The sequence below is a fragment of the Patagioenas fasciata genome, chromosome 16 (assembly GCF_037038585.1).
Source record: "Patagioenas fasciata isolate bPatFas1 chromosome 16, bPatFas1.hap1, whole genome shotgun sequence".
Lineage (NCBI taxonomy): Eukaryota > Metazoa > Chordata > Aves > Columbiformes > Columbidae > Patagioenas > Patagioenas fasciata.
Window position 1 is genome coordinate 15,768,884 of NC_092535.1, and position 69,266 is coordinate 15,838,149.

Consider the following 69,266-nt stretch of genomic DNA (forward strand, 5'->3'; position numbering starts at 1 on the left):
CATTCTGCAGCCCCCTGCTGCAGGGATGAAATGAGGCATCTCCTCCAATTACAAAGTCTGCCACTGTGCCTTGCCATGACCCTGTGGCTTCACCCAGCCAGGCCTTGGAGATCTTCCCCTGCCCATCCCGCAGTTCCTCACCCAGAAGCGGACATCACTTTGAGCCTGCGCAAAACGTCGTTGGAGCTGCTCCAGCTCATTTTGGCACTTCAGGATCTCAGCTGCTTTCTCTGCCTCATACTGATCCAGGAGCACCTTGGCTTGCTCCATCATTTCCCTGTCCTTCTCTTGGGACTGCTGCAGGTCCTTGCGCGTCCTCACCAGCAGCTTGTAGCGGGAAATGACGTCCTGGATGTCTTCAAACTGCAGCACAAGGATCCTGGGTTTAGTAATGCCCCTGCCCTCCCCTCATGACTGCAAGTCCCGTGCTGTTTGGCACCCTGTCCTGACCAGGGACAACACCTCCCCCAGCTGAAAGATTTCCCCTCTTGGCGAGCCTGCTGCCCCAGTTGGTTTGTGAGCGTCGCCACATTCCCTGTTTGATGGCCCCATTGTGCCGGTCCCAGAGCTGCCACTGCCAGCAGCAAGGGGAGATGTCGTACCACCCCCCAGTGCTCTGATAGGAAACAAAGCACAAGTGCAGCTGCCAGGGCCAAGTCACCCAGCCATGGGAGTGGGGCAGCCGGGCCGCAGGAGTGCGAGCGATGCAGGGAGGGACGCCCGCACACCCTTGAGAAGGGCTCAGCTTTCCCGACAGCTGTCTGGGCTCCCATTCTCGGGCAGCTTGGCCCTTCTCCCAAACCATCCATGTCACGTGAAACAGTGACACAAAGGGGTCCCCATGCCCCTCAGCTCTGTGCTGTTCCCCCTTCTAACACTTTTTCTTGGGTTTTCTCAAGCCTTCATCTCCTTTTCTGCTTTTCCTCCCCTCCCTCTGGTCTCCTTGGCTCACCTGGCTTGCAGGGAACCTCCTCCCATCCCACCTGAGGTCTCTGGGTTTGACCAAGTGTCATGATTTCCCTGGACTTGCCTTATCTCCTCCAGGTTTAACATCCACATACAGCCCTCCCTGAGGCCATGATCTGTCTCTCATGTCCAAACTCACCTGTGGGGAGATCTTCACCAGGTAGTTTTTGAAGATGGAGTGCTTCTGCACTTGGCTGCTGAGCTTCTGGTGTTCCTTTTTCAGGGCTTCGAGTTTCTTCTTAGCCCTCAAAAGCTCCATCTCCTTTTGTGTTTTCTCCTCTCTTTCTCTCACGGCTTTCTTCAGAGCTTGGACTCGCAGCTGATCATCTTCCTAGTGATGTTTCCCCCACCAATACACACACACACACAGAAGGAAAGGAAGGCAAGGGCAGATGGAGCTGGGTCACCCAGCAGCACTGGGAGGAGATACACTCACAGGGGACAGAGCAGTGCTGCAGCACCCCGGGGAACATATTCCCTCCCTGTTCAACATGGTGTGGTACAGGCCTGCCCTGGAAGTTTGCTTCCAGAGCTCCAAAATACAGACTCTGCAGCAAACTGTTCTCAGGGAGAGAAGAATCCTGAGAGTTCGCACTGTGACGGATACGGCCTCGCCTGAAAGTTCACCTCTGGAGCTCGAGACACAGACTCCGGAGTGAACGGTTATCAGGGTGCAGGCTCCTGGAGAGAAGGTCAGCAGCGTTCGGCTTGACATATTTCCCCCACGCAGTGAATAACAGAGTGAACCTGCCACCGAACTCTTCCACGTCGCACTTCTCTTTGAGACATCTAAGCATTGTTCTGCAGTAAGCAGAACCCTAACTTTTGCCCCCACAACACATGGCCACCCCTCTTGCACTGACCCTTGGCTCTTGGAGACAGGCACCTGGGACAGAACTCTGCTTTTCAGACCTACTGGGATCTGCCCTTGGGAGTCACCTGGGTGTCAACAGTGGGGACAGGCTGAGATCCTTCTTGGGGGATGTTTGGGGCCCTCAGGAGATCACACTGGTACTGGACAAGCTCCCTGCTGCCCAAGCGCTATCAGGGCTTTCCCCACCTGCAGTACAAACCCCCATGCCCTGCCAGTCCTGTTCCTCACCCCGCCAGGCTCAAGGGAGGCTTGGACAGAAGTGCTGGCCCAAGACTGTCTCCCCAGGGGAGGGGAAAAGGTGGCGCTGTGGCTCAGGGTCACGTCAGCGGAGCTGATCAGGAGCAGGCGTAGCTTTAACCTCCTCATAGATTTCTCCATGTAGCTTTTCAGCTGGTCCTTCTTGGCATGGAGTTCCCTCCACCGACGGGCTATGTCAGCCATCTTCTCCTTGAAGGCCTGGCAGCACCAGAGCGAGCGTGACGTGGCCGCCCGCACCCGGAGCCACTCACCTGCCCATTGCTGCCCTCCAACAAAACACAACACCCCTACCATGCCCCAGCACCCTCCCATCTTTCTCACCTCTCGCTTCTCCTCCAGAGCCTTTTGCACCTGTTTGGCTTCTTTCCTCTGCTCCTGGAGGCGAACAAATGGAGACAGGGAGCCCTCCTCTGTCAACCTGTGTTTCCTGCCACACAAGTTTCCATCAAGGTTACACGCTGGGTCTGGTGCCTGGGCAGGGTGCTGGACTGTGTCCAGAGTGGGACGACGGGCCAGAGCAACCCAGCACCATCTCAGATCCCATCTGGCAGCATGGCATCCCCAGCAGGGAACCCTCTGACAGAGCAAGGGGGGTCACAGGGAGGAACAGGGCTGGGCGAGGGAGGGAGGAGAGGAGACTGAAGCGGTGGAGATCGGGGAGTTTGCCACCGTGGGGGAAGGAGGGATGGAGGAAACAGGAGAAGAGGATGGAGGGCATGGAGGTGGGTGGAGGAGTCCCCTCACCTGAGTAAGGGCAGGAGGTTCTGCCTGTACTGCTTGAGGAAATAGACCGGCAGGTCCTCCTCATCTTTGGCGGCCATCGCTTCAGCCACCAGCAGGGCCCAGAAAGCCCAGGTCCTCCTGGCACTGCTGCTCTACCGGGTCACCCAGGAACTGCTCTGCAAGCCTGGGAGAGACAGCCGGGCAGGGGATGAGCCCCTGGGTGCCTCTTCCCTCTGCTTTCCCAGGACCTTCCTCGCCTCGGTTCTGCCTGTGGCCACCAGCTGCTGGTGCCCAGCTGGTGTGGAATGGTTGCCAGGAGCAGCTGCCTTATGCTCCGGCGGTTCCTTGGCAACCGAGCGGGTGATGCCCGCTCACCGGCGAGGGGGACTGCCCACTGTGTCCAGCACCAGGACCCTTCAGCACTGAAGGAAATCTGAACAAATGCAGATTTCTTTCCCTTCCTATCGTTTTTCCCCATTTTTCTTCTGCTAAAATCCAGCCCAGTGCCCTGTGCTCTCTGCTGTCTTGGGCAGGTATTTCTGCACTCCTCCCCATCCACATCCCACGGTCTCAGAGCTCAGGGCCTGAGTTTGTTCCTTCTCTCCCCAAACACCAGATGCAAAGACACTGAAGCTGAGGTACGTCCTCAGGGATGTTTGATCACCGCACTGCCCATGGTTCCCTGTGTGGCACTGAAGTCTGTCATTCGCTAAAAAAAATAGCTCTTTTTAAAAACACTCATTTTATTTTTTCCCCAGAACAAGGCATTTGAACAAGGTCCATTGCTCAAAATAAAGCGGAGGTATTCATGGGCCGGGTGGGGAGCAACCTACAGAGGATGGTAACTTTCTGCTCCTTCCACAGGACATTTCACCCTCTGATACTCCCTTCTGTCGGCCTCTGGCTGAACATACCCGCTGATCGTGATGGGAAGGGGAGTGCGCCTGGGGACTCAGGTTATACGAATAATTATGATCCTAGAAAGTATTGGCGAGAATGTGCACTGTTCCGAACCCCTTGTTACCAGTGATTCTCCAGCACTGTTCAAGTCCGTGTTATCTGATGACTCGGATGGGGATGGGGGTTTGCAGCATTTTCTTCAAAAGTTAACAGGAAAAAGAGTATGTGTACGGGTTGCCCCGAGATCAGGTAAGACCATGAAAGACTCAAGCAAAATTAGACCTGTGCAATGTAACAGCTCTAGATCATTTAGGACAGAATGACGAGGACTCGTTGAAAGGGGCAGGTATCCCCCAGCTCCTGGAACAGACACTAATTGACACACCACAATTACAGGCGCTATGAGCTTCTGAAATCCTGAGGCAGTCAGCAGACCTTGCCTATCAAGCTATAGTAGAGGTGTCTGAAACCAACAAAGCAGCCAAATTATTTGCAACTATTATCAGGGTCCCAGTGAGAATTACATGCAATTGACTGACCATCTTCAAGAGGCCATCGATAAGCAGGTTGAAAACTTAGAAGATAAGGAAGCACTGGTGTTGAAATTCGCAGTAGAGAATGCTAATGCTTGCTATCAACGTGTTATCTGCGAGTTTTCCAGTACATATTATGTGCTTCTGTGTGTTGCCTCTCTGCAAATCCAGCAGCTTGTCAGGAATGCGAGTTAATTGTTTTACTGGTTGTTTTTAAGTGCGCCGTAAAACCTTCTCCCCACTTTTCCCACTCGCGCTGCCAGCAGCCCTGTGCTTCCCCTCCCCGCTCCCTCTTCTCAGGGGGTTTACTTAGGAGATGGGGTCAGAAATGACTGTTTTCAGTCGTGTTCCTAAGTCATCGGTACTGGGAGGTGTTTTAGAACATAGGAAAGCACTTGGAAATAGGAGAAAATATGATCTCGTTAAATACTGAAATTAGTGTTGGCTGTTGTATAAGTTAAATGACTGGGAAAAGTGTTCTTTTGCTAGAATATTAACTGATTATCTTGCTAGAATATTAACTGATTTGGATCTAGGAAAATGGAATAATGGATTTATGTTTGTTATACTGGTTTTTGAGATCTGTAAATTGTAAAAGGTCAGTGGAGCTAAGGAATGTAACTATTGCTGAGCTACTTGGAATTGCATATAAAGTGTATAATGGTTGGAATGAAACGGGAAAACAAAAGAGCAGAATACGCCAGGCCTGTGCTTAAACATCAATTTCAGGCCTGTGTGAAGCTGCAAGATAAACTCAGCTCATTGTAACCAAGGATTTTGCCAGAGCCTCCTACTTCATACCAGCGATTACGCACCTGCGTGGCCTTGGGACAGTAAACTGCAGCAGGAACAGAAAGAATGGAAAAACCTGGCTGCCGCTTTTACAGCGGTGAAAGGGTTAAAGGGGGTTTCTCTCCCCCCACTGCAGCGATGCTGTAATACTGAATGGAGCAGTCTGACGGTGAGATTTAAAGGCATCCGTAGCAGATTTGTAGTTCTAATGGAACCAGGAAATTAAACCCAACATTTGTTAATAGCCTTATTCTGTGGTAACTGGTTGTAAGAGACTTCTTAGTAAATTCACCGTGCTAGTTTTTGAGATCGTGGGAAAGAAGGAAAGAAAGACAGGTGGGTTTGGTTTGGTTTCTTTGAGACCAATGGAATGCCAAATTTGCAACAAAGTTTTAACAGCTGAATTCTTGTATTTGCCAGAAAACCCTGTACCCCTCTTGGGTCAAGATTTGTTAAGTAAATTTAACTCAGATAACGTTTTCTGAGAATTCTGTTCAGTTGCATGTCCCACAAGAAGCTGCTTGGATGGTGCAGATCTGCTGGTGCAAGTGAGGAACCTCCGAGGAAATTCCGAATGCTGTATTTCCACCAGTATTAACAGCCAATGTTTCGATAAAGCAAACACTGCACTGATAGAACTGAAACAGGACTTCGATCCGGTAAGGGAAGATAATATCCAATAAATCCGACAGCCAAAATGGAGTTAGAGACTTTGAGGAAGGAATTTCTGACAACCTTACAGGCTGACTGCATTCGATTGGACTTGCAGATTTGTCTGTTTGTAGCTACAACATAGAAACAACCCGTGACTATTGCGGGACAGTGTGATGAGATTGCTAACAGACTGATAGACTTGGAATGGACTTTTTTGCCCAGTTCTTTCCATAAAACTGTTACTGAGCCCCTGGAATTGATTGTTACTCTGATCCAAAAAGGCAGAGAACAGATCCAGGCTTCAGCAGGCCGTGACCCGCCTGTCATGTATGTACCTTTTGTGAAACAGATTTTGATTTTTTATTCGCAATCTCTGTCCTTGCACATTGCACCAGCTGATTCTCTTACCAGCACAGCTTTTGGCATAAATGTAAACTGCTTCAAAACCTGCGTGTCTGATAGCAGACCAGAGGCCGTACGTGTGTTCGGTCCTATCCCAAATGCTCGCATGGTTTTGTTGGTGGTTCAGGGCAGTCTCATAAAGCTATAGTGGTCTGGCATGAAGATAACAATTGGCATCACGCTGTTAAAATTGTTGAAGGCTCAACCCAATTAGTGGAACTTGGTGCAGTTCTTCCTGCCTTAGAGCTTTTTAGGGAGGAAGTCTACATTTGGTTTGTGGTTCTGAGTACGTGGTCAAGGTCCTAGAGCGCGTCCCCTCCGCTTTTCTTAAAGAAATCTCGCAACAGCAACTTTCTGATATGTTTGCATCATGGCAAACTGCATTACAGCTTCACACACACGCACTGTTTGTTACTCATATACGCTCTCATACAGCTTTACCAGGTCCCACAACTGAAGGCAATGTAGTTGCGGATTCTTACGCTGTAGCTATAGTCGTTTCCAGTCTGCCAGGGCTTCACGTCCTTTCTTCCATCAGAACGCTGCTGCCTTCAAAAGGTGTTTGGTCTCACTCTCGAGCAAGCGAGAGACACAGAGCGCTCTTGCCCGGAGTGTCAAGGTCTGATTACAAGCTCGCCCTCCCTTGGAGTGAACCCTCGCAGACTCTCAGCTGATGACACTGGGCAGTCTGATGTTACACGTTTCATCTTTTGGCCATTTGAAATACGTACGTTTCTACAGATACTTTTTCAGGTATGCTTTGTGCATCTGCGCATACACGTGAGAAAAGCAAAGACGTTCAGCGTCACTGGACCCGCGGTGTTGCTATACGGGGAGTGCCACGACAGATTAAAACTGACAACGGTCCTGGATACACTGCTAGATCCATGCAATATTTTTTACAGCACTGGGGTGTTTCACATGTCACAGGTATTCCACATTCTCCCACTGGACAGGCTATCACTGAACGAGCACATTCCACACTGAAACAGATGTTATTAAAACAAAAAAGGGGGAATATGACACCTCAGGAACAATCAGACAATGTAACATACACTTTAAATTTTTTTGAATCGTACTGTGCCTCCCTCCTCTATCGCAGCAGTGGAAAAACACTTCCCTGTTCCAGATCCACTGTCTCAGAGACCAAAGGTTTTGTACCGGGATCCCCTGCACAACAGTCAGTGGCAAGGGCCTGTAGAACCAATCACCTGGGGAAGGGGTGTGCTTGTGTTCTTCTTTCAACAGGACCAAAGTGGCTTCCTGCGAAATGTGTTAAACCTTTCTACGAGTTGGACAAACATGGTGCAGGACCTAATGCCAGAGATCCAGCGTCTGTCCCTGCAGCAGAGGGTAACAAAGAAACAGAAGAGACCAGAGGAAGAGGCACTGGCATATCAGAATGATACAGATTTACATTATTTGGACTGGGGACTAACGGGCGAAAAAACTTTCAGTGCATTTGTTTTCCTTATTAGTATGGCTAACCAGCTTTCTCCAATATTTGTTAATAACTGTAATTGTTGTAATTTGTATTATTCTGTTCTATTGTAGGTTGATTGCAACAGGAAATGACACATAAGGTATGATGATCCACAGTGGGCATTCAAACTCACCAACAGAATGCCCCCTTTTGACTTTGGAGGCAAGAGGTGACTGCACCACCACTCCAAAGCAGTTTGTCAGATGACTGTGGTCGCAGGCTGGATTGTGAGGCAGTACACATTCCCCTGATATCTGGAGCTTTCAATGAGGAGGTTGAGGGCTCTTTAGCACCTTCTGTGCCCCACTGTGCCTGTCCCCGCATATATACACCCAGAATGGTACCAAGGTGTTGTCAATAAACTTCACCTCTGCCAACTGATGGGTCAGGAGGGGTGGGACCTTCGGTCAATTGACAGGGTCCTTAACAAAGGAGGTGCCCAGACTCGCTGAGAAGCTTCTGGACTATGTTGTAATGGCCACAGCCACATCTGGCCAAACAATGAAACGGGGTTCCCGCCGAAGACCCCCTTGGAGTGGTCTTCTCGGAGCTGCGGGTCTGTGAACTGGAGTCATTTCCTTAGACAGGAACAGCGTCTAAGGAAACTTCTGGGATTAATGACACCTCACTTCTTTATCTGAGCGAGTGTTTCTTGTGAGTACCTGAAGTAAAAGGCCTCTAGTTTTGTTTCTTGTGAGTGACTACATGCACATTGTGGATCCTCATTATTCTTATGACACTGTATTTAAATAATCTCCTTAGCTGATACCTGAACCTGTATTGTCTGTTACCAGAGTGCTAAATACGTGTAATGCCATTGAAGTTGAATTATAGTGTTTATGAGTGATAGGAAGTAAAATAACAGTCTTAGCTAATGTGCAAGGCCTGATTTAGGATTTAGCCAGTACCCTGCAAAATGATTACATAGTTTGTAAGGATTAGGACTGTAAGACAAAAGGGCTAACATTATCTGATAGCATAAAGTGAGTAGACCATAAAACTTCATTTTCAGCTCTCAATCTGCATCTATGGGTTTTTGTGGGAATTGGATATGCTTGTGTGATGTTTTTTCTTGTAGTCCTTCGAATCCTCTGGAGAATGATACAGAATGCAAAGAAGAACAAAGGCAGGGTCCTTACTGCGCTCATTGGGAACCTGATGTTTAAAACAAAAAAGGGGGAAATGTTGGAAAGTAAGATGTGGGCAAGCAAGATGTGCGGTTCCAGCCACCTGGATGATAAAGGAAGATCCAAACTAACATGACCATCTGGACGGTCAAAGACATAATACTAACATCATAATATCTAAAGGGCCTTGGACAGATTACTTCGAAGTACGTTTCTCGTAATTGTAAAAAGTTATAGCCCAGACTCGTGAGAATGGTATCTCAGGCCGGATAACCGCCCCCAAGTGCATGGGATGTGTGAATGTCCTTGGGCCGGGTCTGTGAATGAGTGGAAAAACAAGTGAGGCAAACATCACATGAGTTCAGTGTGTTTTTAACAACAATTAGTGGAAAAACACCTTTTGTAAACATCTCAGTCCAGGCCTGTACCTGTAAATCCTGTAAATTGTCAATGGTGAATAAAGAAGGCAGCCTAGGCCTAGGTCAGGTCTCTGCTAGGCCAGGCTCTGCGCCCCTTCCTGAACAAGATCTCTGCCTCTGCGTGAATTTCTGTCTGCATCCTGGTGTGCGTTGTTCCTAATCGCGCATCCTCCTCCTTCAGCCGTCCCAGCAGCCAAGCCTTGGTCCCCACCAGGGTGGCCCCAGAGCCGCTGTGTACCAGGGCAGCCACCAAACACCCAGGAGGGTATTGAGAATCATTTGGTTGGAAAAGACCCTCTAGATCATCGAGTCCAACAGGTAACCCACCCCTGGCACTGCCCCATGTCCTGAGAACCTCATCTCCGTCTGTCCATCCCTCCAGGGATGGTGACTCCACCACTGCCCTGGGCAGCCTGTTCCAATGCTCAACAACCCCTCCTGAACCAGGATGGGCACATGTGTGCCTAGCTCCATCCAGGCACTTCAGAGCCATTTACTCATGCTCATGGTCCCCACGGGACACCGTGTCCCCATGGACACAAGCACACGGGTGCCACTTGGGTGGCACACCCCAAAAGGGGACAAGACCACGATGAAGGGCTGGGGGAGGCTGAGCCAAACTGCGGATGCTGGGGGGACACAGAGTCCCGTCCCTGGAGCCAGGCGGGCATCTCGGGCATTGCCACGGCACCACCAGTGGTGTCACAGCATAGCCCATGGCAGCTGGTGACACCTCGCATTAAACAAGCTGCTCGCTGCCAGGCTCTCCCTGAGAGCCGAGGGGATCTACACCCCCAGGGAAAGGCGGGCAGGGCTGAGAACAACTCAGCTCAGTGCACGGACACTGCAGACCCTGCCCAAGGAGGTCTTGGAGCCACAGGGCTGCCCCAGCCCCAGGTTTTGGGGACGGGCACTGCAGCTGAGCTCTCCCATGGGCACAGAGCCCAGGCCAGGCTGGGGTACGGGCAGGGGCTGCCCGCGGGGTCCCCGGCCCCCGCCCCTCAGCCACAGCCACCGTGCCCCACGCTGGGGACAGGGAGCACAAAGATGGTCCCAGGAGCCCTGTGCCCCAGGTGGGCATCACCCCCAAAATGGGGACAGCACTGCTGAGCACAACCACCCCCAGCACAAACCCATCCGCTGCAACAGGTGATTCCATGCGCGCAGATGGACTCAGGGAGACTTCATTCCTGGGTTTGCCAGCAGCAAAGCTGCCGAGCACTGTAATTACAGCTTAGCTGGAGCTGGGGAAGGACGGGGGGTGGATCTCCTCCCAGCCAAGCGATCCCAAGAACTGGGGTGCCCGCCAGAACTGGGGTGCTCAGCCGGACAGACCAGCTCCTGCCGACACCCCCGCGCTCTCCCAGCACCCAACCACCCTACCCAGCCCCGCAGCAACCAGCTCCCAACAGCCTCCCACCTCCCACACGGGCCAAACCACATCACCCGCATCCCCCTTCCATACCAGTATGGGGGACAACTCCAGCCTGGCCCCTCCCAGCACATCTCGGCTTCCCCAGGCCCAGGCCCACTGTGGACGTCCCCCCCCAAAGCCAGGGGGTGCGGCCACCCTGGCAAGGGCCACCCACCTCCTTGGGGACACGAGGGTGCTGGGCGGGGGACGCAGCACCCAGGTTCTCGTGCGGTCCAGCAGCCAGAGTAGGAACTCGAGCGCGTCGTGCTGCGCGTTGCCCCTGAACTGCGCGCTGTGCTTGGAGACGATGTTCTGCAAGAGACGGGCAGGGAGGGCACTGGGCCTGGCGCTGACAGACGGCAAGGTCATTAGCACCCGTCACAAAAACCCGTCCCTGCTTCCTGCCTCTGCAGGGACACTGTGGCCACCCTGGGGACAGCTGAGCACACCCAGCCAGAACGGCAGCTCTGGGGCCCATCACTGTGGTGTCCCAGCTCTCAGCTACTGGGACAAGGCCAGGAGGGGACAGCTTGCCACGGGCAAGGGGACACGGCACATCCCAACAAAACCAGACAAGTCCAGCCCGTGGGGACCCACCAATGTCACCTGCCCTGCACACCCTGATGGCCTGAGCTGGGCCAGGGGAAGGCAATTCCCAGCGCCGGGTGCCCCAGCAGGCAGCAGCTCTGCCCCAGCCCTGCCTGCCCCTGCCACCCCGGCACCAGCAGCCAGCCCGGTGCCTCCCCGTGCCTCAGTTTCCCCAGCCAGGCGATGCCGGCCGTGCCAGCCCAGCCACCCAAGGCCCTACAAGAGACACGGGCTGTTCATACAGCCAAGCAAAAGTGTGGCCCGCGGGTAGGGGAGCTGCCAGCCCTGCCTGCCCTGCCTGCACAGGCAGGAGGAAAGCCACCGAGCAAACCTCCTGCACCCCAAAACCGGGGATGCTCAGCCCATCAGAGCTGGCACTCTGCACTCTCCAACTGAAGTGGTGCAGCTGAGACCGGGGAGCGGACCAGACATGTCCCCGATGGAGCCACGTGCCAGGGGGTTCCCACCAGCCCCCCAAGGGCAGTGCTGGGGTGCTGCCTGCCCTGCCAAGCCCTGCCCCCCCACCCAAAGCCCTGCCAGCTCCCCCTCCCCATGCTGCCCCCTCCTTGTCCCCTCTCCTCCTTCCCCCCAGCCCCTCAGGGGGTCCCCAGGTGCTGACAGGGTTCCCCAGAGCATTCTACCCCCATCTCCCCCATGGAGCTCCCCAAAAGGCCGAACTTGGGGTCCCCAAGGACCTGTCTCCAAGCCTAGGCTGGCAGCAGCTTCTCAGAGCCAACAGACAAAGTACAATTTTGGGAGCCCCAAATCCAGCACCAAAAGGGAGAAACCCCAACCATCTGCATGGATCTGAACCAGCTGATGCAGTGACACCCCAACCATCCGTGGTTACAATCAAATCAGCACAGCAGGGCAGGGTTCAGAGGTCCAGCGCCACCGGGACCCCCCAGAGCCAAGACCCCTCTGGCCGCCACCTCTCCTGTCCCAGCCCCGCTCTCCTGGCAGCAGAGGGAGCAAGGCCACCATCCATGGCCTTCAAACAAAAGGAGACATGGACTCGCTTCTTATTTTTAAAATCTTATTTAGACAGATTAAAAGAAATTAAAATAAGGTGGCAGCTCATGGCAGATGCAGATAACCACCTGAAGGGAGGAAATTCAAAGCAAAGGCTGCAGGTTTGGGGTGTTTTTTTCTGTTGGTTGGGTTTGTTTGCCTCTCTGTGCCTAAGGAACCTGTGTGTTTGGGAGCAGAGGGCATGGAAATCCTGTGCCCAGTGCTGCAAGAGCCGGTTACTTTGCTACAGGGAAATTCAAGGCAACGAGCTCCCCCAGCAGCACCCATGGCACCCTTGCAGTCCCTGGGGGGTGCGTGCTGCCACCCTCCAGGCCGGGAAGGGAGGCGGGCAGGTCTCCCTGGGAAAGGGGGTGCAGAGCAGTGGGTACCCCATCCCTGTCTGCGCAGGACCAGCCCGGCTGCCCCCCAGGAGCCGGCAGCGCTGCCAGAAACCCTGACCAGGGCAGGGTCCAGCCCCTCAGCAACTCCTCTGAGCGCTTTGCAAGGTTTAATGGCAGCAGCAGTTTAATTGCAGCAGCGAGTCCCTGGGGAAATGTCACCCCACAGACGAGTGTCCCTGAGCATAGGGAGCTGCCACGCCAGGATCAAAGTGCTGTCCTGTGCTCCACACCCTGTCCTTGTCCCTAAAACGGGTGCAGGTCCGCAGTACACTGGCCTATGCCCTGCAGGGATGTGACATGCACTCAGCCACAGGGCCTGAGGCCACTGGCTTGGGCTCCCATGGCACCATCCCCTGGTGGCGCCACCAAGACCAGCATGGCGCTCACTCTTGGGCTCCGTGAGGGTGGTCGAGACAGTGAGTTCGCCCACCTAAGGGAGGTCAGAGCTCGGCTGAAGACAGGAGGTGGGTGACGGCAGTGGGGCTGGAGGGACAGCAGGGCTGGGGGGCATTTGGCAGGGCAACACAAGGCCCATGGGGAGGACGTGGCACAAGAGAGGGTGCTGTGAGCTGGGGGTGCTGGGAGCAGCAGGGGGTCCCAGTGAGTGCGGGGGGCACGGGGTGCAGGTGGGATGTGCAGGGCAGGGGGTGCGGTGGGTGCTGGAGGCAGGAGATGCAGGTGGGTGCCAGAGTTGGGGGATGCTGGGAGCAGGAGATGCTGGTGGGTCCTGTGAGCTGGGGTGCCAGTGGGTGCTGTGGGGCAGAGGATTCGAGTAGGATGTGCAGGGCAGCGGATGCGGTGGGTGCTGATGGCAGGGGATGCCAGTGGGTGCTGGAGATGCCGGTGGGCGTGGGGGCCGGGTGCGGTGCGCGGGGGTCCCGCTGTGCCGGGCCGTACCTTGAACTCCGCGGAGAGCTGCGGGTGTAGTCGCGGGTCCAGAGGGCGCGGACCAGCGCCGCCAGCCGGTGCGTGACCTCGGCGCGGGCCCCGCGGGCGCGGTACCGGCCCAGCGCCAGGAACTCGGCCAGCGGCGCCGTGTTGCTGAGGCACTGCAGCACCGCGGTCATGAAGCAGCTCCGCGCCGCCGCTCCCGCCGCCCCCCGCCACCGCCGCCGCTCCCCCGGGCCGCCGCCCCCCCCGGAACCCACCTTCATTGTCCTCCGGCACGGCTCGGCGCCTCCCGCGGCCCCCGGCCAGGCGCGCCCAGGTGCGGAGCAGCCGCCCGGCCAGGCTGCCCAGGGAGCGCAGGGCGCGGCGCCGCCGCCCGCCCCCCGCCGCAAGATTGATTTCAAGACTGAAACCCCTCCCTCCCCTGGAAGGGCCGTGAGTGGCAGTGGCAGTGATGGGGGGGACATCACCTTGTAGAATCCCCCTGGGCCCTGGGGGTGTGGAGGGAGGGAGGACGGGGTGAGGAGGCCCCGGGGGGGCTGTGCAAGAAGCTGGGCTGATTTCGGGAGCTGGAGGAGGGGAGCGCTTTGGGGGCTTCTTCCAGGGTCTGGGACATGCAGAGGCAGGGGGCACAGCGTCTGTGCCCCCCCAGTCCAGGGTGCCCCCATAGCCATGATCCAGGTGCCGACAGCTGCCTCCAGCCATCGATTTCTTTGTTATTTGCCTCCCCCTCGCTCTCCCGCCCCACTGCAGCGATGCTGGTGGGAGGGGGCATTAAGGAACCCCCCACGCAGCACCCACCTCTGTGCTGCTGCTCCTTCTCTCTGGATTTATAATACATTAGATATATATTTTTTAAAAAAAGAGGGGAGAAAAGACCATCTAGAGGCTCTCGAGGGCCAGTGCCCTCCCCAGCAGCGTGTGCCCCCTCACCCTAGAAATACTACCTAGAAAATTCTTCCAGTGCGATTCTCAGGGGAGTCCCCACTCCCAACGCCCTGGCCCGGGACCCCCCTGACGCCCCCACCTCCGCCAGCCCAGTCTGATCTCTGGCTGTCCATGCTGGCCGTGGCTTTCTGGGGGGGCAGGGGGTGGTGGAGGCCGTGGGCGGTGGGTGAGGAGGGGGCAGCCAGGCGGGCTGGGGGTTGTGGGGCGAGGAAGCCCAGAAGGGGCTGAAGCTCCCGCGGGCACAGGCCATGGAGGCGATGGGGCTGTTGCTGCTCTGCCGGTTCTCGGGGGTTTGCAGCTTGGAGAACGTGGCCACAGCATCGAGGACGTTGGGCAGCGTGGCCGGCGTGTTGCTGGGGGTGCACATCTGCGGGGGTGTCAGATCGGTAATGGGTGGTTTTTTGGAGTCCCAACCTGGCAACCTCCCCATCGCTGGAGATCTGGCTGCATCCCGCACCAGGGGATGCTCGAAGCCCAGCTCTGGCGGGTATTGGGGTACCCAGTGCTGTGGGGTCTGGGAGGCACCCCCAGAATGTGGGGGCTGCCTGGGGAGGATCTCCAGCCCAGGCAGGGCCAGCTCGGGCTGCAAAGAACATTTTGGACATCCAGGGTGCTCAAAGCACTGGTGTGCAGCAGGTTTGGGGAGGGGACGCTGCTCTGATGCCAGCTGCCCCGTGCAGGGAGCGGCACGGACGGGGTGATGCAAGGAGGACCAGCACCATGGGTTGGGAGAGTTTTGGGGTCCCACAGGACCCTCTTCACCCGGCTCCCTGTCCCCCTGCTCTGCTTTGCACCCCATTAGGGCACAGAAAGTCAGGCAGGGCCCCCCGGGACAAGAGGCACTGGCCGGGTCTCTCGCGGTTCCCGGTATGGCCCCTGCTTTCTGCGCACTGGGCTGAATTTAGTGCCCTCCCCACCTCGCCCCAGGACAGACCCGGCCCTTTTTGAGGCCAATCTTGCCAAAAACCCCAGGAGCTCAGGAGGAAAATGAGAAGTTAAATGATTCTTCACAACACCATTCAACACAAGAACCGAGAGGTTTTTGATACCTGCTTTCTTGTAGGTGTCCTACTGGGCACCAGCAAAAAGCCAAGAGTGTTGCTCAGCAGCACCAACCACGTCTGCCAGGAATTAGTCTTCAAAATGAACCAGGGGCAGCAGAAGGCAATCGCCAGCCCCACAGACAGCAAAGGAGAAGTCTGCAAGATCCCCTAGGGCTGGAATAGACTGTTGGCATCTGCTCTCCACGGCAAAACCGCAGGAGAGCGTAGAGGGAAAAGAAATGAAAGTCATTGACAGTGAGAAATGCGTGGCGAAACACAGGAGGTGGCTGACACAAAAAGACCCTCCCAGGAGCAAGCCATGACTTCTGGACCCAGAATCTCTGGCCCGGGATGAAGGCTTGCCCATTCCAGTGTGGCCACTTGGGGTGCACAAATGGGGTTTGAGAGGGGCTGTTGCCCCCCTGGAGCTCTGCCTGGAGATCTCTCTGCAGAGGTCCCTGGACAGGACGCCTCTTCCTCAGTCAGCGCTGGCAAAAACCATCTGGGGACACGCTCCATCCTCTGGAACTCTTCCTCATGTGACTCGCAGCTCACGTGTGACAGCGCTGCTCGAAACTTGGCCGTCTCTAAGAACCGGCTTGCTTTGGGATGTGGGCTTCACTCTCAGGAATCATGGCAGCCCTGCTTTCTGTGTTGGGGTCTGCAACTTCAGTTCACAGAGCAGGAGGATCTTGCAATGGCTGTGTAGATAGCAGCACCGTTTCTGAGGCATCAGAGGAGATGTCAGAGCCATCAGGCTGAGGGACGGGAATCCCAGCAAAAGATTGCCCGTGTTTCAAAAGGGAGGCAGCCGTGCCCGCTGGAGAACCTCTCTCACAGCTCCATCCCCAGCAAAGAGCTGTCTCTAGAGCAGTTCGTGCTGCTTACAGGCAAGATCACCTTTGCATTTGAACCGCCTTCTTGTACAGAGGACAGGAAACATACTCTGGTTTATGTCTTTATAGCTGAAAAGGCCAGGACAGTGTTCATGGGGGAGCAAGCGATGAGCACATTTCCTGGTCAGCAGCCGCTGGCTCGTGCCAGCAGTCAAGAGAGGCAGAAGAAATCCCTTCAGAACAGCTCCCTCTCCAAAGACAACCGTATGTCTTGATCAACCGCAGGGAAAGGCATCCTAAACCGGGCACTTTGGCCTTGTTTTCAGCCCAGGTTCCCAGGTGCTGGTGCACTCGTGAGCCAGTCACTGCACATCTGCCACGAAGGGGAATCGCCTCCGAGGCCGCTGTGCCGTGGGGAAAGGAACGGATTAAACGTCGGGAGAGTTTGATTGAGTACACAACACGGATAAAGCCACTCTCTCTGCAATTAAAACTGAGGGTATTTAATTCAGTGAAATGAGATTTAATTCCCCATGACCTGTCCGATTGTATTTTGCATCTGGGCAGGGTCTGCAGTGACTGCCACAACATTTGAGGTGTCACCAGCTGTGTTGTAGGTGGTAAAGCGGGAAAGGCAGGAGGGACCCTCAGCATCTCCCATCCCGTGGATAACTTCATCACAATGACCAGGGCGGCACCCGCTGGCTCCTGGGGCAGCTGTTGCCAGGCAACCAAGACACTATATTGTCCCCTGTCACCTGTGCCCCTCGCCCATTTGGTCACTGGCTGTGGTGGGATCACTTGCCGTGGTGGGATCACTGTGGTGGTGGACTCATTTTGGCAGTTGGATCGCTTTCGGTGGTGGGATCGCTATTGGTGGTTGCATCACTTTTGGTGGTGGGATCACTATTGGTGGTTGAACCACTTCTGGTGGTGGGATCGCTATTGGTGGTTGCATCACTTTCGGCACTTGGATCTGTTCGGTGACTGGATCACTTTCTGTGGCAAGAAGGAGGAGGACAAAGGCTGCTGGCTGCCATTCCCTCCAACATCACCTCCGGACAGAAAAGCTCCCGTCTTCCCACATCAGGCTCCGTGTTTTCCAGCGGAGCAGCAGCGATGGCCACACTCGGTCTGTTGGAGCTGCTGAACGCCACCATCGGGACACCCCATATGGGGGCTGTCGACTTGGTGGCCCTGCACAAGTTGCTCGAGGCCATCATCGGGCAGCTGGGCCAGCAGGAGTCGTCTGTCCTGGAGCCAGGGCAGAGCCCGACCCCCAGCCTGGCAAAGGACCAGGACAGCAAGGCCCAGCCTGGCCAGGAGAAGGAGGAGGATGGAGCCCTGGGCACCGGGCAGCAGCTCTGGAAACCAGAGGAGCAGCTGGATGAGAAGGACACGCTGGAGGGGACCAGGAGCAACTCTGAAGTCTCCTCCATGACCAAGGAGCTGATGCCAAAAACAACAGAAGAGAAGGAGAGAGCTGTCTCCAAGGTAGATGCTCTTGCTGGTCCCTGGGTGCTCCCCCACAAGATGCCCCCTCCTCTGGGCTCTGCGTTGCCCTCGTGCCGCCCTCAGCCCAAGGGCTGGGTTAAGCCCGAGCTCCCACAGCAGAGCACAGCAGGGTCCAGGTCCCCAGGGACCCTCCCCTGGGGTCACCCCCCACCCGCTCTCCCAGGAAAGGGCTTCGCTCCAGGATCTGTGGGAGGAGATCAACAAGTTTAAGGAGGTGCAGTCTGGCCTGGCAGAGGACGTGCGGGAGATGAAGGAGGCGATGCAGGAAACGCATTCTGGAATGGAACAGGACATGCGGGAGATGAAGGAGGAGATGCAGAAGGCGCATTCTGGCCTGGCAGAGGACATCCAGGAGATGAAGGAGGCGCACGTTGGCCTGACAGAGGACATGCGGGCCATGCAGGAGGCGCATTCTGGCCTTGCAGAGGACATCCAGGAGATACAGGAGACCCTTGGCCTGGTGAGCGTCCCCTGGTGCCCCGGGAGGGAGCTGGGCCCTTGTCCCCTCCCCGTTCCTGCTGCCCTGTCACACTGTGCCCGTGCCCCACGGCCATCGGTGTCACCAGCATGAAGGGAAGCAGGAGGGAAGAGTGGGAAGGGTGTCCCAAGAGTTGCTAAGGCACTTCTGAACTAGAGAGCCATCCAAACAGAACCATGGGAAGGGAAGGAGGGGAGATAAAGCTCTGCCTGCGCAATTCAGCCGCGGCCTCCAGGCACAGCCCTGCCCAGCGTCCCTCTGCCTCGTGCCCCAGTTCATTTGGGGATGCTCTTTAAATCCCGCTCCCACATTTGAACGGGTGTCTCTCTCCTCGCCCAGCTCCAGGGGAAGCCCCAGGACGCTGCCGGGCTGCGCAGGGACAGGAGGCGGCTGCGTCCCCCGCTCCCTCGGGGACACCAGCCCTCCTGCCTCGGGGCACAGCCTGTGGGTTGGGGGTGCTGGGCAGCGATGCTGGGGCTCCCATCCCTGGAGGTCCCGTCCCCCCGGCTCTATGGCCGGTCTGAGCCCATGATCCCTTTGCATTTGGGCTCTCATGTTCAACACGAGTTTGGCCCCGCGAGATGGTGGTTTGGGGATGGGGACTGAGGACACGGCGGGAGGTTCTGGGGTCTGTCCTCACGGCTGCCCAGCTGCTAGTAACCCTGCTGCCCTTTGCCTCTTCTTCCCAGGAGGGTGCTGGGGGCCAGTCTGCCCCCACCGAGCCCACCCAGGTAGCCATGGATACCCAGGCCAGGAAGCGCTCCGCACTGGGGCCGAAGGGACGTGGGACACAGCCTGGGATGGAGACCAGCAAGGGGACTGCAGGGTCTGGCTCCCCGGGGATGCAAGCAGGGACACAGGGGGAACCAGTGACCCCTGTGAAGTTGTCAGGCACTCCCTCTGCTCATGCAGGATCTTGTGGTGCCGGTGCCACCACCCCGGGGTTGCAGCCAGGATCCCCGGGCACCCAGGCCAGCACTTCGGGGATGCAGCCACGATAACCTGGGACCCACACCACCACCCCTGGGGTGCAGCCTGGGTCCTCCAGCTCCCAAGCCACCATCCCAGGGGATGCCCAAGAGCCGGCCAAGCCCTGGGGCTCCACCAGCACCTCCAGCTACGAGTCGGAGATGCGGGAGGTTCTCTCCCAGGTTGGGCAGCTCGGCCACCTCTGCGCTGGTCTGAAGGAGCAGGTGGAGCAGCTTAAATCTACCAAAGCAGACCATGCAGATATTGACAACGTGCGCCGGCTCTTCCCGGAGGGAGGTGAGAGCACGGGGGGGCTGGCGGGGGTTGTTTGGTGTGGGGACACCCTGGGTCAGGGGCTCGTCATGCTCAGAGCCTGGCCCCAAGGCTGAGACCCCCTCACCGACAGCACATCCCCTTGCACCATGTCCCTCTAGGCCGGCAGAGCATCACCAGCATCCTGGCCGACCTCAAGTGCCAGGTGGCCTTCCTGCAAGATATGGCCAGGGTCCTCCATGGGCAGGAGGAGAAGGTGAGCCGGCAGCAGTCCCCGAGGGGCTGCAGGGATGCCAGTTTGGGCAGGGAGGGGGCAGCCAAAGGGTCCCTGTGCCAGAATGACACAGGGGGCTGTGCCCTCACCACCCCCACTGCCGTTCACAGATCAGGAAGGTGGAGGATGCTCCCAGAAAGATGAGGGCGGCTGGAGCCGGCAGGAAAGCAGACGGCAGCGGCCAGATGACCCAACAGCCGTGGTAAAAGGATGGGAGAGGGTTTCCTACCCCGCAGGGCTGCGAGGGAGCCTGGGGTGTGGGAGCATCCCAGTTTGGGGGCCGAGGGACACCCCCACGAAGGCTAAACCTGCCCCTGCCCCCGTCTCGCTGGCCAGACCCAAGGGACAGAAGGTCAAGGCAGAGCGGAAGGAGTTGGGGAAGCAGCAGGAGCCAACCCAGGGCGAGCTGGAGCAGTTTGTGGCCGAGTATGTGAATAAGTTGGTGATGGAGACAGCAGGGCAGCTGCAGGCAGAGGTGAGGCCCGGGGGCAGTGCTCCCAGCCCCCGCTGGCTCGGGGGGAGTCCTGGCAGTGTCCCGGCCACGTTCCCTGGCCGGATGGGGCCGTGGAGCCTCCACGGCACCTGGGCTTGTGGGTGGCATCCAACGCGGCTCAGAGCTGATTCCTCCTCCCCTACCAGCAGCTGGAGGAGCCGAGGGCGACGGCGCAGAGCGGGGGACACGAGCACACAGGGTGCCCCGGCTGCAACTGGGACACCAGGGCGCTGCTGGGGAAGCTCCTCCAGCACTGCGAGAAGCTCGAGGAGCAGCTGGAATCCCTGGCCCAGAAGGCGGGCGGCAAGGTGGAGAGTTACCCAAAGTGGAGGAGACAGGTAAGGAGACACGGTGTAGGGGGCTTGAGCTGCCAGGACCCCCCAGGCATTTCTGCTTTGCTGTAACGTGGGGGAACCCCTCGCTGCCCCCCTAATTGGCTTGTGGGAGTCAGCAGCATGGAAGGGAATTAAAGCCTTGGAGCAAATGTCCTGCTTGCACTGAGAGCCCGCAGCCACCAGCCAAAATACCCTGGGTCTGTCCCCGCGGGGCAGCCACCCCCTGGCTCAGCACCGCCTTGTCCTCTTAGTCCCTGCAGCAGGACGAGCAGCTCAAGTGCCTCCAGGCCAGCATCATGCAGCTCCAAAAGGACTATGAGAAGTTCAGCTCGGCCCTTGCAAACCTCCAGCAGGATGGCCAGCAGGAGCAGAAGGACATCAAGGTGGGTGGCTGTAACCCGCAGGCAGAGCCCGGGCTGGGACCCCAAGGGATCTGTCCCCCTGCCACCCTGCTTGCAGCCCTGCACAGCTTCCCGATGCCTTTCCTGGAGGTTTCTGATGGGGTGGGGAGGGGAGGCAGGGGGTGCTCGGCTGGCCGGGGGGCAGCTCCGACCCTGCCGTGGCATCACGGGCTGCTGTCTGCCTTGGGAGGCTCTGTCCCAGGCCCTGGAGAGGCTCAAGAAGCAGAAAGCAGACAAGGAGCAGCTGCTGGTGCTGGGAATCGATGAGGTAGGGGCTCGAGGGGCCCTGGTGCCAGCCAAGGGTGTCCCGGGCAGGGTGACAAACGCCCCTTGTCCCTTGGGTGCCGGCTGGCAGAACCAGCCAGGGGGAGGGAGGATTTCCAGCCCGGCTGCGGGTCCCTTGCCAGGTCCCTCTGTGACCCCGAGTGCCTTTGGCTGGTGGGAGCAACCCCACGGGGGTGATGGGGTGAACAGGGCCACGTAGCCACTTCTCCCTCTCACGTTGTCCCTGGATCCTGTCCCCACCGCTCTCCCGCCTTTCCCAGTTGCTAGAAAGCAGACAAAGCCGCCCTGGCTGACAAAGTCAGTCGCAGCCAGTTTGAGGAGCGGCTGAACAAGGCGATGGAGGAGGTGACGAGCCGGGTGACGGGCCAGGAGGAGGGCTGGCACCGGTTCCAGAAAGAGCTGCAGAGACAGATGGACTGCAAGGTGAGGGCTCGTCCCCTCCACGCAGAACTGGCACCTTGGGGGCCTGGCAGCCTGAGGCAGCATCCTTGCGAGGGTGCCCCCTCCCGGCTGTCCCCCTGGGGACCGCCATGTCCCATCCTGGGGTAGATGGCTGAGGGTGTCACCCGTCCACAGCTGGACCGCCGGGAGCTGGGGGCGTTCCGGGAGCAGCAGGAGGAGCGGTGGAAGAGCCTCAGCGGGCAGCTCCAGAAGGCGCTGCAGCCAGAGCGTGACGATGCCGCTGGGATTAGGAAGTGAGTGCGATGGGGACAGCGGTGCCTTTGGCAGTGCCCGCCCTGTTCCTGCTGGCTGTCCCAGCTCGTGCCGCTGTGGTGCCCTGGCGTGGGAGCCGAGTGGGCAGCGCCCCTGGGGATGCTGAGCAAGTGGCTGTGCCTTGTGCTCCTGCCAGCTGCAGCTTCCCAGTGATGGAGGGGGCACAATGAGGGGGCACGTGTGGGAGGAGCCCTCCCGAACCAATCTTGAGGGGTGGGTGCAGAGGCTTTTTGTGGCAGGGGACGGTGTGCAGGTGGGGCTGTGCCCCCCAGGAGCTCCCCAGCCCTTTTCTCCTCTCTCCAGGCAGCTGCTGCCTGGTTTCCATTGCCTGTCCTGCGACCGGCCCCTCCACATGCTGGCGCCTGGACCGTGAGTAACTGCCCCCTGACCCCTGCTCCCCGGGCAGAGCCCCCCCCGCCCCGCCGGCCGGTGGTTGTGTCTGCTGGGGACCCTGCGGAGCCACCAGCTTTCGTGAGTGGGGACGTGCCTTTGGAATTGTCATTCAAAGGGTAGATGAGCACAGCTCGGCTTCAGCCAGGACGCCTCTGTGCCTTTAGTTTTTGTTTTGCCCTCACCTTCCCTTTCGTGCGGAGCGGCCCGGCCCGGGACGGGGGGGTGTGGGTGTGTGTGCTGAGGGAACACCTCGTACCCAGCAGCCTGCTCTGTGCTGCTGCTCCTTGTCCCTGCATTTATATACGATACACAAATGTAAAGCAAACAGGGGGGGTGCGTGGGAGCAGGAGCGGCTGGGGACTCCTGGGCCGGGCCTGACGCCTGCAGCGCCTCACGCTTTCCCGCTCCCGTTGCGCCGCCATCTTCGGCGCGGGCAGTGAAGCCGCCGCACTGAGGCCGTGCCTCGTGCCGCCGGGGAGGAGGGGAGCTGGTCGCTCTGGGAGCCGCTCTTGGGAAGCGGGCGGCGCACCCCACCGAGGAGGGGGAGTTAACGTCCTTCGAGTCCTCCTCCTCGGGTACCGGTGCCGTTCGGGCGGTGGCTGATGAGGTGTCTGTCGCGGGGCGGGGAGAGCGCGGCCGCTGTGCCCTCACTAGAGATGGCGGCGGGGCGGTCTCTCGCACGGACAGGACGGCGGCCGCGGGGAGCGGCGCTCCAGCCCCTGGCGGAGCTCGCGTGGCTGGGTGAGGGGACGGGACCCCCCCTCCAGCCTCGCTGCCTGCCAGGGAACCCCCTTCCCTTTTTCCAAACCTCCCGTTCCCCCTCAGCTCAACGCCCCCTTTCCCAGCCAGAGGGAACCCGTTCTCTGCCCGGCCACCCCTATCTTGGGGTCACTTGTCCCCTGGTTCCTGAGGTTCCACCGGGTGGGCGTGGGGCGGGTTTGGGTTGGGCTGAGCCGAGGCCCGGCTCCCGGGGGGATGCTCTGCAGGGAACACCCCCCGCCCCAGGAGCGCTGCTGCTCCGGTTTATTTTCATATTTCCCGCCCCTAGCACTGCGCCCCAGCAGTGAACCAGCAGACTGCAGGTACCGAAGGGATCTCCTCCTCCTCCCCACCCCTTAAGGGGCGGTGATCACTGCAGGAGTAAGAAAAGGATGCTGCAGGAGCTGGGGTTGCCTTCTACATCTGTTGTTTCTCGCTTCAGAGCTGCGCCGGGGCTGCAGGACTCTCTGGCCGTGATGGTGAGCGGAAACAACTTTACAACCTGTAAAGTCATAAAACTTCCCAACTCACAAGGTTATAAAGCAGGTGTGTTCATTTCGACGTCGGGCGCAAGGGGGATCGTTCCACCGTTCATGCGCAACTTCTAACAATATGAGGTGTGTTTAAATACAGTAAGGTGTTACGTATTCATAATGACCCCAGGAACGCCTCTACATATTCATAACCTTTCCCACTTCTTCTTAAAATGAGTCCCAGGTGATCATTTCCATAGTCTCCTCCTTGACCCCTCCCTGTTGCACCTGCGCAGTGCCATCTGGTGGTCTTGAGGAGGGGTCTTTGGATGAAAGCTCCTTCAGCCTCGTCACAGTGAACTCTTTACCTTTGGCTCATTATGTTGAATGGACTGGAACCCAAGCTGCCAAGTCGATTGAAATCAGACTGTTTCCGCCCTTTTGCTGTAAATCTTAGTTGTCTCGTCTTCTCAAGTTTACATCTAGGTGCTGTAAAACCTCTTACCTTGGCATTCGACGAGGTTCTGTTTTTTCTTAACATAATGGGTTAGTTAGTTAGTTAGTTCCCTCTATCAGTTCCCCCCTTTTCGGGAAGGTTAGTAAATTCTTGTACTAACATGATGATTCCCTATTTAACCTTTTCTCGGACCACAAGTAAGAAGGCTGCTTCGACAGGAGAAGACTTATCTTTCTCCCTCAAAGAACAAACAAATTCTCATGTTGAACAAAACATTCGTGTTGCTCTTCTGGGGCAGCTGATGACCGGGTGGCTGGTGCCCCGGCAGCAATGGCATCTGTTGGGCTGCAGCGGGAGCTCGTGCTCTTTGGCGTGGTGACCCTGCTCACTGCAGTTCCTAGCGCTTTCCTTTTGGGTTTCTTCTTCCCAGTGCGATGGCCAGGTCCAGTTTGGTGTTATCTTTTAAAATCATTAGTTTATACCCCGTTCCTTTTGCTGCCATTTCAGGATCTATAGGCGTGCCTGAGATTTGCATGGCTTGGACTACTGAATGTATTAACCGAACAAAGCACGGGGTCATACGTGGCACAAACAGTAAACCCAGATATGCACATACTATCATGAAGCCTGTTTTCTTCCACCAGGCTCCCCCAAATAAGTTACCCCACCAATGGCTAGTAAGTATAGAATTCCATTTCTGTACTGGTACATGTGCAACGCGTTTTATCTCCTCTGCTATTTTCATTATGGCTTCCCCATTGCCATCTCTTTCCAAACAACACTCCGAAGTATTCAGTTTCCCACAGACGCCCCCCTCTCTTCAGCTAAAAGACAATCTCACGCTACCTGATTTTGGTACACTGCAGCTCTGGTCTGAGACAATTGTCTCGCTATGAGATTCAGTGCCTCAGCCGTCTGGTTGCTTATTATTTCAACCACTGCTTGCAACCGAATAATTTGGTTTAGCATATATATAGGGGTATGGGATCCCCAGTTTCCATCTTGGGCCCATGTGGCTGGATCATAGTATTCAGATATTCTTTGTGCAGGCCATTCACCATCTTTCCAAGTTTGCATTCCTCCTATGGGGCATTTATTAAACTCCTCTCTGTTTCAAGTTTTGTCTTGCACTCCCCCTCCATCTGAATAGGCCCTCCTACCAACTTGTGTAAAACAGATCCTCTGTTCTCCCCTAGGGCAGGAGGCAGAGCCTACACCGAGTCTACCTTTCTCTAGGTTAGTTGCTACCCATAATTTCTGCCCTTGGATTTCACACTTCTCCAATTTTGTTCTATCATAACATCCAGAATTAATACGAGTGTGATAATGTAGAACATACTGGGTTAGTCTTCCTATTCTCACACGCTTGTAGCACTTGGTACAGGGATTAGCCAGGCTAAGTTGGGAACAATAAGTCACCGCTCCTGGCAAGAGGATCAGGTCCAGGTTTCCACGCTCTCTGGCCGAGCAGGTTGCAGCCGGCAGCCGAGTTCGTCGTCTTCTCGGCAGCGAGGGCCATGTCCCCGCCTTTCCTGTTTTTGTCGTTAGCGTGGCGATTATCGTTTCCCAACTCTTGGCCTTCACTTCCTAGGAACAACAGGAGCAACACGGAATTTGATTTCTCTGTCTGCACTCTATTCTGTTCATCACTAGCGGACTCTCTAAATTCCCATTCACCCCTTCAGTAAATACCTCCCACCATTCTTGGCTATTTTTTTTCTATTCTTCCAGTGGCAACTGGAATCCTCAACCGAGCTCTGGTTTCCTGATCTTCTATTCTTAGACATTTATTACACAATCCTGTTGGTAAGTTCCCTTTGTGGATATGCTTATACCACAGTCCATTTACAACCCCGAGTCAACTTCAATTTCAGTTCGCCCGGTTCTTGAGATACTTTCAAGGTTCTTTCTTCCGTCAGGGGTCCTTTAGCTTGAGAGATGTGTGTCCATCTTTTCTCTGCCCTCCAAACAGCTGGTTCTGTAGTTAACAAAACAAGAAAAAGGCCCCTCCCATCATGGGGTTGAAGTTTCTTCTTTCCAGGTTTTCATTAGTGTTGCCCCCATATCTACCAAAAATTCTACTTGTTTGTTCTTTTGGGTTTCTTCTTCCCAATGCGGGAAGCACCACCCAGGCTGGTCACCCAGAAGGACCAAAAGGTGATTGTGAAAAACAGAGTTTTCCAGGTTGCACCCGGGTTACCCTCCATGGTGTTTCGCAGGCTTTCTTCACTCTAGAATGGCGAATCCAGGCATTCTGTTCTCTAATATTGGTAGCAGTCAAGGGGTCTTGAAATGGACCTTCCTATTATGGTTTCAAAGTTCTCTGCAAAAGACTTCACATACTCGTCAGTAAAATGTGGCCCTCAATCAGAGGATCTAACAGCTGGGACTCCAAGCCTTGGTATTATTTTGTGTATCAGTGTTCTAGTCACCTCCTAAGCTTTTGCTGTCCTGGTAGGGAACGCTTCTGGCCAACCTGAAAAAAACATCAGTTAATACCAACAAATATCGGTACCCCCCTTTTCCTGGGAGTTCTGAACAATCAGTTTGCCATTGTGGTCCAGGCCCATTCCCTTTCCCCATTTGACCCATTTCTAGCTTGGGCATATTTTTGGGATTAGTCTGGAGGCAAAGATCACACCGCTGTCACCTCTTCCACAGTGACAGACAAATCTCTAGCTCCTGTTTCCCTAATCAAATGTTTGCGTAGTGGTTCTAGTCCCCAAGGCCCCTTCTTCTGTTCCTCCCTTCCTAAAGGCCAAACCAGATGAGAGGGGGTGGTAAGTTTTCCCTGGGGCGTTTGAGCCCACCCTTCCTTATGATGTGATTCCTCTAAATCTACGATGAGTTTCGATTCTCTTTAGTACACTCTGGCTTACCTGTTAAAGAGACCTGCCCGCCAAGGACGAGAGCGCTTTGTGTTTTTACCTTGTGCTGAGCCGTTTGGTTTGCCTCTCTGTCCGCCAGCCTTTTCCGATTCCGAGCTCACTTTCTGGTGCGCCTTAATGTGCTTGATTGCCATTTTCTTAGGAAGTTGAACTGCTTCAGTAGTTCCAATATCTCCTCCGCATGCTTGATCTGTTTGCCTCGAGAGTTCAAAAGTCCCTTTTCTTTCCAAATTGCTCTGTGCACATGCACAGCCCTGAAAGCATCGTTGGAGTCAGTATAGATGCTAACAGTTTTACCTTGAGCTAGTTCCAGGGCAGAGTAAGGGCAATTATCTCTGCCTTTTGTGGGAAAGGATTTTTGGCAAAGGTCCAGATCACCTCAGGACTGGCTGCTTCCGTCTATAAACCACTTTTGAGCGTTTTCAGTAGGAATGCCATCCACATATTGTAGCGTCTGTCCCTCGTCAGCCCATCAGACACACAGCGTGGTGATATGTCCCAGCAAAGATGCTGCTTCAGTGCTGGAGAGCCTGGCTTCCACACTCCTTTGTTTTGCTAGGAAGAACCTGTCCTCACCCAGGGCTATGCTGGAGCTGGTTCAGCTTGGTGTGGTGGAAGCAGATCCAGGAACTACCACAGCTGCTCCTTGAGCAGCCCCATCTCTCTGCCAGCTCCTGCACCCCTCGTTCTAGTGGGTCCTCCAGATACCCCGATAGTTGACACCCTGGGGGAAGCGCATCCCACCACCACTCGCCCAGACCACGCGCTTTCCAGCTTTGCCTGGTGGGACTCAACTCCTGCAGCCTGGAGTATCCAGGAAGGGAATTTGGCAAGGCCCCCTCAGAGTGATGCAAAGGGAACAGAGGCCAGCAGAGCTGCGCGCGTTTCTACACATACATGTGCCTTGGTACAGCCCAGATGACCACCAGTTGGGTCACTCTTGGACTTGTTTTAAGCCCAGACATAACCTGCTCCAGACCTGGTCTGTCATTTGTCATTCTGCACCCCCTGCTGCAGGGATGAAATGAGGCATCTCCTCCAATTACAAAGTCTGCCACTGTGCCTTGCCATGACCCTGTGGCTTCACCCAGCCAGGCCTTGGAGATCTTCCCCTGCCCATCCCGCAGTTCCTCACCCAGAAGCGGACATCACTTTGAGCCTGCACAAAACGTCGTTGGAGCTGCTCCAGCTCATTTCGGCACTGCAGGATCTCAGCTGCTTTCTCTGCCTCGTACTGATCCAGGAGCACCTTGGCTTGCTCCATCATTTCCCTGTCCTTCTCTTGGGACTGCTGCAGGTCCTTGCGCGTCCTCATCAGCAGCTTGTAGCGGGAAATGACGTCCTGGATGTCCTCAAACTGCAGCACAAGGATCCTGGGTTTAGTAATGCCCCTGCCCTCCCCTCATGACTGCAAGTCCCGTGCTGTTTGGCACCCTGTCCTGACCAGGGACAACACCTCCCCCAGCTGAAAGATTTCCCCTCTTGGCGAGCCTGCTGCCCCAGTTGGTTTGTGAGCGTCGCCACATTCCCTGTTTGATGGCCCCATTGTGCCGGTCCCAGAGCTGCCACTGCCAGCAGCAAGGGGAGATGTTGTACCACCCCCCAGTGCTCTGATAGGAAACAAAGCACAAGTGCAGCTGCCAGGGCCAAGTCACCCAGCCATGGGAGTGGGGCAGCCGGGCCGCAGGAGTGCGAGCGATGCAGGGAGGGACGCCCGCACACCCTTGAGAAGGGCTCAGCTTTCCCGACAGCTGTCTGGGCTCCCATTCTCGGGCAGCTTGGCCCTTCTCCCAAACCATCCATGTCACGTGAAACAGTGACACAAAGGGGTCCCCATGCCCCTCAGCTCTGTGCTGTTCCCCCTTCTAACACTTTTTCTTGGGTTTTCTCAAGCCTTCATCTCCTTTTCTGCTTTTCCTCCCCTCACTCTGGTCCCCTTGGCTCACCTGGCTTGCAGGGAACCTCCTCCCATCCCACCTGAGGTGTCTGGGTTTGACCAAGTGTCATGATTTCCCTGGACTTGCCTTATCTCCTCCAGGTTTAACATCCACATACAGCCCTCCCTGAGGCCATGATCTGTCTCTCATGTCCAAACTCACCTGTGGGGAGATCTTCACCACATCCTCCAGGTAGTTTTTGAAGATGGAGTGCTTCTGCACTTGGCTGCTGAGCTTCTGGTGTTCCTTTTTCAGGGCTTCAAGTTTCTTCTTAGCCCTCAAAAGCTCCATCTCCTTTTGTGTTTTCTCCTCTCTTTTTCTCACGGCTTTCTTCAGAGCTTGGACTCGCAGCTGATCATCTTCCTAGTGATGTTTCCCCCACCAGGAGATCACACTGGTACTGGACAAGCTCTCTGCTGCCCAAGCGCTATCAGGGCTTTCCCCATCTGCAGTACAAACCCCCATGCCCTGCCAGTCCTGTTCCTCACCCCGCCAGGTTCAAGGGAGGCTTGGACAGAAGTGCTGGCCCAAGACTGTATCCCCAGGGGAGGGGAGAAGGTGGCGCTGTGGCTCAGGGTCACATCAGCGGAGCTGATCAGGAGCAGGCGTAACTTTAACCTCCTCAAAGATTTCTCCATGTAGGTTTTCAGCTGTTTTTTCTTGGCATGGAGTTTCCTCCACCGGCAGGTTATGTCAGCCATCTTTTCCTTAAAGGCCCGGAACCCACCTTCATCGTCCTCCGGCACAGCTCGGCGCGTTCCGCGGCCCCCGACCAGGCACGCCCAGGTGCGGAGCAGCCGCCCGGCCAGGCTACCCAGAGAGCTCACGGTGCGGCGCCGCCGCCCGCCCGCCGCCGCAAGATTGATTTCAAGACTGAAACCCCCCCAGCTCCCCCCTCCCCTGGGAAGGACCGTGTGTGGCAGTGGCAGTGACGGGGGGACATCACCTTGTAGAATCCCCCTGGACCCTGGGGGTGTCGAGGGAGGGAGGGCGGGGTAAGGGGGCCCCAGGGGGGCTGTGCAAGAAGCCGGGCTGATTTCGGGAGCCGGAGGAGGGGAGCACTTTGGGGGCTTCATCAGGGCTCTGGGACATGCAGAGGCAGGGGGCCCAGCGGCTGTGCCCCCTCAGTCCAGGGTACCCCCATAGCCATGATCCGGGGGCCGACAGCTGCCTCCAGCCATCGATTTCTTTGTTATTTGCCTCCCCTTTGCTCTCCAGCCCCGCTGCAGCGATGCTGGTGGGAGGGGGCACTAAGAAACCCCCCCACCCAGCACCCACCTCTGTGCTGCTGCTCCTTCTCTCTGGATTTATAATACATTAGATATATATTTTTAAAAAATGAGGGGAGGAAAGACCATCTAGAGGGTCTTGAGGGCGAGTGCCCTCCCCAAGAGTGTGTGCCCCCCCACCCTAGGAGTACTACCTAGAAAATTCTTCCAGTGCGATTCTCAGGGGAGCCCCCACTCCCAGCACTGGGTGAGGAGGGGGCAGCCAGGCGGGCTGGGGATTGTGGGGCGAGGAAGCCCAAAAGGGGCTGAAGCTCTCACGGGTACAGGCCATGGAGGCGATGGGGCTGTTGCTGCTCTACCGGTTCTCAGGGGTTTGCAGCTTGGAGAACGTGGCCACAGCGTCGGGGACGTTGGGCAGCATGGCCGGCGTGTTGCTGGGGGTGCACATCTGCGGGGGTGTCAGATCGGTCATGAATGGTGTTTTGAGTCCCAACCTGGCAACCTCCCCATCGCTGGAGATCTGGCTGCATCCCACACCAGGGGATGCTCGAAGCCCAGCTCTGGTAGGTATTAGGGTACCCAGCGCTGCAGGGTCTGGGTGGTACCCCCAGAATGTGGGGGCTGCCTGGGAAGGATCTCCAGCCCAGGCAGGGCCAGCTCGGGCTGCAAAGAGCATTTTGGACCGTCCAGGGTGCTCAAAGCGTTGGGGTGCAGCGGGTTTGGGGAGGGGACACTGCTCTGATGCCAGCTGCCCCGTGCAGGGAGCGGCAGGGACGGGGTGATGCAATGAGGGGAGAAGGTGGCGCTGTGGCTCAGGGTCACGTCAGCGGAGCTGATCAGGAGCAGGCGTACCTTTAACCTCCTCAAAGATTTCTCCATGTAGGTTTTCAGCTGGTCCTTCTTGGCATGGAGTTCCCTCCACCGGCGGGCCATGTTGTTCATCTTCTCCTTGAAGGCCTGGCAGCACCAGAGCGAGCGTGACGTGGCCGCCCGCACCCGGAGCCACTCACCTACCCATTGCTGTCCTCCTAAAAACCTCGACACCCCTACCATGCCCCAGCACCCTCCCATCTTTCTCACAGACTGTTAAGTATTACCTTGGTGGTCGGGGGCATTCTGAGAGGAGGGGTGAGGCAGAAGGAGGGGCCTCAGGACTCAGAATGGGTAATGTAAAGGAAAAATGATAACATTCCTCCATACAGTCCTTTAGGGAGGATGTTAAGGTATTGGGGAAACTTGTGATGTACAAAAAGGAAGGATAAATAGAAAATGATAAAGTATTGTGTTTTGTCTGGAAAAAATAGCCCATAATAGAGCGGAAGGTATTCTGACCAAAATACGGATCCGATGACAATTGGCTATGCTATGATCTTAATTGGTACATAAAAAAAAAAACCAAAAACCAAAGCAAAACACAAACTGTAGGGGGTTTAAATTTTCCTCCATACCAGGGTGGGTTCCAGTCCGTCCCTTGCTGCAGCATGTTTATGAGTGTAAAGTGTGTGGCCTGATCAGTGTAAAGGGCACATAAAAGGGGGTTGAAGTCTCTTTTGAGAATGGGAAAATATCCTTAAGACATAAACCGTTGACCAAGTCTGAGACTAGGACTGGATCCAGCCGCACCTAAACTCCTCTCTGAAGGAGTTTAGAAAGCAAGGAGGTCCTTTCTAAACCTCGTGGCTCAACGGGAAGGTCTCCCTGAATTTTTTAGTGATGGGAAATAAAACTCGGCATAGAAAAGGGGACGTCCTGGGCTGAGGTATTGAAAAATTGGGAATTTTCGCTACAGTTGGGAGTAATTTAACTAAGGTGCTTGCAGAGCTGGTCTCTGCTTTCTGTATAACCTCTTGATTCCCTCCTCGACTTTCTTTGTTGTCCTTACTGCTTTTGCTGGGCTTTACCCTGGGATTGCTACAGTTATTTTGCAGTACAGCCAGCAGCAGATGTGTGTGTGTAGGGGAAGAAGTGTGAAGCGGGGGGATGTACATGTGAATGCCCTCCAGTGTTACATGGATGCACTCCCTGGCACCCTGGGGATTTGATTATGTGAGGAAATCCAACTCTTAAGGGAAGATGCGGATCGAGAGAGAAGGGGAGAAGGTGGCACTGTGCCTCAGGGTCACGTCAGCGGAGCTGATCAGGAGCAGGCGTACCTTTAACCTCCTCAAAGATTTCTCCATGTAGGTTTTCAGCTGGTCCTTCTTGGCATGGAGTTCCCTCCACCGGCGGGCTATGTCGTTCGTCTTCTCCTTGAAGGCCTGGCAGCACCAGAGTGAGAAGATTTAGACTGAAGTCGGTGATACAAGTGAGAGAATGAGAGAAAATGGAATGCTATTATTGTGGAAATGTGGGATATTTACCCCGAGGACGGCAACTGTTAGAAATGACTAAAGGAAGAAAACTCAATACACTTTGGAAAATCAGAGGGGCTGAAAGTATTTGTGGTGTTTCTTTTTTGTGGGGCAACTTGTTTAAATCGCAAAGGGGCATGTAATTGGTAAAGTAGGAGGTAATGAGGTCTAGTTTTTAGTAAAAACAGAAGCTACCCTATCCCTTCTAAATTCTACCCTAAAAAGATCTAAAACTGAAGAAAGAGTTGTAATAAATGGGGTAGCAGGGAGGAAGGAGAGACAATTATGAATAAATTCCTATCTGTGATAATAAGAATTAAAAGTGTATGGGGAAGGAATATATTAGTGGAAGATTCCCCAGCTTATTTATTAGAGAAAAATGTTTTACAGGCTCTGGGTGTGGAAGCACAGTTACTGCCTGGGGGGGTGATAAGGAGAAAATTTGAGAGCTATTCTATTACCTGGAAGTTTGTGTTGGTTTTTGCCAGGGTGGAGTTAATGTTCTTTGTGGTACCTAGTATGGGACTATGTTTTTTGATTCGTGCTAAAAACAGTGTTGATAATACAGAGATGTTTTTGGTACTGTTGAGCAATGCTTGCACAGGGTGGCCTGTTCTGCCTCCCACACTGCTCCACCAGCAAGTGGGCTGGGGGGAAGCGACAGCCAGTGGCACACTTATCTAAGCTCTTAGACACAGTGTCTTGAGTGTGTGCAAACTGCAGCAGTCACCGCTCTTCTGGTGAAAGAAAGCAGGAAATTAAACCCTGCTACTTTCCTGTGGAGAGATGACAATGAGCTGCACCTCCTCATAGATGGGACTTCAGGGATAATTCAGGGGAAAAGACACAATGGGTGTGCCATCGTTGAAGGTGTGAGTGGTGAAATAAGAAACGGGCAGGTTACCTAATAACTGGTCAGCTCAAACATGCCAGCTATACGCTGTCAATCAGGCACTGCAAGTGTTAGATGGAAAAGAAGGTACCATCTGTAATGGTTCTAGATATGCATTTGGAGTAGTGCACACCTTTGGGAAAATCTGGGAAGAATGGGGTCTAATTAATAGCAAAAGAAAAGAATTGGTTCGGGAAGAACCAGTTGGACAAGTGTTACATAATCTGATGTCACCAATAGAAGTGGCTGTAGTACATGATGTCCATTAGGACATCAGAGGGGAAACTCCTTTTGTGTCAGGGGAAATTGGTTATCAGATGAAATGGCCTGAGAAGCAGCCTTAAAACCTGAAGTAATAACTGTAAGTTATCTCACGCTTGAGGTCCTGGCCTCACAGGAAATTCCAGTTTTTGATGAAAAATAAGAAGAAGTCCTCCAAGAATTAGGAGCCAGGGAACAGAGTGGGAAATGGGTACTCCCAGATGGTAGAGAAATGTTAAATAAGCAAATCATGAGGGAGGTATTAGCGACTCTACATCAGGAGAGTTATTGGGGAACACAAGCAATGTGTGACGTAATACGGGAATTTATACTATAGCCAAGCAAATTTGTGAAAGATGGGTGGTTTGTAAAAGAATAAATAAAAAGGCACTTAAAAAGCAGCCTGCAGGAGGGCAGGGTCCAAGTTTACAACTCTCTCAAAATATTCAAGGTGATTTGCCTGTAGCTGGTCGAATTAAATACATACTAGTGTTGGTTGATCACCTTGCCAGATGGGGAGAAGCTTTCCTCCTGAGCACTGCCGCAGCAGCAGTGGTAGCAAAAGTTTAATAATAGGTGGACCTCCACAGTTTGAAACTAAGGATTTATTTCTCAAAAACTATACTCGGGTTGTCTTGCCTATCTTCTCTCAGGCACAAGGCCTTCTGGCACAAACTCTGCCTTTCGAGTTTGCAGCTCACAAGTTTCAGCCTGAAAATTGGGTCCTGGTCAAATCCTGGAAAGAAACGGAAGCTTCAGCCAGATTGGGAAGGAGCATTTCAAGTTCTGCTGCTCACCGAGACAGTGGTACGACCAGCTGAGAAAGGGTGGACTCATTAGACACGCATTAAAGAGCCAATCGAACCTCCAAAGGACAATGACGAGTGGCAAGTATTGACAACTGATGACCCCCTTCGACTAAAGATACAGAGATGAAAATGAAATGAAACTTTTGGGGATTGTTAATCCTGTGTATGTAGAATTTACAAATGGGTTACTTAACAAACATCACTGAAACTGAAGGTTCCCTAACAATTTGAGTAGATGATTGCCACATCCTTAACTGTGGGGATGTACAGAGCTAAAGAGAATTGTTATGAAAAGAAACATGTCCAAGGGGACTGAGTCTAAGGATGATTTAAATAAGTGCACAGTTTTTGTTGCTGTCTCTCATTGCCCCTCCTGGTACAGTGTTATTTGGACCACAGAGTTTAGGGGATGGACAGTGAGCAATGAACAGTTATAGAGTTGAAAAGAAAAATTACCCTATCTAAAGGACAATCTCTCCCAGGATGTGAGTCTCTGCAGTGCAACCCTTTGCTAATTGCAAGACAGAGAGCAGATCATTCAGTAAGTGGGGTTTATGGATCACAAATACACATTAGTAGAAAAGATGCCCTGGGAAGGTTCAAAATATATGGAGGTACAAATGCCTGGGTAGAATGGATCAAATATATGGTGCAAAGCCTAAACAAGAGCAATTGCTATGCCTGTGCAGCAGGAAGGCCTGTGGCCCAAGTGGTACCCTTCCCTCTGGGGTGGAGCGAAGATTGACAGGGGATGAAGTGCATCTTAGCCTTATGCCAAGACTCTACGGCATGGAGAAATAAGTCATGTCATACTCTCTCCCTACTATTTCCAGCTTTGCAGGGAAAAATATCAAAATTCCCCTGGCATTTTCAGGAATAATTGGAAATCATACTGCCTGTCTCTCACGACGGGACAGGAATGATACCAAGTTCCTAGGAACATGAGTAGATGTGCAGAGACACGGGAAGTTGGTCCTCATATGTCCTCAAATGCTTCTTGAGTGGATCTTTGGTGGTACTGTGGGAAGATGACACTTCATTCCATTTTATCCCCCACTGGGAAGGTACCTGTGATGTCGTACAATTGGAAATCACTTTTACCCTGGCATTTGAACACTGTGATCCATCAGGGCAACAGAAAAAGGAGTTTAGGGCTTTCCTCTGATGACAGGGTTTATTTCAATTAGATTGGGGTCCCCAGAGGAGTCCCCAAGGAACACAAAGCAAGAAGTCAAGTTAGCTGCGGGTTCTGAGTCCGTTTTGTTTTGGTAGGTAACTACAAACAAGAATGTAGACGGGATAAATAACATTTATTTATAAGTTATACTAGACAAGCAGTTAAAGGAATCACCAAACAATTAGATGCTACTAGTAGAATGGCATGGGAAAATAACATGGTCCCAGATACGATGTTGGCAGAAAAAGGTGATACATGTCTAACCACAACTTCAGCAGAAGGATTGGCTGAGAATTCAGGTATAGATAGTCCACTCATGGGATTGTTAGAATCTTGGTTTGGAAAATTGAGAGAAATTACTTCTTTAATCGTAGTAACAGAAGCACTGATTTCTATAGCGTGCTACATCATTCCGTGTCTGCGAGGACTTGTTCAACACCTTATTGAGACAGCTCTATCAAAGCAAGTGCCTTTAGGGCCACTGCCATGCTCAGATAAAATGATCCTGCTAAAAGAACAAGAAGAAAGAAGGAACAGCAAATGCATAACTCCAGAAGAAAAACGTGAAATCATCTTATCTAGGCTTGAAGCCACCTATAGAACTGTATCATAAGAAAGTGCAAAACCTCCTCCATTTCAGTCCTGCAGCTCGGCACTAGTTTTTCCTCTTCCCTCCCTTTGCCTTGCTCCCTTCGCTTTCTCCCTTTGTTCCATATCCTTCTTTCCGACTTGTCTCTTGGAGACTTTTGGCCACTTTGCACCCAAGTCTGGGGATGTTTTTGCAGCTTTTCAGAGGCCTCGCTGGTGACAGGGGGGACAGCAGGCAGTGACAGGCCCGGGGCTGACAGGCTCCCCCTCTCCTAGGGGGCGCTCGGCTACCGCAACCAGCTGACATAGAACCTTTGTCACAATGCCCGCTACCGTGGTGAGGATGCGGGCACTCTGCGGGTGACAGGGACACAGCAGGACTTGGTGTCAGCTCAGCAAGTTCTCAGTTCCCCAAAGAAGATGAATTCTGCAAATTGCTGCTGTTACTCTTGAAATGATGTCATCAGGTGGGTGTTTTGGTGTAATACACTGAAAACCAGAGCAGAAATGCTGAAATATTCCCATGGTATGCATGGTCTTAGGAGCAAAGCACCGTGACTCAGCCTAAGTAGATCTGCCGCTTATTCTTTTGTACTGCCAGCAGATTGTGGAAGTAGAGTATAAAAACCATCCTTATGGAGAGATCTTTGTGTTTTAGCCTTGTCTAAGTGTCTCAAGTAGCCGGGGTTTCTGTTTGGGCCTAATCCATAAGGTCTGATGGCTTTCCTCCTCATCTCAAAATGAATGTGGTACAAAATATGTAACCAAGGAAATGTCCTTTGGCCTAGCCTTGCCTTGCCTTGCCTTATTTCCTTCTCATCCTTTTCTCTGTCCCAGCCTGTCAAGGGTTAGGATTGTGGGGTGACAATCAAACCCTGGCAGATGTATTGTTAACCTTCCCCCTTTTGCCCCTCCCTCTCCCCCCTTCACACTCAGGGCAGGCGATTGGGAGGGAAAGAAGGACAGAGAGAAGAGAGTTGGAAAAGTTAAAGATGTTTTACTAATGCTACTAATACGAATAGAGAAAATAATACAAAATATACAAAACCAATCTTGTAAGTCTCAGCAACTGCAGAGCCAGCACCCAAAGTCCTGGATTAGGCTCTGTAGCCAACCGGAGCTGGATTCAGTCTCTCACTAGGCCTCAGTTCACAGGGACGACCAGCAAGGTCCTCTCCTAATGTCAGCCATGAGGAAAAAAGGGAAAAAGGAACGAGATCCTCGTGATCTCCCACTTCTATATGAAGTATTCATGTGAATGGAATGTTATACACCGTTGGTCAGTCTCTCGGTCATCAGTTTTCTCGTTGCCCCTCTCGCGAGATGTCCATCCGTGCTTATCAATAAGTTTGCATTCCATTGCTGGGTTTAACCAAAACATGTGTTGGGTTCTCCAGGAAAATGCAGCTAACATGAAGGCTTTAGCTGACAGGCAAATTCACTAAAAGAGAAACTTGTTTTTAACAAAACCAGGACATTCCACCCCTTATAATATGCCTTTCACTGAATACTTAAACCTTATCAATACAATCTATCAATACAATCTAATTAATCACTACTACTGTATATATATACATATATACATATATACACAGGAGTAATTAATCAGTGGACCATCCTTTGAAAAGTTCATTAAGTTCATTTTGTCACCACAGTCTCCCAGGGCAGGAAAAATGGTCCAAGTGCATCTCATGACCACTGTTTGTGGGTTAAGGACACCAACTTCGAAGAAGGTGTCGGGCGCCACTCGAAGAAGCTAGCTCTAGTTTCATCACCATTGTCTTGATCTGAAAGACACTTATTAAACATTGTTAGTGCGGCAATTCACATCATAGAGTTCAGCATTGCATATTTTCACCTGAAATCAAATCCCCTTGAGGTACACACCGAACTTCTCCATCCTTAAGCATCACCCACCAGGTGCTGCCAGGTCCCTGGGCAAAAACAATCCCACGAATAGGTTTGCCTTTGCCTGAGGCAGGAGTAACCCAGACTGCCTTTCCTAAGATATTTTTCATGTGTACTACAGGGACTTTATCTCCTTCTACAGTCCGTAGAATTTCTGATTGGGCAGGCCCGGCTCGATTGGTTGATCCCCTAGTGTTGACCAACCAAGTGGCTTTTGCTAAATGTGAATCCCAGTTTTTAAAGGTTCCACCACCAAGTGCCTTTAGTGTAGTTTTTAACAAACCATTGTACCTTTCAATTTTCCCAGAGGCTGGTGCATGATATGGAATATGATATACCCACTCAATACCATGTTCTTTGGCCCAATTGTCTATAATACTGTTTTTGAAATGAGTACCATTGCCTGATTCAATTCTTTCTGGCGTACCGTGCCGCCAAAGGACTTGCTTCTCAAGGCCCAAGATAGTATTTCGGGCTGTAACATGAGGTAAGGCATATGTTTCCAACCATCCAGTGGTTGCTTCCACCATTGTAAGTACATAACGCTTACCTTGACGTGTTTGTGGAAGTGTAATATAATCAATCTGCCAAGCTTCTCCATACTTATACTTTAACCATCGCCCCCCATACCATACAGGTTTTAACCGTTTTGCTTGTTTGATTTCGGTGCAAGTTTCACATTCATGAATAACCTGTGAAATAGTGTCCATAGTTAAATCCACCCCTCGATCACGAGCCCATTTGTATGTTGCATCTCTACCTTGATGCCCTGAAGCATCATGGGCCCACCGAGCTAGGAAAAGTTCACCTTTATGTTGCCAGTCCAAGTCCACCTCAGCTACTTGAATCTTAGCAGCTTGATCTGCTTGTTGGTTGTTTCGATGTTCCTCGGTGGCTCGACTTTTAGGCACATGAGCATCTACATGACGAACTTTCACAGGCAAGCTCTCTAGCTGCGCAGCAATGTCTTGCCACAGTGTGGCAGCCCAAATGGTTTCACCTCTGCGCTGCCAGTTGCTTTTCTTCCATTGCTGTAGCCACCCCCACAAGGCATTTGTTACCATCCATGAGTCAGTATAGAGATAAAGTATTGGCCACTTCTCTCGTTCAGCAATGTCCAAAGCCAGCTGGATGGCTTTCACTTCTGCAAACTGACTGGATTCACCTTGTCCTTCAGTGGCTTCTGTAACTTGTCGTGTGGGACTCCACACAGCAGCTTTCACCTTCGATGTTTTCCTACAAGACGACAGGATCCATCTGTGAACAGTGCATACTGCTTATCAGTCTCTGAAAGCGTATTATGTGGTGGTGCTTCTTCAGCACGTTTTACTTCCTCCTCATCTGGAGACATCCCAAAGTCTTTGCTTTCTGGCCAGTCTGTAATCACTTCTAATATCCCTGGACGGTTGGGACTTCCAATTCGAGCTCGTTGTGTGATCAGTGCAATCCATTTACTCCATGTAACTTCGGTGCCATGATGTGGAGAGGGAACCGTCCCTTTGAACATCCAGCTCAGCACCGGCAGTCGAGGTGCAGGAGGAGCTGTGCTTCAGTGCCCATCACTTCTGAAGCAGCTCGAACTCCTTCATATGCCGCTAGTATCTCCTTTTCAGTTGGAGTATAGTTGGCCTCAGATCCTTTGTATCCTCGACTCCAAAAACCTAAGGGTTGACCTCTGGTTTCTCCTGGTGCTTTCTGCCAGAGGCTCCAGGTAAGTGCATTATCTCCGGCTGCGGTGTAGAGCACATTTTTAACACCTAGTCCAGTTTGGACTGGTCCAAGGGCCACTGCATGAGTTATCTCACGCTTAATTTGTTCAAAGGTTTGTCGTTGTTCAGGGCCCCACTCAAATTGGTTCTTTTTACGAGTCACTCGATAGAGAGGCTCACAATGTGGCTGTAGTTAGGAATATGCATTCTCCAAAAACCTACAATGCCCAAGAAAGTCTGTGTCTCCTTTTTACTAGTAGGTGGAGACATTGCTGCAATTTTGTTGATCACATCCATTGGGATCTGACGATGACCATCTTGCCATTTTATTCCTAAAAACTGGATCTCTCGTGCAGGTCCCTTGACCTTGCTTTGTTTTATGGCAATACCAGCATCCAAAAGAATATGAATTATTCTCTCACCTTTCTCGAAGACTTCTTTCGCTGTGTCGCCCCATACGATGATGTCATCAATATATTGCAAGTGTTCTGGAGCTTCACCTTGCTCCAGCGTGGTCTGGATCAGTCCATGGCAGATGGTAGGACTGTGTTTCCACCCCTGGGGCAAGCGATTCCATGTATACTGGATGCCCCTCCAGGTGAAAGCAAACTGCGGCCTGTACTCTGCTGCTACAGGAATAGAGAAAAATGCATGAGCAATGTCAATTGTAGCATAGCACTTGGCTGCCTTTGACTCCAGTACAAACTTTGCCTTAATAACACTAAATAATATCTGAAGCAAACAGACGCGCAAGTATCACAACTCTATGAGTTGGCACCGTGCCAAGAAAATTGAAAGGTACGTCAGAGCAGTAGAAAAGCCAAAAATCTCCAAATTTACCCCTTTCTCTTGCCCCACGTTGGGCGCCAATTATCTGTCGAGGGTTAGGATTGCGGGGTGACAATCAAACCCTGGCAGATGTATTGTTAACCTCCTCTCCCCCCACTTCCCCCTTTTGCCCCTCCCTCTCCCCCCTTCCCACTCAGGACAGGCAATTGGGAGGGAAAGAAGGACAGAGAGAAGAGAGCTGGAAAAGTTAAAGATGTTTTACTGATGCTACTAATATGAATAGAGAAAATAATACAAAATATACAAAACCAGCTGACAGGCAAATTCACTAAAAGAGAAACTTGGTTTTAACAAAACCAGGACACAGCCTCTCTAACTAACCCCTCGTCTGGCTGCATGTCTCTTCTTTCCTCTCTCCTTTTCTCAAACTCTCCTACTTCCTGGCTCTTGTCTTTCAATTCCTCCATTTCAGTCCTGCAACCCGGCACTAGTTTTTCCTCTTCCCAACCTTTGTCCTGCTCCCTTAAACAGATACCCACAAAGAAAACAGGTTAATGAGGAAAGCATCTTGTGGACTTCAGCAAGTTTTCTGACCTGTGTGTTATCAGGTAACTCTCTCAGCCTGTTGAAGTTCAAACTGTTCACCTGTAGAACTGTCTGAAATGATCTAATGATCTCTTGTTGAGATTTATTTTTGTCCTTTTCTTCTGGCCTTAAAACCAACATTAGTTGCAACAAGGTGTTATATTTCAAGATTCTATTCTCCGAACACTTTTCCCAGTCATTTAACTTATACAGCAGCCAACACTAATTTCAGTATTTAACGAGATCATATTTTCTTCTATTTCCAAGTGCTTTCCTATGTTCTAAAACACCTCCCAGTACCGATGACTTAGGAACACGACTGAAAACAGTCATTTCTGACCCCATCTCGTAAGTAAACCCCTTGAGAAGAGGGAGCGGGGAGGGGAGGCACAGGGCTGCTGGCAGCGCGAGTGGGAAAAGTGGGGAGAAGGTTTTACGGCACACTTAAAAACAACCAGTAAAACAATTAACTCACATTCCTGACAAGCTGCTGGATTTGCAGAGAGGCAACACACAGAAGCACATAATATGTACTGGAAAACTCGCAGATAACACGTTGATAGCAAGCATTAGCATTCTCTACTGCAAATTTCAACACCAGTGCTTCCTTATCTTCTAAGTTTTCAACCTGCTTATCGATGGCCTCTTGAAGATGGTCAGTCAATTGCATGTAATTCTCACTGGGACCCTGATAATAGTTGTAAATAATTTGGCTGCTTTGTTGGTTTCAGACACCTCTACTATAGCTTGATAGGCAAGGTCTGCTGACTGCCTCAGGATTTCAGAAGCTCATAGCGCCTGTAATTGTGGTGTGTCAATTAGTGTCTGTTCCAGGAGCTGGGGGATACCTGCCCCTTTCAACGAGTCCTCGTCATTCTGTCCTAAATGATCTAGAGCTGTTACATTGCACAGGTCTAATTTTGCTTGAGTCTTTCATGGTCTTACCTGATCTCGGGGCAACCCGTACACATACTCTTTTTCCTGTTAACTTTTAAAGAAAATGCTGCAAACCCCCATCCCCATCCGAGTCATCAGATAACACGGACTTGAACGGTGCTGGAGAACCACTGGTAACAAGGGGTTTGGAACAGTGCACATTCTCGCCAATACTTTCTAGCATCATAATTATTCGTATAACCTGAGTCCCCAGGTGCACTCCCCTTCCCATCACGATCAGCAGGTATGTTCAGCCAGAGGCCGACAGAAGGGAGCATCAGAGGGTGAAATGTCCTGTGGAAGGAGCAGAAAGTTACCATCCTCTGTAGGTTTCTCCCCACCCGGCCCATGAATACCTCCGCTTTATTTTGGGCAATGGACCTTGTTCAAATGCCTTGTTCTGGGGAAAAAATAAAATGAGTGTTTTTAAAAAGAGCTATTTTTTTTAGCGAATGACAGACTTCAGTGCCACACAGGGAACCATGGGCAGTGCAGTGATCAAACATCCCTGAGGACGTACCTCAGCTTCAGTGTCTTTGCATCTGGTGTTTGGGGAGAGAAGGAACAAACTCAGACCCTGAGCTCTGAGACCGTGGGACGTGGATGGGGGGGAGTGCAGAAATACCTGCCCAAGACAGCAGAGAGCACAGGGCACTGGGGCTGGATTTTAGCAGAGGAAAAATGGGGAAAAACGAGAGGAAGGGAAAGAAATCTGCATTTGTTCAGATTTCCTTCAGTGCTGAAGGGTCCTGGTGCTGGACACAGTGGGCAGTCCCCCTCGCCGGTGAGCGGGCACCACCCGCTTCGGTTGCCAAGGAACCGCTGGAGCATAATGCAGCTGCTCCTGGCAACCATTCCACACCAGCTGGGCACCAGCAGCTGGTGGCCACAGGCAGGACTGAGGCGAGGAAGGTCCTGGGAAAGCAGAGGGAAGAGGCACCCAGGGGCTCATCCCCTGCCCGGCTGTCTCTCCCAGGCTTGCAGAGCAGTTCCTGGGTGACCCGGTAGAGCAGCAGTGCCAGGAGGACCTGGGCTTTCTGGGCCCTGCTGGTGGCTGAAGCGATGACCGCCAAAGATGAGGAGGACCTGCCGGCCTATTTCCTCAAGCAGTACAGGCAGAGCCTCCTGCCCTTGCTCAGGTGAGGGGACTCCTCCACCCACCTCCATGCCCTCCATCCTCTTCTCCTGTTTCCTCCATCCCTCCTTCCCCCACGGTGGCAAACTCCCCGATCTCCACCGCTTCAGTCTCCTCTCCTCCCTCCCTTGCCCAGCCCTGTTCCTCCCTGTGACCCCCCCTTGCTCTGTCAGAGGGTTCCCTGCTGGGGATGCTGTGCTGCCAGACGGGATCTGAGATGGTGCTGGGTTGCTCTGGCCCGTCGTCCCACTCTGGACACAGTCCAGCACCCTACCCAGGCACCAGACCCAGCGTGTAACCTTGATGGAAACTTGTGTGGCAGGAAACACAGGCTGACAGAGGAGGGCTCCCTGTCTCCATTTGTTCACCTCCAGGAGAAGAGGAAAGAAGCCAAACAGGTGCAAAAGGCTCTGGAGGAGAAGCGAGAGGTGAGAAAGATGGGAGGGTGCTGGGGCATGGTAGGGGTGTTGTGTTTTGTTGGAGGGCAGCAACGATCAGGTGAGTGGCTCCGGGTGCGGGCGGCCACGTCACACTCGCTCTGGTGCTGCCAAGCCTTCAAGGAGAAGATGGCTGACATAGCCCGCCGGTGGAGGGAACTCCATGCCAAGAAGGACCAGCTGAAAAGCTACATGGAGAAATCTATGAGGAGGTTAAAGGTACGCCTGCTCCTGATCAGCTCCGCTGACGTGACCCTGAGCCACAGCGCCACCTTCTCCCCTCCCCTGGGGAGACAGTCTTGGGCCAGCACTTCTGTCCAAGCCTCCCTTGAGCCTGGCGGGGTGAGGAACAGGACTGGCAGGGCATGGGGGTTTGTACTGCAGATGGGGAAAGCCCTGATAGCGCTTGGGCAGCAGGGAGCTTGTCCAGTACCAGTGTGATCTCCTGAGGGCCCCAAACATCCCCCAAGAAGGATCTCAGCCTGTCCCCACTGTTGACACCCAGGTGACTCCCAAGGGCAGATCCCAGTAGGTCTGAAAAGCAGAGTTCTGTCCCAGGTGCCTGTCTCCAAGAGCCAAGGGTCAGTGCAAGAGGGGTGGCCATGTGTTGTGGGGGCGAAAGTTAGGGTTCTGCTTACTGCAGAACAATGCTTAGATGTCTCAAAGAGAAGTGCGACGTGGAAGAGTTCGGTGGCAGGTTCACTCTGTTATTCACTGCGTGGGGGAAATATGTCAAGCCGAACGCTGCTGACCTTCTCTCCAGGAGCCTGCACCCTGATAACCGTTCACTCCGGAGTCTGTGTCTCGAGCTCCAGAGGTGAACTTTCAGGCGAGGCCGTATCCATCACAGTGCGAACTCTCAGGATTCTTCTCTCCCTGAGAACAGTTTGCTGCAGAGTCTGTATTTTGGAGCTCTGGAAGCAAACTTCCAGGGCAGGCCTGTACCACACTATGTTGAACAGGTAGGGAAGATGTTCCCTGGGGTGCTGCAGCACTGCTCTGTCCCCTGTGAGTGTATCTCCTCCCGGTGCTGCTGGGTGACCCAGCTCCATCTGCCCTTGCCTTCCTTTCCTTCTGTGTGTGTGTGTATTGGTGGGGGAAACATCACTAGGAAGATGATCAGCTGCGAGTCCAAGCTCTGAAGAAAGCCGTGAGAGAAAGAGAGGAGAAAACACAAAAGGAGATGGAGCTTTTGAGGGCTAAGAAGAAACTCGAAGCCCTGAAAAAGGAACACCAGAAGCTCAGCAGCCAAGTGCAGAAGCACTCCATCTTCAAAAACTACCTGGAGGATGTGGTGAAGATCTCCCCACAGGTGAGTTTCGACATGAGAGACAGATCATGGCCTCAGGGAGGGCTGTATGTGGATGTTAAACCTGGAGGATAAGGCAAGTCCAGGGAAATCATGACACTTGGTCAAACCCAGACACCTCAGGTGGGATGGGAGGAGGTTCCCTGCAAGCCAGGTGAGCCAAGGGGACCAGAGTGAGGGGAGGAAAAGCAGAAAAGGAGATGAAGGCTTGAGAAAACCCAAGAAAAAGTGTTAGAAGGGGGAACAGCACAGAGCTGAGGGGCATGGGGACCCCTTTGTGTCACTGTTTCACGTGACATGGATGGTTTGGGAGAAGGGCCAAGCTGCCCGAGAATGGGAGCCCAGACAGCTGTCGGGAAAGCTGAGCCCTCTCTCAAGGGTGTGCGGGTGTCCCTCCCTGCATCGCTCGCACTCCTGCGGCCCGGCTGCCCCACTCCCATGGCTGGGTGACTTGGCCCTGGCAGCTGCACTTGTGCTTTGTTTCCTATCAGAGCACTGGGGGGTGGTACAACATCTCCCCTTGCTGCTGGCAGTGGCAGCTCTGGGACCGGCACAATGGGGCCATCAAACAGGGAATGTGGCGACGCTCACAAACCAACTGGGGCAGCAGGCTCGCCAAGAGGGGAAATCTTTCAGCTGGGGCAGGTGTTGTCCCTGGTCAGGACAGGGTGCCAAACAGCACGAGACTTGCAGTCATGAGGGGAGGGCAGGGGCATTACTAAACCCAGGATCCTTGTGCTGCAGTTTGAGGACATCCAGGACGTCATTTCCCGCTACAAGCTGCTGGTGAGGACACGCAAGGACCTGCAGCAGTACCAAGAGAAGGACAGGGAAATGATGGAGCAAGCCAAGGTGCTCCTGGATCAGTACGAGGCAGAGAAAGCAGCTGAGATCCTGCAGTGCCGAAATGAGCTGGAGCAGCTCCAACGACGTTTTGTGCAGGCTCAAAGTGATGTCCGCTTCTGGGTGAGGAACTGTGGGATGGGCAGGGGAAGATCTCCAAGGCCTGGCTGGGTGAAGCCACAGGGTCATGGCAAGGCACAGTGGCAGACTTTGTAATTGGAGGAGATGCCTCATTTCATCCCTGCAGCAGGGGGCTGCAGAATGACAAATGACAGACCAGGTCTGGAGCAGGTTATGTCAGGGCTTAAAACAAGGCCCTCACAAAACCGCCAGGATTTTTCCCTTCTTGTTTGAAATCACAGTCAAAAGAGATCTGCTACCCAGTCCTTGGGGAGGTTTGCCTCGGCACAGACCCCAAGCTTGCTCCATCACACGCCTGTTGGGTTTGTGTAGCCTGGTCAGACTCGTTTCCATTCACCATTCCTTGCAGCACCATCCCTGTCATGGGCCTTCAGTGTGGACCATCTCGTGGTCTCCACTGTTCATGGCTCGGGCCTCAGAGTGAAGCTGGTTTTGCTAATTTTTTATTTGTTTTCATCCTTTGCACAGCATCTGCACACCAGGGCTCACCCCTTCTCCTCCCTCCTTCCCAGTCCAACAATGACCCAACTGGTGGTCATCTGGGCTGTACCAAGGCACATGAATGTGTAGAAATGCGCGCAGCTCTGCTGGCCTCTGTTCCGTTTGCATCAGTCTGAGGGGGCCTTGCCAAATTCCCTTCCTGGATACTCCAGGCTGCAGGAGTTGAGTCCCACCAGGCAAAGCTGGAAAACGCGTGGTCTGGGCGGGTGGTGGTGGGATGCGCTGCCCCCAGGGTGTCAACTATCGGGGTATCTGGAGGACCCACTAGAACGAGGGGTGCAGGAGCTGGCAGAGAGATGGGGCTGCTCAAGGAGCAGCTGTGGTAGTTCCTGGATCTGCTTCCACCACACCAAGCTGAACCAGCTCCAGCATAGCCCTGCGTAAGGACAGGTTCTTCCTAGCAAAACAAAGGAGTGTGGAAGCCAGGCTCTCCAGCACTGAAGCAGCATCTTTGCTGGGACATATCACCATGCTGTGTGTCTCTCCTTCTCCTCCCCTCCTCAGACTGCTCGCTGGGCCGACATCCAGAACAGGAATGCCAAGAATGCCCTGATGCTGATGACTATGAAGATGGCTGTCCACAACCTCTTCCAGTGCGTGAACACGCAGCTGAAAGCCAAAGTGCATGTGCCGGAGGATGACAGCCTCAGACAGCTGGACATGGTAGAGCCAAGCCAGACCCCCTCCCTGCCCAGAAAGAGGAGCAGTAATGACCCTCAGCTGCCCAAAGGGAGGGGAAAGCCCAGAGAAATCAAGGTGCCCAACAGACACTTCCCTTTCCCCCTGGGCTGTCTCTTGGGCATGGGGAATGGGCGGAGGACACCAGGCAAACCTGTCTCGTCCCAGGAGGCAGAGCAGGGGGTGGATGCCTGTTGGGAGCTGGGCAGGCTGGGGCAGGGGGTGCAGATCCACCCATGGCTATAGTCTGGCTTCATTCACCCCTCTGAGTCACCTGTAAAAGCCCATTGTGGTGGTGCAGATCCAGCAGGGCAATTGCCTTCATCCTCCTGCTCACTTTTGTTGGTGAAATTTGCACTTCAAAAGGGCCAATGGGCTCCTCTCTGCCTCCTGTTCCCACCCCTGCTGTGACCTCTACCATCTCTCTTCCCTACCTTAGATTCAGCAGTCTATCCTGGACCTCAAAGGCATCGTTACGGAGGTGAAACGGAAGGGCATGGAGAGCCACCGGCGAGCAGCTAAGCGCGAGCATTAAGGGCAAGAGGAGGACAGAGAGCCCTAGGGATGTTGTGTTATGTCAGTGAAGTTTCAAAACCTTTCTAGCTGTTTTGTCCTGCCCAGTTGTTGAGTCCCTTTCATACTATTAAAATAACCAAAGATTTTGAAGTGTCTCTCCGTTTCCTGGGAGGGTTGGAAGCATCAGAGCATCTTCACCCCAGAGGCCGTGGGGTGCCTTTTCTGGCAGGTGGGATTCTGGTTGCAGGAGACGGTGTCCCAGCAAAGCAGGCAAAATAGGGAGAGCAGGCCGGGACAGGAGTGGAGCTTCAAATAAGGATTAGTACTGGTGTTCACATTGGGACCTTCCAGCCAGACTAAGCTCTGAGATGTTGAAGAGGGACGTCACAGCAGGGGGGGGCGGTGCTTTGGAAGAGCTTCAGAGATTTTCCACCACCCCACCCAGCACATCTACAGATGTGGGTTTTGCTGCACAGCCATGTGCTGCGTACTAAAACTCACCTTCCCCCTCAAGATTTTGGGAAGGTGTGGAGAATGGGTATAGGTGAAGGATGAACCAGCCAGGGCGGTTGCACCGAGCATTTGGCTGTTCATGGCGAGGGCTGACATGACGAATGCAAAACAAGAGGCCTAAAAATGGCTCTGGAGTCCCACTGTGGAGTTCAGGCTGGGCTCAGAGTCTGTTAGGGAGGACATTTGAATGCACCAAAGACCCAATGACATAAGCTTACAGATTTGTGCATCAAAGAGACCATTGATCACATACTTGCTCCCTTCTCTCCAGTGGTTTTTCCTGTCCTGAGCCCAGAGCAGTGGATTCGGCTAATGCATCCTCCAGGAAAGTCTGAGAACAGAAGGCTGCTATCAGTGAACAAATATATCAAGATTTCAGGGCTTCGAGCATTAAAGGAGATTAACCTAGGGAGGCAGTTTCTTGCCTTTCCAAAGATTTCTCAGCCTGGCCCAAAAGAGAAACATTAGGTCAAGAGCCAGAAATGGAAGGGCTGGATGTCTCGCTGCTCTGTACTCTTGGAATACCAGAGAACTCCAAAGGATCTTGTTTCTGTTCCACTTCAACCACCCTGCTGTGACACAGCCTGAGACATCTCTCTGCAAAGGTCAGAGGTCCAGAAATCATCCAGGAGCCAAGCTTCCAACAGACATTTGTAGTGGCAGAGCTGCCCCCCTGCCCCGGGGGGATGGGGTTGTCCCCAGCCTGGCTGAGAGGTGAAGCCAGAGGCAAAAGAAACTGAAGGAGCACCATTAGAAGGTAATAATGAGTGAGCAATCGCTGAACACATGCGTGCAGAGCGCTGGACAGTACATGCAGCCTATCGTGTTATTGTATAGCGCGAGTTACAACCAATCACGTTGTTGTAAGGCGCGTGGACAGGGCAGCTTTGCTATAAAGCCAGCCCGGTCCGACAATAAAGCGAACTCTGTGAACATCCCATTGGTGTGTCAGGTTCCGTGTCTCGCATGGAAAAAGCAACATTTCTGCTTTGCTGTAACGTGGGGGAGCCCCTCGCTGCCCCCCTAATTGGCTTGTGGGAGTCAGCAGCGTGGAAGGGAGTTAAAGCCTTGGAGCAAATGTCCTGCTTGCACTGAGAGCCCGCGGCCACCAGCCAAAATGCCCTGGGTCTGTCCCCGCGGGGCAGCCACCCCCTGGCTCAGCACCGCCTTGTCCTCTTAGTCTCTGCAGCAGGACGAGCAGCTCAAGTGCCTCCAGGCCAGCATCATGCAGCTCCAAGAGGACTACGAGAAGTTCAGCTCGGCCCTTGCAAACCTCCAGCAGGATGGCCAGCAGGAGCAGAAGGACATCAAGGTGGGTGGCTGTAACCTGCAGGCAGAGCCCAGGCTGGGACCCCAAGGGATCTGTCCCCCTGCCACCCTGCTCGCAGCCCTGCACAGCTTCCCGATGCCTTTCCTGGAGGTTTCTGGTGGGCTGGGGAGGGGAGGCAGGGGGTGCTCGGCTGGCCGGGGGCAGCTCCGACCCTGCCGTGGCGTCACGGGCTGCTGTCTGCCTTGGGAGGCTCTGTCCCACGCCCTGGAGAGGCTCAAGAAGCAGAAAGCAGACAAGGAGCAGCTGCTGGTGCTGGGAATCGATGAGGTAGGGGCTCGAGGGGCCCTGGTGCCAGCCAAGGGTGTCCCGGGCAGGGTGACAAACGCCCCTTGTCCCTTGGGTGCCGGCTGGCAGAACCAGCCAGGGGGAGGGAGGATTTCCAGCCCGGCTGCGGGTCCCTTGCCAGGTCCCTCTGTGACCCCGAGTGCCTTTGGCTGGTGGGAGCAACCCCACGGGGGTGATGGGGTGAACAGGGCCACGTAGCCACTTCTCCCTCTCGCGTTGTCCCTCCATCCTGTCCCCACCGCTCTCCCGCCTTTCCCCGCTGCTAGAAAGCAGACAAAGCCGCCCTGGCTGACAAAGTCAGTCGCAGCCAGTTTGAGGCGTGCGAGGAGCGGCTGAACAAGGCGATGGAGGAGGTGACGAGCCGGGTGACGGGCCAGGAGGAGGGCTGGCACCGGTTCCAGAAAGAGCTGCAGAGACAGATGGACTGCAAGGTGAGGGCTCGTCCCCTCCACGCAGAACTGGCACCTTGGGGGCCTGGCAGCCTGAGGCAGCATCCTTGCGAGGGTGCCCCCTCCCGGCTGTCCCCCTGGGGACCGCCATGTCCCATCCTGGGGTAGATGGCTGAGGGTGTCACCCGTCCACAGCTGGACCGCCGGGAGCTGGGGGCGTTCCGGGAGCAGCAGGAGGAGCGGTGGAAGAGCCTCAGCGGGCAGCTCCAGAAGGCGCTGCAGCCAGAGCGTGACGATGCCGCTGGGATTAGGAAGTGAGTGCGATGGGGACAGCGGTGCCTTTGGCAGTGCCCGCCCTGTTCCTGCTGGCTGTCCCAGCTCGTGCTGCTGTGGTACCCTGGAGTGGGAGCCGTGTGGGCAGCGCCCCTGGGGATGCTGAGCAAGTGGCTGTGCCTTGTGCTCCTGCCAGCTGCAGCTTCCCAGTGATGGAGGGGGCACAATGAGGGGGCACGTGTGGGAGGAGCCCTCCCGAATGGATCTTGGGGGGTGGGTGCAGAGGCTTTTTGTGGCAGGGGACAGTGTGCAGGTGGGGCTGTGCCCCCCAGGAGCTCCCCAGCCCTTTTTTCCCCTCTCCAGGCAGCTGCTGCCTGGTTTCCTGCGACCGGCCCCTCCACATGCTGGCGCCTGTATTAGCAATCAGGACACATAACCACGGGCGTAGTTATATGCGGTGCTTTATTTCAGCGCTGGGAAACCAGGGGTTCGCACCCAAAACTGGCTTCCATCGTCAGTTTAGGTTACACAGTATTTATGCAGTCCATTCACATACATATTCATATATTCATTAGGATCATTAGAATATGTAACAGTTGCTCAACATTTATTGCAACATCGATTGCAACACCTTGGAACTACTTTGATCATGCGCAGTGTCCTCTGGTGGTCTTTCAGGGGGTCTTCAGGATGAAGTAAGTAGTCTTCATCGCCTCTGTCCTTTTCACCTTTTGATGCGGCACATGCGCACTACTCTATAATTGCACAACTGCTGACTAGCTTAATTTCCAGAGGTACTGTATATATTTCTCCTCATTCTAAGCATATTTGGGCTAAGATAAACGTTAGGTTGATAAGATAAAGGTATGCTCAATTCCCTTATTAGGTAAAACACGGTATGCAAAGGTTGAATCAGTCTGGTACCCATCCCAGAAAAGAACATCTTGTAAAATTGATCCTGTTAGTCTCCTATTAAGATTGACTGTATTGATTGTATTAGTATAATCCCCTATAAAATTGATTCTATCTCTAACATGTCCCCCCTTTGAGAATGCTTTTCTATTCTTAGACAATGCATTCTCACCTTAATCAACTATTTCGATTATTCTTCATAAGCTGGAGGGTTTTCGAATACAGGATTATCATAATTCCTGCTCAAGACACTAAAAATGCGATCACTTGTTTGACTAAGTACACGCCTAATACCTACATACAATAAGCAGAGAAGCACAATCACAATTTCAAGTACCGCTACACTTTCTAGTAGTGAATGTACCCATCCTCCCAAATTTAAGCCAAATGTATTCAACAGAGCGCCTATCCAGCTCTGTTCTGCATCCTGCTTTTCTTTTTGCAGCTCCATCTCTGTTTGGGTCAGTTGGGAAATGTCCTTCTCAACTTCCGAAGTTACGTTTGGAATATGGATGCAGCAATGATCAATTCTGTCTTTCAAATATCCACAGACACCATTTTCTTTCAGTAACATTATGTCGAGTGCCATTCTATTCTGCAAGGTCATTTTAGTCGTAGCCTGTAATTGTATATTAAGTTCCCGAAAACCCTTTTTAGTTATTCTAGCCAATCGATCCATTTGCCCAATCAATTTATCAATCATTTCTCTATTTCTGTAGGCCGCAATTGGTGCAAAGAAAGATTCTAGTGCCCAGCCAAATTTAACACTGCTTGATGGTTCGTGCCACACATCTTCATCTACCTCTCGTTTGTGCCTAACCTGTAGAAGTTCTTGCCTATTTTTCAAGGGTGACTTTTTCCAAATAGGACATACGGTCGGCAGTCCCAGAGTAATTTCCCTTACTGGTCCTCCTATTGGTAGGTGAGTTGTCCAGGTCCCATCACTTAAGGCCCAAACCAGATGTCCCACACTACCTATAACGCCTCTACAATCAATTCTATCTCCATCAATGCCTATTTTGGTTGCTTCCTTTGGATCCAATTGTTTCTGACAAATGCAACCTGCAATTGTTGCAACTTTAATGATGGACAGAGGTATTTCTTTTACATCTGTCTGGCAGGTTATTACTTGTGAACAATTCCACCATGGTACTGTTGTTCCTCCTGTTACATTGGACCACCGTACACACCATGGAAATGCTTCACTATATTGGTATTGTTGTACAATACTCAGTGTCCACATGTTATTCCATGATTCAGTTATATTTTTGCTATTTTGATCTTTGCATTCCCAGTAAGTCCGTTCAACCTTTTCATTTACCGTCTCTTTGGTCCAGCTTTCATAGGTGCACTTGGTTTTCCACCCAGCACCTGAACCAAGTTTTCCTCTGAGTCTCATACAATCTTCTATTGTCATTACTTCTGTCTGGGGTCCGCTTTTTACCCATCGCTCAGTTGGGACTTCTTCTATTCTAGTGTGAGATTCACATGCTATTTTACTAGTTTTATTTACTTCTGGTAAGGTGGTAGATATTATTCCCCACTGTATTGGATCTTCAGCCGATTTTGGAATTGGAAGGCAAGCAGTGATGCTACTGGTATTCTGGGTCAATGCAAAATCTCGAATTAGCCCTATCATCAGATTCTCTGCCTGATTCTGTACGCTTTGTACTACCTGTGGCACCTGGGTACTTTCATTATTGTTTACTGCTCTTCGTGGCCTAATTTGCAATCCCATTTGAATTGTCCCATTTTCCCACGGTTTATCAGAGGCCTTGTGGAATAGAGTGGCACTTCCCCCTCCAATTTTCAAAAGTACAAACGCTCTAACCAAAATCACAATTCGGTAATGAAAACCAGACATTATTGCGATGTAATCTTGAGCGTGGTAGGACCCACTATCTGCGATTTCCACAGTCTTGGAACTCTTTTCACTCGGGTATAATGTATCCAGGAGTCTACTCCAGCAACTTTGACTGCGGTGAATGTAGTCAGGAGTACTTGATAGGGTCCGTCCCAGCGCTCTTTTAAGGGTTCTTCATTCCAGGTTCTTATATACACCGTGTCTCCAGGCTCTATATCATGTACCGGATTCTCGAGCGCTAGTGGGCGATTCCACACTAGTGCGGATCTGAGTCGATTCAATGTCCTGCCAAGAGACAACACATAATTGTGCAAGTCCTGATTACCTTTCACGTGTACCTCTGGGTTTTGGTCTGGTGCTTCATATGGTTTGCCATACAAAATCTCGTATGAACTTACTGACATCCCACTCCTAGGTTTAATCCTAATGCGCAGCAATGCTATTGGCAAGGCCTGAGGCCATTGAATTTTTGCTTCCTGACAGATCTTGCTAAGTTGCCTTTTTAGAGTTTGATTCATTTTCTCCACTTGCCCACTAGACTGGGGTCTCCATGGGGTATGTAACTCCCATTTAATTCCCAAACATCTGCTGATTTCTTTTACTAATTGTGCCACAAAGTGTGGTCCCCTATCGGAAGATATCCCCAGTGGTACCCCAAATCTAGGGATTATTTCCTTTAATAACCATTTTACAGTTTCTTTTGCTTGGTTGGTGCGACAAGGGAAAGCTTCTGGCCATCCTGAAAAGGTATCTACCCCAACTAGTATATACCTGAATCCTCGGGTTCTGGGGAGCTCTACATAATCTATTTACCAATAATCCCCAGGTTGTACACCTGTCTTAATTTTCCCCATTTCTATTTTTCTTCTTACTAAAGGATTATTTTTCAAGCAAATTTCACACTTAGCTGTAATAGACTTTGCCATTGTTAACATCTGGACCGAGATAATTTGTTTTCTTAGGTAAGCTACCAATGCTTCTGCACCCGAAAGGACGTTTCCTTGCTTTATATTTTCTGCCATATTCATCTGGAGACGAGGAGGAAAGCCATCAGACCTGATGGATTACGCCAAAGCAAAAACCCCGGCTATTTGAGAAACTTAGACTAACCCTAAAAGGAAAAGATCTCTCCATCAGGATGGTTTTTAAACTCTACTTCCACAATCTGCTGGCAGTACAAAAGAATAAGAGGCAGATCTACTTAGACTGAGTCACGGTGCTTTGCTCCTAAGACCATGCATACCATGGGAATATTTCAGCATTTCTGCTCTGGTTTTCAGTGTATTACACCAAAACACCCACCTGATGACATCATTGCAACAGCAACAGCAGCAATTTGCAGAATTCAGCTTCTTTGGGGAACTGAGAAATTGCTGAGCTGACACCAAGTCCTGCTGTGTCTCTGTCAGGCGCAGAGTGCCCGCATCCTCACCACGGTAGCGGGCATTGTGACAAAGGTTCTATGTCAGCTGGGTGTGGCAGCCGAGCGCCCCCGAGGAGAGGGGGAGCCTGTCAGCCCCGGGCCTGTCACTGCCTGCTGTCCCCCCTGTCAGCAGCAAGGCCTCTGAAAAGTTGCCAAAACATCCCCAGACTTGGGTCCAGCGTGGCCAAAGTCTCCAAGAGACAAGTCAGAAAGAAGAATATGGAACAAAGGGAGCAAGCCAAAGGGAGGGAAGAGGAAAACTAGTGCCGGGCTGCAGGACTGAAATGGAGGAATTGAAAGACAAAAGCCAGGAAGCAGGAGAGTTTGAGAAAAGGAGAGAGGAAAGAAGAGACATGCAGCCAGACGAGGGGTTAGTGAGAAAGGCTGGCACAGAGAACAGGATGAGAAGGAGATAAGGCAAGGCAGGGCTAAGCCAAAGGACGTTTCCTTGCTTTATATTTTCTACCACATTCATCTGGAGACGAGGAGGAAAGCCATCAGACCTGATGGATTAGGCCCAATCAAAAACCCCGGCTACTTGAGACACTTAGACTAAGCCTAAAATGCAAAGATCTCTCCATCAGGATGGTTTTTATACTCTACTTCCACAATCTGCTGGCAGTACAAAAGAATAAGCGGCAGATCTACTTAGGCTGAGTCACGGTGCTATGCTCCTAAGACCATGCATACCATGGGAATATTTCAGCATTTCTGCTCTGGTTTTCAGTGTATTACACCAAAACACCCACCTGATGACATCATTGCAACAGCAACAGCAGCAATTTGCAGAATTCAGCTTCTTTGGGGAACTGAGAAATTGCTGAGCTGACACCAAGTCCTGCTGTGTCTCTGTCAGGCGCAGAGTGCCCGCATCCTCACCACGGTAGCGGGCATTGTGACAAAGGTTCTATGTCAGCTGGGTGTGGCAGCCGAGCGCCCTCGAGGAGAGGGGAGCCTGTCAGCCCCGGCTGTCACTGCCTGCTGTCCCCCCTGTCAGCAGCAAGGCCTCTGAAAAGTTTCCAAAACATCCCCAGACTTGGGTCCAGCATGGCCAAAAGTCTCCAAGAGACAAGTCGGAAAGAAGGATATGGAACAAAGGGAGAAAGCGAAGGGAGCAAGCCAAAGGGAGGGAAGAGGAAAAGCTAGTGCCGGGCTGCAGGACTGAAATGGAGGAATGGAAAGACAAAAGCCAGGAAGCAGGAGAGTTTGAGAAAAGGAGAGAGGAAAGAAGAGACATGCAGCCAGACGAGGGGTTAGTGAGAGAGGCTGGGACAGAGAACAGGATGAGAAGGAAATAAGGCAAGGCAAGGCAAGGCTAGGCCAAAGGACGTTTCCTTGATTTATATTTTCTACCACATTCATCTTGAGATGAGGAGGAAAGCCATAAGACCTTATGGATTAGGCCCAAACAAAAACCCCGGCTACTTGAGACACTTAGAATAAGCCTAAACCACAAAGATCTCTCCATAAAGATGGTTTTTAAACTGTACTTCCACAATCTGCTGGCAGTACAAGAGAACAAGCGGCAGATGTATTTAGGCTGAGTCATGGTGGTTTGGTGAAGAGACCATGCATATCATGGGAATATTTCAGCATTTCTGCTCTGGTTTTCAGTGTATTACACCAAAACACCCACCTGATGACATCATTGCAACAGCAACAGCAGCAATTTGCAGAATTCAGCTTCTTTGGGGAACTGAGAAATTGCTGAGCTGACACCAAGTCCTGCTGTGTCTCTGTCACGCGCAGAGTGCCCGCATCCTCACCAAGGTAGCGGGCATTGTGACAAAGGGTCTGACAAAGGTGTGGCAGCCGAGTGCCCCTGAGGGGAGGGGGAGCCTGTCAGCCCCGGGCCTGTCACTGCCTGCTGTCCCCCCTGTCAGCAGCGAGGCCTCTGAAAAGTTTCCAAAACATCCCCAGACTTGGGTCCAGCGTGGCCAAAAGTCTCCAAGAGACAAGTCGGAAAGAAGGATATGGAACAAAGGGAGAAAGCGAAGGGAGCAAGCCAAAGGGAGGGAAGAGAAAAAGCTAGTGCCGGGCTGCAGGACTGAAATGGAGGAATGGAAAGACAAAAGCCAGGAAGCAGGAGAGTTTGAGAAAAGGAGAGAGGAAAGAAGAGACATGCAGCCAGACGAGGGCTTAGTGAGAGAGGCTGGGACAGAGAACAGGATGAGAAGGAAATAAGAAAGGCAAGGCCAGGCCAAAGGACGTTTCCTTGCTTTATATTTTCTACCACATTCATCTGGAGACGAGGAGGAAAGCCATCAGACCTGATGGATTAGGCCCAATCAAAAACCCCGGCTACTTGAGACACTTAGACTAAGCCTAAAATGCAAAGATCTCTCCATCAGGATGGTTTTTATACTCTACTTCCACAATCTGCTGGCAGTACAAAAGAATAAGCGGCAGATCTACTTAGGAGCAAAGCACCGTGACACAGCCTAAGACCATGCATACCATGGGAATATTTCAGCATTTCTGCTCTGGTTTTCAGTGTATTGCACCAAAACACCCACCTGATGACATCATTGCAACAGCAACAGCAGCAATTTGCAGAATTCAACTTCTTTGGGGAACTGAGAAATTGCTGAGCTGACACCAAGTCCTGCTGTGTCTCTGTAACGCGCAGAGTACCCGCATCCTCACCACGGTAGCGGGCATTGTGACAAAGGTTCTATGTCAGCTGGGTGTGGCAGCCGAGCACCCCCGAGGGAGGGGGAGCCTGTCAGCCCCGGGGCTGTCACTGCCTGCTGTCCCCCCTGTCAGCAGCAAGGCCTCTGAAAAGTTTCCAAAACATCCCCAGACTTGGGTCCAGCGTGGCCAAAAGTCTCCAAGAGACAAGTCGGAAAGAAGGATATGGAACAAAGGGAGAAAGCGAAGGGAGCAAGCCAAAGGGAGGGAAGAGGAAAAGCTAGTGCCGGGCTGCAGGACTGAAATGGAGGAATGGAAAGACAAAAGCCAGGAAGCAGGAGAGTTTGAGAAAAGGAGAGAGGAAAGAAGAGACATGCAGCCAGACGAGGGCTTAGTGAGAGAGGCTGGCACAGAAAACAGGATGAGAAGGAAACAAGGCAAGGCAAGGCTAGGCCAAAGGACGTTTCCTTGCTTTATATTTTCTACCACATTCATCTGGAGACGAGGAGGAAAGCCATCACACCTGATGGATTAGGCCCAGGCAAAAACCCCGGCTACTTGAGACACTTAGACTAAGCCTAAAATGCAAAGATCTCTCCATCAGGATGGTTTTTATACTCTACTTCCACAATCTGCTGGCAGTACAAAAGAATAAGCGGCAGATCTACTTAGGAGCAAAGCACCGTGACACAGCCTAAGACCATGCATACCATGGGAATATTTCAGCATTTCTGCTCTGGTTTTCAGTGTATTACACCAAAACACCCACCTGATGACATCATTTCAAGAGCAAAAGCAGCAATTTGCAGAATTCAGCTTCTTTGGGGAACTGAGCAATTGCTGAGCTGACAGCAAGTCTTGCTCGGTCCCTGTCACCTGCAGATTGCCCGCATCCTCACCACGGTAGCGGGCATTGTGACAAAGGTTCTATGTCAGCTGGGCGTGGCAGCCGAGCGCCCGCTAGGGGAGGGGGAGCCTGTCAGTCCCGGGCCTGTCACTGCCTGCTGTCCCCCCTGTCAGCAGCGAGGCCTCTGAAAAGTTTCCAAAACATGCCCAGACTTGGGTGCAAAGTGGCCAAAAGTCTCCAAGAGACAAGTCGGGAAGAAGGATATGGAACAGAGGGAGAAAGCCAAGGGAGCAGGACAAAGGGAGGGAAGAGGAAAAAGTAGTGCCGGGCTGCAGGACTGAAATGGAGGAATTGAAAGATGAAAGCCAGGAAGCAGGAGAGTTTGAGAAAAGGAGAGAGGAAAGAAGAGACATGCAGCCAGACGAGGGCTTAGTGAGAGAGGCTGGGACAGAGAACAGGATGAGAAGGAAATAAGGCAAGGCAAGGCAAGGCTAGGCCAAAGGACGTTTCTTTGATTTATATTTTCTACCACATTCATCTGGAGATGAGGAGGAAAGCCTTCAGACTTTATGGATTAGGCCCAAACAAAAGCCCCGGCTACTTGAGACACTTAGACTAAGCCTAAACCACAAAGATCTTACCATAAAGATGGTTTTTATACTGTACTTTCACAATCAGCTAGTAGTGAAAAACAGAAGCGGCAGATGTACTTAGGCCTTGGGCCTGTCACTGCCTGTTGTCCTCCCTGTCACCAGCGAGGCCTCTGAAAAGTTTCCAAAACATCCCCAGACTTTGGTCCAAAGTGGCCAAAAGCCTCCAAGAGACAAGTCGGGAAGAAGGATATGGAACAGAGGGAGAAAGCCAAGGGAGCAGGGCAAAGGGAGGCAAGAGGAAAAAGCAGTGCCGGACTACAGGACTGAAATGGAGGAATTGAAAGAGGAAAGCCAGGAAGCAGGAGAGTTTGAGAAAAGGAAAGAAGAGACATGCAGCCAGACGAGGGGTTAGTGAGAGAGGATGGGACAGAGAACAGGATGAGAAGGAAATAAGGCAAGGCAAGGCAAGGCTAGGCCAAAGGACGTTTCCTTGATTTATATTTTCTACCACATTCATCTGGAGATGAGGAGGAAAGCCATCAGACCTTATGGATTAGGCCCAAAGAAAAACCCCAGCTACTTGAGACACTTAGATTAAGCCTAAACCACAAAGATCTCTCCATAAAGATGGTTTTTAACTGTACTTCCACAATCTTCTGGCAGTACAGAAGAACAAGCGGCAGATGTACTTAGGCTGAGTCATGGTGGTTTGGTGCAGACACCATGCATATCATGGGAATATTTCAGCATTTCTGCTCTGGTTTTCAGTATATTACACCAAAGCAGCCACCTGATGACATCATTTCAAGAGCAAAAGCACCAATTTGCAGAATTCAGCATCTTTGGGGAACTGAGCAATTGCTGAGCTGACAGCAAGTCCTGCTGGGTCCCTGTCACCTGCAGAGTGCCCGCATCCTCACCACGGTAGCGGGCATTGTGACAAAGGTTCTATGCCAGCTGGGTGTGGCAGCCGAGCACCCGCTAGGGAAGGGGGAGCCTGTCAGCCCCGGGCCTGTCACTGCCTGCTGTCCCCCCTGTCACCAGCGAGGCCTCTGAAAAATTTCCAAAACATGCCCAGACTTGGGTGCAAAGTGGCCAAAAGTCTCCAAGAGACAAGTCGGGAAGAAGGATATGGAACCGAGGGAGAAAGCCAAGGGAGCAGGCCAAAGGGAGGCAAGAGGAGAAAAGTAGTGCCGGGTTTCAGGACTGAAATGGAGGAATTGAAAGACGAAAGCCAGGAAGCAGGAGAGTTTGAGAAAAGGAGAGAGGAAAGAAGAGACATGCAGCCAGACGAGGGGTTAGTGAGAGAGGCTGGGACAGAGAACAGGATGAGAAGGAAATAAGGCAAGGCAAGGCAAGGCTAGGCCAAAGGACGTTTCTTTGATTTATATTTTCTACCACATTCATCTTGAGATGAGGAGGAAAGCCATAAGACCTTATGGATTAGGCCCAAACAAAAGCCCCGGCTACTTGAGACGCTTAGACTAAGCCTAAACCACAAAGATCTCTCCATAAAGATGGTTTTTATACTGTACCTCCACAATCTTCTGTCAGTACAGAAGAACAAGCGGCAGATGTACTTAGGCTGAGTCATGGTGGCTTGGTGCAGAGACCATGCATATCATGGGAATATTTCAGCATTTCTGCTCTGGTTTTCAGTGTATTACAGCAAAACACCCACCTGATGACATCATTTCAAGAGCAAAAGCAGCAATTTGCAGAATTCAGCTTCTTTGGGAAACTGAGCAATTGCTGAGCTGACAGCAAGTCCTGCTGTGTCCCTATCACCCGCAGAGTGCCCGCATCCTCACCACGGTAGCGGGCATTGTGACAAAGGTTCTATGTCAGCTGGGTGTGGCAGCCGAGTGCCCTCTAGAGGAGGGAGAGCCTGTCAGCCCCGGGCCTGTCACTGCCTGCTGTCCCCCCTGTCAGCAGCGAGGCCTCTGAAAAGTTTCCAAAACATGCCCAGACTTGGGTGCAAAGTGGCCAAAAGCCTCCAAGAGACAAGTCGGGAAGAAGGATATGGAACAGAGGGAGAAAGCCAAGGGAGCAGGACAAAGGGAGGGAAGAGGAAAAAGTAGTGCCGGGCTGCAGGACTGAAATGGAAGAATGGAAATACAAAAGCCAGGAAGCAGGAGAGTTTGAGAAAAGGAGAGAGCTAAGAAGACATTTGCAGCCAGACGAGGGGTTAGTGAGAGAGGCTGGGACAGAGAACAGGATGAGAAGGAAATAAGGCAGGGCAAGGCAAGGCTAGGCCAAAGGACATTTCTTTGATTTATATTTTCTACCACATTCATCTGGAGATGAGGAGGAAAGCCAGCAGACCTTATGGATTAGGCCCAAACAAAAGCCCCGGCGACTTGAGACACTTAGACTAAGCCTATACCACAAAGATCTCTCCATAAAGATGGTTTTTATACTGTACTTCCACAATCAGCTGGCAGTACAGAAGAACAAGCGGCAGATGTACTTAGGCTGAGTCATGGTGGTTTGGTGCAAAGACCATGCATATCATGGGAATATTTCAGCATTTATGCTCTGGTTTTCAGTGTATTACACCAAAACACCCACCTGATGACATCATTTCAAGAGCAAAAGCAGCAATTTGCAGAATTCAGCTTCTTTGGGGAACTGAGCAATTGCTGAGCTGACAGCAAGTCCTGCTGGGTCCCTGTCACCTGCAGACTGCCCGCATCCTCACCACGGTCGCGGGCATTGTGACAAAGGTTCTATCTCAGCTGGGTGTGGCAGCCGAGCGCCCGCCAGAGGAGGGGGAGCCTGTCAGCCCCGGGCCTGTCACTGCCTGCTGTCCCCCCTGTCACCAGCGAGGCCTCTGAAGAGTTTCCATACAATCCCCAGACTGGGGTCCAAAGGGGCCAAAGGTCTCCAAGAGACAAGTCGGGAAGAAGGATATGGAACAGAGGGAGAAAGCCAAGGGAGCAGGCCAAAGGGAGGCAAGAGGAAAAAGTAGTGCCGGGCTGCAGGACTGAAATGGAGGAATTGAAAGAGGAAAGCCAGGAAGCAGGAGAGTTTGAGAAAAGGAGAGAGGAAAGAAGAGACATGCAGCCAGACGAGGGCTTAGTGAGAGAGGCTGGGACAGAGAACAGGATGAGAAGGAAATAAGGCAAGGCAAGGCAAGGCTAGGCCAAAGGACGTTTCTTTGATTTATATTTTCTACCACATTCATCTGGAGATGAGGAGGAAAGCCTTCAGACTTTATGGATTAGGCCCAAACAAAAGCCCCGGCTACTTGAGACACTTAGACTAAGCCTAAACCACAAAGATCTTACCATAAAGATGGTTTTTATACTGTACTTTCACAATCAGCTAGTAGTGAAAAACAGAAGCGGCAGATGTACTTAGGCCTTGGGCCTGTCACTGCCTGTTGTCCTCCCTGTCACCAGCGAGGCCTCTGAAAAGTTTCCAAAACATCCCCAGACTTTGGTCCAAAGTGGCCAAAAGCCTCCAAGAGACAAGTCGGGAAGAAGGATATGGAACAGAGGGAGAAAGCCAAGGGAGCAGGCCAAAGGGAGGCAAGAGGAAAAAGCAGTGCCGGACTACAGGACTGAAATGGAGGAATTGAAAGAGGAAAGCCAGGAAGCAGGAGAGTTTGAGAAAAGGAGAGAGGAAAGAAGAGACATGCAGCCAGACGAGGGGTTAGTGAGAGAGGATGGGACAGAGAACAGGATGAGAAGGAAATAAGGCAAGGCAAGGCAAGGCTAGGCCAAAGGACGTTTCTTTGATTTATATTTTCTACCACATTCATCTGGAGATGAGGAGGAAAGCCATCAGACCTTATGGATTAGGCCCAATCAAAAACCCCGGCTACTTGAGACACTTAGACTAAGCCTAAACCACAAAGATCTCTCCATAACGATGGTTTTTATACTGTACTTCCACAATCTTCTCTCAGTACAGAAGAACAAGGGGCAGATGTACTTAGGCTGAGTCATGGTGGTTTGGTGCAGAGACCATGCATATCATGGGAATATTTCAGCATTTCTGCTATGGTTTTCAATGTATTACACCAAAACACCCACCTGATGACATCATTTCAGGAGCAAAAGCAGCAATTTGCAGAATTCAGCTTCTTTGGGGAACTGAGCAATTGCTGAGCTGACAGCAAGTCCTGCTGGGTCCCTGTCACCTGCAGAGTGCTTGCATCCTCACCACGGTCGCGGGCATTGTGACAAAGGTTCTATGTCAGGTGGGTGTGGCAGCCGAGCGCCCGCTAGGGGAGGGGGAGCCTGTCAGCCCAGGGCCTGTCACTGCATGCTGTCCCCCCTGTCACCAGCGAGGCCTCTGAAAAGTTTCCAAAACATGCCCAGACTTGGGTGCAAAGTGGCCAAAAGTCTCCAAGAGACAAGTCGGTAAGAAGGATATGGAACAGCGGGAGAAAGCCAAGGGAGCAGGCCAAAGGGAGGCAAGAGGAAAAAGTAGTGCCGGGCTGCAGGACTGAAATGGAGGAATTGAAAGACGAAAGCAAGGAAGCAGGAGAGTTTGAGAAAAGGAGAGAGGAAAGAAGAGACATGCAGCCAGACGAGGGGTTAGTGAGAGAGGCTGGGACAGAGAACAGGATGAGAAGGAAATAAGGCAAGGCAAGGCAAGGCTAGGCCAAAGGACGTTTCCTTGATTTATATTTTCTACCACATTCATCTTGAGATGAGGAGGAAAGCCATAAGACCTTATGGATTAGGCCCAAACAAAAACCCCGTCTACTTGAGACACTTAGAATAAGCCTAAACCACAAAGATCTCTCCATAAAGATGGTTTTTAAACTGTACTTCCACAATCTGCTGGCAGCACAAGAGAACAAGCGGCAGATGTATTTAGGTTGAGTCATGGTGGTTTGGTGAAGAGACCATACATATCATGGGAATATTTCCGCATTTCTGCTCTGGTTTTCAGTGTATTACACCAAAACAGCCACCTGATGACATCATTTCAAGAGCAAAAGCAGCAATTTGCAGAATTCAGCTTCCTTGGAGAACTGAGCAATTGCTGAGCTGACAGCAAGTCCTGCTCGGTCCCTGTCACCTGCAGAGTGCCCGCATCCTCACCACGGTAGCGGGCATTGTGACAAAGGTTCTATGTCAGCTGGGTGTGGGAGCCGAGCGCCCGCTAGGGGAGGGGGAGCCTGTCAGCCCCGGGCCTGTCACTGCCTGCTGTCCCCCCTGTCAGCAGCGAGGCCTCTGAAAAGTTTCCAAAACATGCCCAGACTTGGGTGCAAAGTGGCCAAAAGTCTCCAAGAGACAAGTCGGGAAGAAGGATATGGAACAGAGGGAGAAAGCCAAGGGAGCAGGCCAAAGGGAGGCAAGAGGAAAAAAGTAGTGCCGGGCTGCAGGACTGAAATGGAGGAATTGAAAGACAAAGCCAGGAAGCAGGAGAGTTTGAGAAAAGGAGAGAGGAAAGAAGAGACATGCAGCCAGACGAGGGGTTAGTGAGAGAGGCTGGGACAGAGAACAGGATGAGAAGGAAATAAGGCAAGGCAAGGCAAGGCTAGGCCAAAGGACGTTTCTTTGATTTATATTTTCTACCACATTCATCTTGAGATGAGGAGGAAAGCCATCAGACCTTATGGATTAGGCCCAAACAAAAGCCCCGACTACTTGAGACACTTAGACTAAGCCTAAACCACAAAGATCTCTCCATGAAGATGGTTTTTATACTGTACTTCCACAATCAGCTGGCAGTACAAAAGAAAAAGCGGCAGATGTACTTAGGCTGAGTCATGGTGGTTTGGTGCAGAGACCATGCATATCATGGGAATATTTCAGCATTTCTGCTTTCATTTTCAGATTATTACACCAAAGCAGCCACCTGATGACATCATTTCAAGAGCAAAAGCAGCAATTTGCAGAATTCAGCTTCCTTGGAGAACTGAGCAATTGCTGAGCTGACAGCAAGTCCTGCTCGGTCCCTGTCACCTTCAGAGTGCCCGCATCCTCACCACGGTAGCGGGCATTGTGACAAAGGTTCTATGTCAGCTGGGTGTGGCAGCAGAGCGCCCGGTAGGTGAGGGGGAGCCTGTCAGCCCCGGGCCTGTCACTGCCTGCTGTCCCCCCTGTCAGCAGCGAGGCCTCTGAAAAGTTTACAAAACATCCCCAGACTTGGGTCCAAAGTGGCCAAAAGTCTCCAAGAGACAAGTCGGGAAGAAGGATATGGAACAGAGGGAGAAAGCCAAGGGAGCAGGCCAAAGGGAGGCAAGAGGAAAAAAGTAGTGCCGGGCTGCAGGACTGAAATGGAGGAATTGAAAGACAAAGCCAGGAAGCAGGAGAGTTTGAGAAAAGGAGAGAGGAAAGAAGAGACATGCAGCCAGACGAGGGGTTAGTGAGAGAGGCTGGGACAGAGAACAGGATGAGAAGGAAATAAGGCAAGGCAAGGCAAGGCTAGGCCAAAGGACGTTTCTTTGATTTATATTTTCTACCACATTCATCTTGAGATGAGGAGGAAAGCCATCAGACCTTATGGATTAGGCCCAAACAAAAGCCCCGGCTACTTGAGACACTTAGACTAAGCCTAAACCACAAAGATCTCTCCATAAAGATGGTTTTTAAACTGTACTTCCACAATCTGCTGGCAGTACAAGAGAACAAGCAGCAGATGTATTTAGGCTGAGTCATGGTGGTTTGGTGCAGAGACCATGCATATCATGGGAATATTTCAGCATTTCTGCTCTGGTTTTCAGTGTATTACACCAAAACACCCACCTGATGACATCATTTCAAGAGCAAAAGCAGCAATTTGCAGAATTCAGCTTCTTTGGGGAACTGAGCAATTGCTGAGCTGACACCAAGTCCTGCTGTGTCTCTGTCACCTGCAGAGTGCCGGCATCCTCACCACGGTAGCGGGCATTGTGACAAAGGTTCTATGTCAGCTGGGCGTGGCAGTCGAGCGCCCGCTAGGGGAGGGGGAGCCTGTCAGCCCCGGGCCTGTCACTGCCTGCTGACCCCCCTGTCAGCAGCGAGGCCTCTGAAAAGTTTCCAAAACATGCCCAGACTTGGGTGCAAAGTGGCCAAAAGTCTCCAAGAGACAAGTCGGGAAGAAGGATATGGAACAGAGGGAGAAAGCCAAGGGAGCAGGCCAAAGGGAGGCAAGAGGAGAAAAGTAGTGCCGGGTTTCAGGACTGAAATGGAGGAATTGAAAGACAAAGCCAGGAAGCAGGAGAGTTTGAGAAAAGGAGAGAGGAAAGAAGAGACATGCAGCCAGACGAGGGGTTAGTGAGAGAGGCTGGGACAGAGAACAGGATGAGAAGGAAATAAGGCAAGGCAAGGCTAGGCCAAAGGACGTTTCTTTGATTTATATTTTCTACCACATTCATCTTGAGATGAGGAGGAAAGCCATCAGACCTTATGGATTAGGCCCAAACAAAAGCCCCGACTACTTGAGACACTTAGACTAAGCCTAAACCACAAAGATCTCTCCATGAAGATGGTTTTTATACTGTACTTCCACAATCAGCTGGCAGCACAAAAGAAAAAGCGGCAGATGTACTTAGGCTGAGTCATGGTGGTTTGGTGCAGAGACCATGCATATCATGGGAATATTTCAGCATTTCTGCTTTCGTTTTCAGATTATTACACCAAAGCAGCCACCTGATGACATCATTTCAAGAGCAAAAGCAGCAATTTGCAGAATTCAGCTTCTTTGGGGAACTGAGCAATTGCTGAGCTGACAGCAAGTCCTGCTGGGTCCCTGTCACCTGCAGAGTGCCCGCATCCTCACCACGGTCGCGGGCATTGTGACAAAGGTTCTATGTCAGCTGGGTGTGGCAGCCGAGCGCCCGCTAGGGGAGGGGGAGCCTGTCAGCCCCGGTTCTGTCACTGCCTGCTGTCCCCCCTGTCACCAGCGAGGCCTCTGAAAAGTTTCCAAAACATGCCCAGACTTGGGTGCAAAGTGGCCAAAAGTCTCCAAGAGACAAGTCGGAAAGAAGGATATGGAACAGAGGGAGAAAGCCAAGGGAGCAGGCCAAAGGGAGGCAAGAGGAAAAAGCAGTGCCGGACTGCAGGACTGAAATGGAGGAATTGAAAGAGGAAAGCCAGGAAGCAGGAGAGTTTGAGAAAAGGAGAGAGGAAAGAAGAGACATGCAGCCAGACGAGGGGTTAGTGAGAGAGGCTGGGACAGAGAACAGGATGAGAAGGAAATAAGGCAAGGCAAGGCAAGGCTAGGCCAAAGGACGTTTCTTTGATTTATATTTTCTACCACATTCATCTGGAGACAAGGAGGAAAGCCATCAGACCTTATGGATTAGGCCCAAACAAAAGCCCCGGCTACTTGAGACACTTAAACTAAGCCTAAACCACAAAGATCTCTCCATAAAGATGGTTTTTATACTGTACTTCCACAATCTGCTGGCAGTACAGAAGAACAAGCGGCAGATGTACTTAGGCTGAGTCATGGTGGTTTGGTGCAGAGACCATGCATATCATGGGAATATTTCAGCATTTCTGCTCTGGTTTTCAGTGTATTACACCAAAACACCCACCTGATGACATCATTTCAAGAGCAAAAGCAGCAATTTGCAGAATTCAGCTTCTTTGGGGAACTGAGCAATTGCTGAGCTGACACCAAGTCCTGCTGGGTCCCTGTCACCTGCAGAGTGCCCGCATCCTCACCACGGTCGCGGGCATTGTGACAAAGGTTCTATGTCAGCTGGGTGTGGCAGCCGAGCGCCCGCTAGGGGAGGGGGAGCCTGTCAGCCCCGGGCCTGTCACTGCCTGCTGTCCCCCCTGTCACCAGCGAGGCCTCTGAAAAGTTTCCAAAACATCCCCAGACTTGGGTGCAAAGTGGCCCAAAGTCTCCAAGAGACAAGTCGGGAAGAAGGATATGGAACAGAGGGAGAAAGCCAAGGGAGCAGGCCAAAGGGTGGCAAGAGGAAAAAGTAGTGCCGGGCTGCAGGACTGAAATGGAGGAATTGAAAGACAAAGCCAGGAAGCAGGAGAGTTTGAGAAAAGGAGAGAGGAAAGAAGAGACATGCAGCCAGACGAGGGGTTAGTGAGAGAGGCTGGGACAGAGAACAGGATGAGAAGGAAATAAGGCAAGGCAAGGCAAGGCTAGGCCAAAGGACGTTTCTTTGATTTATATTTTCTACCACATTCATCTGGAGATGAGGAGGAAAGCCATCAGACCTTATGGATTAGGCCCAAACAAAAGCCCCGGCGACTTGAGACACTTAGACTAAGCCTAAACCACAAAGATCTCTCTATAAAGATGGTTTTTATACTGTACTTCCACAATCTGCTGGCAGTACAGAAGAACAAGCGGCAGATGTACTTAGGCTGAGTCATGGTGGTTTGGTGCAGAGACCATGCATATCATGGGAATATTTCAGCATTTCTGCTCTGGTTTTCAGTGTATTACAGCAAAACACCCACCTGATGACATCATTTCAAGAGCAAATGCAGCAATTTGCAGAATTCAGCTTCTTTGGGGAACTGAGCAATTGCTGAGCTGACACCAAGTCCTGCTGGGTCCCTGTCACCTGCAGATTGCCCGCATCCTCACCACGGTCGCGGGCATTGTGACAAAGGTTCTATGTCAGCTGGGTGTGGCAGCCGAGCGCCCGCTAGGGGAGGGTGAGCCTGTCAGCCCCGGGCCTGTCACTGCCTGCTGTCCCCCCTGTCACCAGCGAGACCTCTGAAAAGTTTCCAAAACATCCCCAGAATGGGGTCCAAAGTGGCCAAAAGCCTCCAAGAGACAAGTCGGGAAGAAGGATATGGAACAGAGGGAGAAAGCCAAGGGAGCAAGCCAAAGGGAGGCAAGAGGAAAAAGCAGTGCCGGGCTGCAGGACTGAAATGGAGGAATTGAAAGACGAAAGCCAGGAAGCAGGAGAGTTTGAGAAAAGGAGAGAGTTAAGAAGAGACATGCAGCCAGACGAGGGGTTAGTGAGAGAGGCTGGGACAGGGAACAGGATGAGAAGGAAATAAGGCAAGGCAAGGCAAGGCTAGGCCAATGGACGTTTCCTTGATTTATATTTTCTACCACATTCATCTGGAGACGAGGAGGAAAGCCAGCAGACCTTATGGATTAGGCCCAAACAAAAGCCCCAGCTACTTGAGACACTTAGATTAAGCCTAAACCACAAAGATCTTACCATAAAGATGGTTTTTATACTGTACTTTCACAATCAGCTAGTAGTGAAAAACAGAAGCGGCAGATGTACTTAGGCCTTGGGCCTGTCACTGCCTGTTGTCCTCCCTGTCACCAGCGAGGCCTCTGAAAAGTTTCCAAAACATCCCCAGACTTTGGTCCAAAGTGGCCAAAAGCCTCCAAGAGACAAGTCGGGAAGAAGGATATGGAACAGAGGGAGAAAGCCAAGGGAGCAGGCCGAAGGGAGGCAAGAGGAAAAAGCAGTGCCGGACTACAGGACTGAAATGGAGGAATTGAAAGAGGAAAGCCAGGAAGCAGGAGAGTTTGAGAAAAGGAGAGAGGAAAGAAGAGACATGCAGCCAGACGAGGGGTTAGTGAGAGAGGATGGGACAGAGAACAGGATGAGAAGGAAATAAGGC

At 52.4% G+C, this 69,266-nt stretch overlaps 3 protein-coding genes and 2 long non-coding RNA genes across 5 annotated transcripts in view; 3 read left to right on the forward strand and 2 right to left on the reverse strand.

Annotated features, from left to right (window-relative positions):
* Positions 1-2,919, reverse strand: part of LOC139829229 (coiled-coil domain-containing protein 42-like) — a 4,557-nt gene extending 1,638 nt beyond the window's left edge. The window contains exons 1-5 of the mRNA XM_071815681.1: positions 2,843-2,919; positions 2,420-2,525; positions 2,194-2,296; positions 1,106-1,299; positions 142-363 (exon numbers count right to left, since the gene is read on the reverse strand). Coding sequence (XP_071671782.1) covers positions 142-363; positions 1,106-1,299; positions 2,194-2,296; positions 2,420-2,525; positions 2,843-2,919 — 702 coding nt within the window. The remainder of the gene's footprint in view (positions 1-141; positions 364-1,105; positions 1,300-2,193; positions 2,297-2,419; positions 2,526-2,842) is intronic.
* An 18,702-nt stretch (positions 2,920-21,621) lies between these two features.
* On the forward strand, positions 21,622-22,381 carry LOC139829178 (uncharacterized). Its single transcript, XR_011741536.1, has 3 exons — positions 21,622-21,706; positions 21,860-21,978; positions 22,301-22,381. It is a non-coding gene; the product is annotated as an uncharacterized lncRNA (long non-coding RNA).
* Positions 22,382-27,944: 5,563 nt separating this feature from the next.
* On the reverse strand, positions 27,945-29,195 carry LOC139829212 (coiled-coil domain-containing protein 42-like). Its single transcript, XM_071815620.1, has 2 exons — positions 29,067-29,195; positions 27,945-28,324 (listed from the first exon to the last, which is right to left on the reverse strand). The coding sequence occupies exons 1-2, from the start codon at positions 29,193-29,195 to the stop codon at positions 28,010-28,012; spliced, it is 444 nt and encodes a 147-aa protein (XP_071671721.1). The 3' UTR covers positions 27,945-28,009.
* Positions 29,196-29,569: 374 nt separating this feature from the next.
* Positions 29,570-46,427, forward strand: LOC136108303 (coiled-coil domain-containing protein 42-like). The gene is made up of 8 exons (XM_071815541.1): positions 29,570-29,690; positions 31,194-31,297; positions 43,147-43,277; positions 43,596-43,699; positions 43,823-43,929; positions 44,822-45,022; positions 45,764-45,985; positions 46,353-46,427. The coding sequence occupies exons 1-8, from the start codon at positions 29,570-29,572 to the stop codon at positions 46,425-46,427; spliced, it is 1,065 nt and encodes a 354-aa protein (XP_071671642.1).
* A 3,328-nt stretch (positions 46,428-49,755) lies between these two features.
* Positions 49,756-50,524, forward strand: LOC139829239 (uncharacterized). The gene is made up of 3 exons (XR_011741648.1): positions 49,756-49,808; positions 50,093-50,257; positions 50,411-50,524. It is a non-coding gene; the product is annotated as an uncharacterized lncRNA (long non-coding RNA).
* Positions 50,525-69,266: the final 18,742 nt, after the last annotated feature.

Coding starts and splice junctions, on each gene's coding strand:
- LOC139829212 (XM_071815620.1), bottom strand. CDS start 29,195: ATGGAGCTTTTGAGGGCTAAGAAGAAACTTGAAGCCCTGAAAAAGGAA. Junction 28,325..29,066: donor TGGTGAAGATCTCCCCACAG/GTGAGTTTGGAC, acceptor CTTGTGCTGCAG/TTTGAGGACATCCAGGACGT.
- LOC136108303 (XM_071815541.1), top strand. CDS start 29,570: ATGGAGTTTCCTCCACCGGCAGGTTATGTCAGCCATCTTTTCCTTAAA. Junction 43,700..43,822: donor GGCTCTGGAGGAGAAGCGAG/AGGTGAGAAAGA, acceptor TCTGGTGCTGCC/AAGCCTTCAAGGAGAAGATG. Junction 45,023..45,763: donor TGGTGAAGATCTCCCCACAG/GTGAGTTTCGAC, acceptor CTTGTGCTGCAG/TTTGAGGACATCCAGGACGT.